The following is a 71,258-nucleotide window of genomic DNA, read 5'->3' as shown; positions in this document are numbered from 1 at the left end:
ATCATCTCAAAAGACAACATTTCTTGCAGCTTTCTGATCACGATCTTACAGTGGAGGCAGCATGGCCTCAGTTGTTTGTTGACCACAAAGGAAGATACTGGGATGTTCCTGAGTCTATATCAGTTGATTTGGCATCCCTTGCGGCTCGTCGGGGATTGCGATACCGCTTTGGGATGCATAAGAACAACGGTAGTCCTCAGGCTACTAATGCAACTGATAGCGACACACCGCTGTCTCTACTGCCAGGGTTATGTGCCAAGGCGGCTGTTACTTATGATAAGATCAAGTACCTCTGGAGAAACACGGAGACTGAGGAGGAATACGAAGGCTTGTTTCCACATTACCACGGACTTATGGTACCTCATGCAGCAGTATCTGGAATTATTGGTAAATTCTTTTGATTAATGCTGTCGTTACTGTTTGAATTGAGAATCCATTAGTATGTTTGTGTACTCGGCAACCACTCTTTTTCATTTTTATGGTTCGGTTTGCTTGCTTTTGTCAAACTTTTTTCATTCATACATCATTTTTAAGTTTATCCCTTTTATGTTTTATTCTCTCTTTTTTTGCTAGAATTATAGGATTAGGTAAAGAAAAAGGAGAACATAGTTAAGGAATACTTACAATGTAATAAAAATATATTGATACATGTGTTGTGACGTTATACAAATACAAAACATAAACTCTTATCCTTTTTATCATAGTACCGGACTTTTAATCCTTAATCAAATAGTAAATGAAATAGGAAGTATAATCAAATATGAAAATCACTCTGATGGGATCATCTTGAGCACTCTGATCTATTCTAAGATAGAATCAAGTGACCTGAGATTTATTGTGTTGATTTTTTTGGTCTTAACCTCTGGTCCCTAGGGGAAAGGGGGAAAGGGGATCTGGTAATCCGGAATTCGGACGGGAGGTAAGTAAAGTTTGACCAATGATTGTTTCAGTCATGATTCAAACTCTGATAGGACCCTGGGTTTGGGCCTTAATCCAATAAGAGTTTATTGGGACATCCCCTGAGTTTTAGGAACATTTTTTTTATAAAAGAGAGGGAAGCCTAGTGAGTGAGTCATTGGGAAAGTTTTTTAAGAGTTTGTTAGGAGAGAAATTTTCTCTGGTCTAGGAGCCTAGCTCTGGTTAGGAGTTCGTAGAACTCTGGTTGATGCATTTCATTTTATGTTTTCACCATTGTAAGAGCTTCTAGATCATCACTTTCCAGTCCAATAATACAGTGTTACCTTTGAATTTACTAGTTCTATCAAACTCGGTTTCTTTCGAAAGATTTGTTCTTAACTTAAACTCATTATGTTACAAACTACTTGGTTCCCCGAAAATTAAGCAAAATCTAGACATGCTAATAATAGGTTCTTATAAGTTACAAACTCCCTCACTTATGGAATCAATATGAATGGATTCAAGGAATTTCTTTCACTGCATTTCATAAAATTCCCTTGATTTTCATACAAACTCTTTTTTCGTCATCGGTGAATTGATGGTTGTTAGCTCGCTAGACATTACGGCAATTATGTTATAATTATTTTTGTTTTGTTATGGTTCATAATAAATTCAGGTAGCTCCTGTGCTTCCTGGATTTGGAACGGGAAGAACCTTATTGATTCGGGAGAGGATCCAGCTGTGTCAAAGAGAAGAAAGAGATCTAGATTTAATGCCGAAATTTTTGGTTCAGTTTGCTATACTTTTCAGCAAGGAAGATTCACAAAGAAGTTTGGGGACTTAACCCGGGTAGATGCTCGTCTAGATATATCTTCAGCTTCCGGACTTGCGAAGAAAATTCTGAATGGTTTCAAGAGTTCTAGTGCTGACGTTATTGAACAACTGTCAGCCTCACCCCGGCTTAACTTAATCTTTCAACAACAGGTACACATTTTCCTTGATAAGAGCAACTATCTTTAGGTGTCTTTAGGCCATTTTTGGATAAACAACTGAATTAAGCGTTTATAGCTTAAGCGCTTATCATATAAGTTCTTATGTATAAGTTATTTCTACAGCAAAGATAAAATAGTCAAATTGTTTTCACATAAACTATAGTCTGTTTTAATAGTCAAATTGTTTTCACATAAACTATAGTCTGTTTTCATAAGCTACCTTGGAGAGCTTATGGAAATGCCATAAGTTGTTCCCATAAACTCCCCCAACCAGTCACAAATGTTTATGCTGATAAGTACACTCAAATAAATCAATTTAAACGGAGTCTTAATCAAAAACAAGTTCAGTAACTGTAAAGAATTTTTACGGAGTAGGAAGAGGATTATAATTATTGATATTGACCTCTACACAAGCATATATTATAGCTTATACAATAAACAAAACTTGAAGTTGTACATTTACAGTTATAATCTTGTTTATGCCATGATTGTAGACACCTTGGCTATACTATTCAAATGAAAAAGGAGGAACGGATAGAATGCCGCAGTGAAATGTTGATTAATTCAATATACTGAAATTGGCATTGTGTTCCGGATCGGTTTATCACAGCTGGTCCACCATAGCTATGATTCAGAAATGAAAATACAATATTAAGGCTGTTTTTCGAAATGTCTAATTGTAGGTTGCAGGTCCAGTTGTATTTCGAGCAGATTCCAGAATTTCGATTGATTCTTTGAACAGGAAACATGGGATCTCCATTGAAGATTTCATTTGCAGCTTGAATTTCTACATAGACCCTAAGGCTAGCGATGTGGAGTCTGGAAAAATTGTTGCTTGGTATTCACCAAAAAGGAATGAAGGGATGGTTGAATTGCGCTTATACGAGTTTTAACTGAAAGTAATCTTCACCATTTTTGTAACTTTCATGCATGACACTTTTTAATGCAAGAGGGTGACATGTATGTTCCATGCATCGTTCATTTTAGAATACCAAAATGAGTTAGTTGATTTTTGTAGTATCAACTTAGGAGTTATGTTTAGTTGGATTGTAATCAATGATTCAAAGCCAATTACACTTTTGTTATTTTTAATTGTCATAGTAAAAATTCAAAAAGAAACAATATTGAAAATTTAATTGCAACAGGAACTCATGTGAATGTGATTCAATGTCTAAACCATATTTTGGTCATTTGTAATGTTTTAAGGCCTTGCATATAGTTTTGAATAAACTACCAAATGACTTTGCATGAAACTCTCTAATATTATTTGAATACCTAAAATTTGACAGAGTTAGAGACTTTTTAGAAATATTTCCATACTCTTGTGTTGAAACCAAAATGATGCACACATTAGTGATTGTATTCTATGCTTTCAGTCCCTTAATGCTCATATACCTTACATAAAATAATGCAAAATAATTAAAATGACCACGATTCATAAAATAATGCCCTTAATGTTCACAAAAGTCATAAATCTCAACAGCCAAAAAGTCTCGTTAAAAAATGAAGCAGTGTGTGGTAAAAAAATAAAAAATAGGAGAGCTCAGAGGCTATTTTTCTCATCCCATTGTCAGGATAGGTGATGTTACCGAACATCACAAATATTTTTCATCATAGCTCTCCAAGGTTGCACCAGCCGGGAATCGAACCCGGGTCTGTACCGTGGCAGGGTACTATTCTACCACTAGACCACTGGTGCTTGTTGTGTTATTTATTACGCACATGTATTTATAACTACATAAAGACACCTCATCATCAGTGTGTGTTTCTTGTTACTTTGGTGACATTTTTATTTTTGGTACAATTTTATCACTATTCCATAATTTTATGGATCAAATAAAGGTTAACGAGGTTTTTTGAAGTTGACTTTTTAGTATGGGGAATAAAATATTTCTCCATTGATTGAGACATATTTATGCATAGGGAAACTATGAATTAGATGAGAACTTTTGCTTAATATGCAGATGATATTTGAATGCTTCTCTAATGCAAAAATTAAAATCAAATTATTGACGTGCTCACAACCTTAAAGCAACTCATGGCAAATAGACAAAGAAATGTTTAAATATGTCATGCGATTGCATTTCTTGAAACCTAAACCTGCCATTCAAAGGTCTATAGTTAAGTCATAAAGATAATTTTTTTGCATTAATAATATTGGCTAGCTACCAACATAGTTAAGTAATAAACTGTTGGAAATCCCACCTTAATTGCGATAGGAGGTGTGTTGGTAATTCCACCTTATTGCGATCCGCCCCTAGTTGCATTATGTTGGATTGTCTTTGAGGGGGTGGATTTAGTCTCACATCGGTTAGATAGGAAGCTTGTTCAGAGTTTATTCCAAGCCGGTTTTGTAAGAATAAGTTAGGCCCCAAATTTCAACATAAACCTAAAGTAATTAATAAAGCAATTTATAACTCAAACTACACATTGGTGAAAGCAAGTTGGAACCATTAGCTCTGAGGATCAAGAAGACAAAGATAACATCTTTTATGCCAGATAAATTTTGTAGTCACAACAAGAAGATGAGTTAGAATCCTTATGCAAGTAAAGTTGTTTCCCATTTCGATCCATAGTAGCCAAATGAAACCTAGAAAGTGAGACAGATAGTAGCCAAATGAAACCTAGAAAGTGAGACAGATACCCATTAATTGTTCTTGTTATGACAATCATCAGAAACAACAACTTGGAAGCCCTTCACCAGTACCAGTTAAGCACATCTATGTAGTGTCATCAAAAGGATTTGAGAACCATTAAATTCATCTCTTTTGATTCTCACAGCTACCAAATTCAAGTTCAATTAGAGTTGGTACATGATAGAAACACAAGGAAAATTCAATTGGATATCGTTATTATTCGCATGATTATCTACATTTGCCAGCAAAATTAATATAGTCATTTGCTGCTATAATAATTCAAAGAGTAAATAGTCAAGCGGATTCTCATGTTGAAGTTGTTCGAAGAAACGTTGATCTAACAAATCAAGTGGAAACGATTAACAATCCAAAACGAAACATTTTGTCACTTGGAGTTATTCAAAGAGTATTGCAGAGTTGTGCCATTTGTTAACTGATCAACAATTGGAATTAAAAAAAAAACCAAGGATTTTGATTAATGTTAAAAAGAGACAAGGATTTCCAACTCCAGCCTAAAGGTATCATTACGTCACTGAAGGAGATAAGAAGAATAGTATAATATCACGAACACAACTGAGTATAAATATAATTTCAAATCGAAACTTAAAATTATACCCAGCAATATTGAAAAAAGCAGAGCTCGTAGCATCTGCAGAATCAAAAACTCCCCAAGGAATGTCAACAAAGAATACTTTAAGACCAATGATTGATAACAGTTCATTCTACTCCTAATACATTTGCCATGAATACATTATTATCAAAAAGGCTGCTGCTCTTTGTCTCACAAAGCGGCCAAACCCTACTCAACGACGGCCAACAAGTCACTTGATTTAATGAAGCAGTGCTTTGCATCAGTCCCCAAATCCACCTGAAAAACAATTAGACCAATATTTATTATTTATTAATGATGAAAACGACCGTTGAGTTACAAATTAGAATTCTATCAATTTTCTTTTCTCAAGAAAGCAGTGTGGTTGCCTGGTTGGCATAACAATTGCTCTATGCTTGCCAAATAGCACTTGCTCAAATACTTCCCACAAAAGTTGTTCTTCAGATATAACTATTTCTTCCAACATTGATTAATTCATTTAAAAAATAGAAAACCTTTATACATAAGTACAAATATTTTTAAGTGACTAACCTCATAAGCATTTATGTCGGTGAATAGTACCTGCAAAAGAATAATTATGATTATAATTTAAATATGGAATGAAATCAAGCAAGCTCAATTGACTCAATCATAGACCACTAACTATTTTCCTTTATTTCGTCATTTGAACCAAAAGTAATATGTTGCCCCTGCACACCACTACCCGCATGGCATGCAAATAAGTGAATCTCTAACTTCCTCTATATTATCAAGTTTAGACACATTAAAACAAAGCGATAATAGAAACCATGGTCATTTGATTAATAAATTAACAGTATAATAAGTATCCCGAACGTGGTTCTTAAAAAATGTTACTACTTCTGTTGCTTTAGTGCCTGAAAATTTCTTTAGACACAAATTCGTCTGCTGAAGGGTGAGCTTATGAACAAGTTCATAACTTGGGAAGGTGAACTCATGACTCCACAAGTTAAGAACTATGTGGACCAGATAGTTACTGTACAAATAATAGAACCAAACAGAGTTGCAAAATAACACAATTTTGAAGAAGCGGATAAGGGAAACTGCATAAGAATCTAACAGAAACATTGTGTTAATTGCAAAACCAATGAATCCTCACCCCAACAAAAGAGACTTCCAAGTTGTTAGATCTTGCTATCACAAGGCGCACTTAGTGCTCGTATGATTTTATCATTTAGCCCAACAAATTACCATAATGATTGAACTAATGTCTAATAATACAAAAATTGTTCTATAACCTTCAAAAATGATGTATCACATTTTCCCGAAATATCTCATATTACAAAATGTGTGTATATTACAAAAAATTTATTTGATCTATTTTCTTGCAGTAATTACTATTATACCCTAATTTTGGACCTAAAAATACTAACTCAATTCTTCTTTTCTTGCATGTCAAGTCATTTGATATGTCTCTGATCAATTACATCTTTCTCTGCATTTTATTTCAATATTACTTGCAAAATTCATGAGAAAGGGTATTTTAGTCATTTCCTATGTTAGAATTTCTTTCAATCTTTGAAAAATTGTTTGAGTCTTTTCAATTGGTTTGAATAAGTCTTGCTTCAATCTCATGTCAAAACCCATTTTAAAAATTGCATTTGAAGTCATTTTAAGTCAGTTTAGCCCCTAGGGGCATTTTAGTCTTTTCAAGTGTTAAAACCCTGATTAGCCCCTAAAATTTGTCTCTGAGTCTTTTAAATTGCTTGTGTAAACTCTCGCTTCAATTCTCTGTTAAAAATCCATTTTAAAATTTGCATCTGAGTCATTTTTAGTCGTTTTAGTCCCCAGGGGCATTTTGGTCATTTCACACGAAATTTCGGCAGATAGAGGTTACTTTAAAGTACCTCATTTAAGCCATTGGTTCGTTTTAGTCCGTTTTGTCAATTTTAATCGTTTCACTTTACGTTTTTTCGAATTTACCAATTTTATTCCAATTTTATTATTATTTTCATTTTTTAGTCCCTAAACCTTTTTTCTAAATTGCATTTTGGTCCTTTTGCTTTCGCAAATTGCACTTTGGTCCTTTCCTCCTTTTATTTTTTTTTCTTTTCCTCTTTCTTTTTCAATTTACATTTTAGTCCTTTAAAGTCAAACTTTTGTTTTTAGTCTTTTTTTTGGGTCAATTGCAGGTTGGTCCTTAACTTCCAAAAATTGCAGATTCGTCCCAAAGTCTTAAAAATTGCAGGAAGGTCCTCAGGTCCCAAATTTAGTCCAGTTTCGAATTAGTTACAAGTCCAGACAGGTGGCAAGCAACCATTGGCCACCAAGGCCACTTGGCAGCCTATAAAAGGAGCCAATTCATCAATGCAGTGCAAGAATCAATCACGAGAAGCCACATCACACAAACAGATTTCATATTCTCTCTCCATTCTGTTACGATCAAAAACGAAAGTTCCAAGAACACGAAGAACAATTCTCAAACCCTAGAATTCCAGAGATCAATTTCATCATCAATTGGGTAAATTTCATTGCGATTCTCAGTGATTCAAGATCGAATCATCATCATCGAATCTCTTCCTCTGCAATTCGAGCCCAAATTCGTCACAAATGCAATGAATTGGACGATCACAGAGGGTTTGTGAGGTGAGAAGAAGAGGGATTGAAGCAATTTTGAACCAGTGAAGAAGAAGAAGAAGATTACCGATTTATTTTCGGTTCCAGAACTTACCAGAAGCTTCAACAAGGATCTTTTGTTCGAATCTCCAAGTAAAACCAGGTAATCCTCAAAAACCCCTTCGTTTTCATCGCAAAAGCTCAACGAAGATCCACAAACACAAATAAACGGTGAATTGAAGAAGAACTTCGAAAAAGGTTCGAAGGACTTTGAAAACGAAACCCTAAAGATGTGAATCTTCAAAGATTCACCGTTTATTTCTTGAAACGAGGCTTATAATCATCATAAGTGAGTAAAGCAGTTCAGTTTAGGGTTTCGTTTCAATATATTCCAAAAAAAAAACTTTCAAAAAACTTCGAAACCGAACCCTAACATTTAGATCTGCAAAAATTCACCGTTCATTTTACAAAATCGAGTTCAAAGTCATCATCAGCAGAGAAAATAACATAGATTAAGGCCTCGTTTCAAAAGATTTCGAAGAGATTTGAAAAACTCAAAACCGAGTGGTTCAGTTGCAGATCTACTCCGATCTAAGCCTCCATTCAAAAAAATAGTTTCGAAATCATAAAGAGAAGAGAAAGAGCTTGAAGAGGATGTGTTTGGTTTTCAGATCGGAGTAGATTGGAACTCCGACGTGGCGGCGCCACCACTGGCCACCACGTCGGAGACAAGAGGCCTCGTCGGAGAAGAGAGAGTCACTTGCAGACTCTCTCTCTCTAGTTTTAGTTTAGTAAGAGAAAGGAAAGGGAGGAATGAACTGGACCGGTCCCTTTGCTTATTTATAAACCACTGGACCGGACCGGTCCAGTCCTGGTTCAGTCCTGATTCATTCTCAATCGTCTGATTTAGGGTTTCAGGATCCTGGATCAATCCAACGTCCCTGATACGTTTGGATAGTCCAGGATCCATATTCCCTTGGGCCTGGGCTTGAATTCTGCGCAGATTGTTTCCCTTTCATGTTTTCTTGCTATTTCGTACGTTGGTCTTGTTTCTTGCACCTCTTTTGACTCAAAAACCTTTTATAAAAATGTCTAAAAATTCTTGAGTATCTTTAGTGTGTTTCTTGATATTTTTGTGAGCATTTTACATGTTAAAATTGATAAAAGATGTATATGATGTGGCTTGTGCTTTGGATGTCTTTCTTGTTAAATTCTTGCAAGTTTTTGCTACGTTTTGGCATGATTTTGTGTCCAATTGATGCATGTGCTTGTTGTGTAACCTTGTGATGTGCTTGTCATTAATTTGCATCTTTGTGTTTACTGTTTGTGAATGGGATTTGTCAATTCCTTGTTTTGCAAGTAATGAGAGTATTCTTGTGAAAATAAAGTGTAAAATATGCCTAAAGTGTGCTACAAGGTTTGGCTTGATATTTCCTCATAATTCTTGTGTTGGAAACTGAACTAAAATACTTTGTAAAGTGGTCATAATATGAGGATTATGGGTCATATGTTTGCCTTGTTATTGTGGTGAACTTTTAGGCATATTTTGCTATTTGTTTTGCTAAGTTTTGTCACTTTGTTAGGGTCATCTTACTTACCTATATCTCCATCTCTTTATGCCCCATATTACTAACAATTTCCTCTGTTTTGTGTCATACATCATGAGCATTTCATCTTCCATCTCATATCTTCCTCCTTTATTTTCCTACACTTTAATTTTCATGCAAAGGCTTAGAATGTAACACTTAGGATTTTTTGTACTTTACCTTCATGCAATTTTAAATTCTCACAAGACCATAGAATGTAAATTAGGGCATGATGTAAAAAGGACAATGGACTCTAACGATGTACACCGACACAAACACCGACACATGCACACACCTCACTTTAGATGTATGGCTAGGATATGCATGTTTAGATGTATGTTTAGGATTGTATGTTTAGATGAATGCTTAGGTTTTACGCTTAGGAAAAATCAATTTTCAAAAAAAAAAATATGAACAACATCACACAAATATTTTTCATAATAAACCTTGGGATCCAAAATCCCATTGATTTTCTCTTTTATTTTCTTAATCAAACTTTAATGAATCTTAATCATACTTAGACCTTTTTGCAAAATAACTAATTCCACCTCACTTTTTTTTCCAATCTTATGCCCTTGAGGCCTCTCTCTCATTCTTCAAACTCCAATTTTCAAACTTAAAATCAACCAACAAAAACAAAAACATTTTTTGGAAGAGAACTACGGTGGATTTGATCCCTTAAACGGGTACGTAGGCAAGGAACAAAATTCCTTCAATTCAAATAAAACAAAATTCAAACACTTTCTTCTCCCTCCAATTCTTCACTTAGAAAACTCTTAGGCTTAATATCATCTTTCAAAATAGCATTTAAAAACAAAGCGCGCGCGTAGAAAATAAAGACGGTTCCTATAGGATACTATAGTCGTTATGGGTGCCTAACACCTTCCCGTAGCGAAAACAATTCCCGGACCTCGATTCTCAAGGGTTTTGCTTATTTTTTCCCTTCCCAAAAAAAAAATAAGATATCACCGGTTAAAAAGGTTCAAACGTAATCAATGTTTGACACCCGAAAACCAAGATAAAACAATTACTAATTTGATGTTGTATTATCTGTTTCTTGTAATAAAAAAATGTAGTAATACACATAATATATATGTCTGTGTGTTACGAGCTGCTTAGGTTTTCACCTCACAACTAATTAATTATTAACCTTCTCATCATATTTTAAGTGTGATATCATTGTATCAAAGCTATATCCCGCTCCCAGCGTGAGGACTCTTTGGTCAGTGATATGCAAGCACCGTTGTACACGTTCGTTGAGCCTTAAGGCCTGTCTTGACCCTGGTGAGCCTCCGGAGCCCAACACACCTAAACTTTCATTGCTAAAAATAGTAGTCAATAAGTTGACTCTAATCAGCCCAAAAGGTGGGCCAGTGGCATTGTCCAAGGTTTAAGTCCAAAGGCCTTCTGTTTGAGAGGGCATGCTAGATAAACCATCTATAAGCTTCAACTAACAGATTTGGGAATATTGGTTCTTAATATCAGCAGTGTTGTCAAGTATCGGCCATGGCAGATATCGATGGGGGGTTTTGGGCTCTCCGCCATCCCCAATTTCAGCAGATATGGCGGGATTTTCCGCCATAATCTGAAATGACAGCGCCACAAAGCGACCGGTATGGCAGGGTCTTGGCTCTCAGCCATGGACCGCCATAGACCACATTGAATATCGGTAACTTACGTTGCTATTGTAAACTGGGAATTGGAGTTTTGGCATTCATATTTCATCACCAATAAGGCAATAACTCCAGGGTTCATGGTTACTTGTTTGAACCTTGGGATTAGGATTTATGTCACAAGTTTGAGTTGCTTGCCATTGTAAAATTAGGGTCCTTTCAGAATCTGAGTCAACTATACAAAACATAATATTAATCACAAGATTGTTGACATATTATTAAAATTGGCTTAATAGCAGTTTAGCCCCCTAACTTTCCCAAAGTTGCGATTTTGCCCCCTAAGGAAAAAAAAACTACAAAACCGCCCCCTAAGTTTTGCACCTGTGGCAGTTTTGGCCCCCAAGGCCAATTTTGACTCGGTCTACGCTGACGTGGCACCCTAAGTGAGGTGCCACGTGTTATTTTTTTTAGCCTTGAGGGGCCAAAACTGCTACAGTAGCAAAACTTAGGGGGCGGTTTTGTAGTTTTTTTCTTAGGGGGCCAAAATCGCAACTTCGTGAAAGTTAAGGGGCGAAAACTGCTATTAAGCCATTAAAATAAAATTGAGAGTTTTTAGATTAATCTTTTGATCTTTTCCGTTTCTACTTCACCTCTTTCATAGTAAAACAACATACCTTCGAGCCAGCTTTTACATTTTCAGCCTCGGCACCAACATTTAGGACCTGAAACAAATACAAAAGGAAATTATTATAGAGAACAAATATTCAGATGTAAAACAACATAAGGTACCTATGCAATATGTATACTTACTTCTCCCACAAGATATCGCTCAAATTTAACAGCAGACTTGGGCAACAAAATTCCACCAGCTGTTTTCTGCCACAAATAATATATTCACAAATCAGCTATGCAATCAATCATGCACTAACCAATTTATAATTGCCAATTACAGAATATCTTATTGACATTATAACGAAATCAAACTGAGCATAATAAAACAGATGAAGCCAACAACTAGTTAAATCACATTCACACATAAAACATAGATAAGTATATAACAATAAGTTATATGTATGGCATCACAGCATTAAAACTTACAGAATTTCAATAACAAACTCCCTAGCAAATACCTTCTTACATAACTTATGTGTAATTCAAAAAAACATATAATGATGCATTTAGATTGCAGTTATCTCAATGATAAGGGAACATCGGTGTTCTTGTTTTCACGGATAAAACAACAAACCAAGCTGATGGCATTCAATGAGGATATATCAGATTAGGCACGCCACCAATGTTATACAGCTTAGTTTTTTATTTTTTATTTTTTTTGCAACAAATTGACACACCAAACACATCAAAATCATGACACAGCACAACATCAAACCGCAAGTTAGCTAAACCAACAATCCCTATAAACAAATCCAACATTCAGCCTATGGTTTGAACTTATCCTAGTAATTATTTCAAGACTGCAGACACCAAACATTGGAACAATAACAAGTCAACAACAACAACAATACAAATAATATTAATAGCAACAACATTAGCAACAAACAACATCAAATGAAAGAATAATAAAGTTCTGTAATCTACTCATAATTTCTGCACACTAAGAATAAACAAAATCCCAAATTTTTTTTTTTAAAAAAAAAAAACTATTTTTTTTTTGGATAAGATTGTGGCATACGTCTGATAATTCCTCAAGACGAATAAGAACCCTATCAGCCTGAGGCACAACCTGCAATCCAAAAAAATAACCAAAATTCAGAAACAAAAACAAAAATATAAAGTTTCAAAAACAAAAAACTATAAAACAAAAGAAGTATTTAGAATAACCTTAGAAGGTTCCCATTTTTTGGCAATTGCATTAACCTTCAAAGAGTTCCTCTTCAAAACTGAAACATAGCCAGATGAAAAAAGTTAAGAATTTATCAAAATGAAGAAATGGGTCAACAAAAAACTGAATTTTTTTATGAGCAGAAGAAGAATTATACTTGGGAGTCTCTGGTTGGAGAAAGAAGCGATGGGGGTTTTGTGAAGGAAGGGAGTTGTTGGTAAGGTGAGGAATGTGGAAGCCATGATAATGGATAAGAGATGAGATGAGAGAGTGAAGTGAACAAGAATTTATGAAGCAAAGAATGGATTAGAATTTGGAGATGAAGTGTTGTTCTTAAACCCTTTTTAGGTTTTGTTATCCACAAAGTCACAAAATGTCAAGAGTGATGACAAAGAGGGTGTGAGAAGGTACTAGAAGGTAACTTCAATTTTTCCAGAGGTTGGATTTATGATTTTTGAGAATCTTGATTAAGATGGTTTTAATTTTAAGGTCTCTTCTAAAATAAGTAATTCATCCGTCCATGTATAAGCACATATTTGACTTTATTTTTGTCCAAGCCTCTTTTCAAATTACTAGATGCATTTATTTTTTTTCTAAACATACCCCTAATTAATACTACTAATTTGTTTTGAAATATGAAAAATCAAATTTAATACACATACAAACAAAAGATAATTTGGTAATATTAACACACAAAATAGACACATTAATTACACTAACAACTTTTCTTAATAAATGTGAAAAATGCAAAAGGTGTTTAGATATAGGGACGGAGGGAGTAATTATTTTTTAAAAAAGTCAAATGTTTCGATTTCCAATGCGTTGATTACAAGTTTTTTTCATAAATACTTACTCCCTCCGGTCACTATTATAAGCAAAACTTCACCTTTTAGATACATTGAATAATTAATGTATCCAATCTATAATAAAGACTAGATACATTCATTATTCAATGTATTTAAAAAGTAGAGTTTTGCTTATAATAGTGACCGGAGGGAGTACTACTTATGGTCCTTAAAGAGTGCTCTGAAGCACTCGTTAACATTTGCCTCAATTTTATTATCAAAAATAAGTTAAGATGCCTCAATTTTGTAACATTCATTCTTATTGAGTGAAATAAATGTAGGTTATAGAGCCCTAATATCGCGACAATCCACCAAATTTATCATCGGGTTGTTGTGTTTTTTAACCAATAACAATGTCAAACTTAAGGTATGATATGATGTCGTAGTAAGTAGGTTGCTTCCATAGTTGACCTCTCAGACATAAAACCAAATTGGTTATCCATAACTCGAGTCTCTTTTCTTAGTCTTCGTTCAATCACCCTTTTCTGATAACTTCATGGTATGACTCATTAGTTTAATTCCCTTATAATTCGCGCAATTTTGTATATCCCCTTGTTCTTATAGATTGGAATTAAAGTGTTTCATCTCCACTCGTCCGACATTTTCTTCGTCTTCGTAATCTCGATAAAAAGTTTGGTGAGCCGCACAATTCCTCTATCTCCAAGACTTTTCCACACTTCGATAGGTATGTTGTCCAACCCAATTGCCTTTCCATTGCTCATCCTTTTCAACGCCTCTTTTACCTCCTGCTCTTGAATCCGACAATGGTAGTTGGAGTTTCGGTCCTCCTCTCTGATGTCTAGCATGTTAGAGTCTGGTAAAATCTCATATCCTTAGGCTAGCTGACCTAGCAGTGAAAGACGAGAGAGCTGACCAAGAATATTTGTCCTAGATTCATCCCTAGCGGCTTCAAAGCCATTAAGATCGTTACTTCTGGGAATGAATCAAGCAGTCTATTCTTAGACTAGGGATTTTAGGATAGCCGGTTCTCGATTTGGCAAGTAGTCTCTTTCTTTTATCCTTTCCAAAGGCAATTCATCCAGCAGGGGCGGACTCAGGCTACTAATAGAGGTAGGGCTTAAATTCGTACTCACTAAGAATGCCATCCGCGCGGGGAGATTTTGACTCCAGAAGACCTGGTCAAACTGAACTACTTCACGCTACCCAATCCGAACACAAGAATGGCGGGGAAGTTAACAGTACCCGACGACATTCAGGGATGGATGTAGACCCATCGGGCGGGGATAATCATTCCGGTCCTGGGAGAGGTGGCGACCATCTAAAAATATCCTTTCTTAGCTTAGAATGTTGTTGTTAAATATATATCGTAAACTATCGGATCGGGTATTGAGAACTTCCGTGACGTGCTGCCCTTGCCCCGACCCCGCCTGTGAGTGCTCTGTTGCCCCAGGTGTACCTGTAGCTCTCTGGTCTTGACCCTATTTGAGGGACCGAGCCAATGAAATGAGAAGGCTTCCTTCTCGCCTTCTTTCTAGCATATTTCCCCCCGTCTTTTTGGTGGATCTCGCTAGTGAGACATATTGAATCGTACGTATATGGACTAGTAGAACGAAAAGAAGGAATTGGAAATTAAAAAAAAGGGGGAGCCAGAAGCTTCGCTTCCGGTAGCTTGCTTACTCTCCTAGTTAGAAGAAGGTTCTTTGGCGAATTCTTTAGATCTGGGTAGAGTCTCGCTCAGTAAAGAGAGTTGTAGATTCCTAGAAAAGGAGAGTACTTTACCAAGTCCGAACGATTGTCGACCACCAGATCCGTTGGTCTGCAAATTCATGTTCACCGGCAAAGAGCCAATTCAAAGCAAAAAAGAGTCAATAAACTGTGGAAATACTTCTTCCATATATCCTTTATATCTTTTTCTGAACAAAAACTTCACCATCTTCATCTTTAATACATGTCACTTGGTTCAGGTCTCTTGTCTTTCTTTTTTGTCCCTTAGCAAGCTTATATATAGATTTCTCTCCCTTCTTGGTACCTAGAGATTGGTATCATCCTTCAAAATCTCGAGTTCTCGCTTCGCTCACCGCCTTCTTAGCCTATTTCCTAGTTATCTTATATTTATACCAAGTTTCAGCATTTTTACACCTAGACCAATCTTTAAACCAATCTATTTTGATTTGAACTTTACTCGAAACACTGTCATTCCACTACCAAGATTTTTTACCCTTTGGTCCAACACCTCTTGATTCTCCTCGCGTTGCTTTTACTACTTTTTTAATCTCATGTACCATCTTGTCCCACATATCATTAGTGTTTCCTTATGGTTGCCTGAAATCTCCCTCTAAGATCTTGTGTTGGAAAGTCCTTTGTTTTTCACCCTTTAAATGCCACCATTTGATTCGCGGAGCCCCGCTATGACTTTTTCTCTTCGCACTCCTCTTAACCCTTACATCCATCACTAATACTCTGTGTTGGGTAGTTAAGCTCTCTCCAGGTATGAATAACAATCCAAACAAATCTTCTTGTCTGATTTCCTAATAAGAAAGATATCTATCTGAGAACACAACACCCCACTCCTATAAGTGACAAGATGCTCATCTCTTTTCCTAAAACACGTATTAGATAGAGTAAGATCAAAAGCCGATGAAAAATCTATGATGGATTTACCCTCCGCATTTTTCTGCCTGAGACCATACCCCCTATATGGGAACCATTGCTTAATTTTCACTACATCCAGGCGGATATGCAGGGCCCTTGAGAACACATTGTACTCGAGCTATACAACGCGTTGCTTTTAGGCAATGACCTAACATTCACACTATTTTGTATTTGGTCCATGTCATAGAGATTTGACAAAGTCTTACGTTGGTTGTCGAGGCCTAACACAACCCTCTCCTTTTAATCAGACTTCGGATCAACCTTGGCATGATTTAATTTATAGTTGGAGCAGACATGGTTATAAAAAAAATTGAGAGGGCATGAATTAATATGATATCTTGAAAGACGATCGTGAACAAACACATTCAAATATGACGTAGGATAATGCAAATCTCACAACATATCAAGGTCAATTTTACCATAACATCCAATTATTTACTATCCTACTCTACCCATCATCTACTATCTATTATATATTGTTGAAATGCATAAAAAATTAGAAAGAATGAAACCAACCATAATTAAGTACACTTGAGAAATTGGGGAAAAAATTATTTCGTGCTGTAACAGCCCGGTGGGCCCCTCGCAAGGCAAGGCACTGCACCCCCCGCACTGCACTGTTACTCACAAGCTTAATCACTAGCCCCCTCACCATACTAGTGTTTTTTGCCTCCCGTGGGAATCGAACCTAGTACCTGGAGATAAGTACTACTTCAATGCATTCCCACTACCAATTGAGCTCAATTGGTAGTGGGAATGCATTGAAGTAGTACTTATCCCCAGGTACTAGGTTCGATTCCCACGGGAGGCAAAAAACACTAGTATGGTGAGGGGGCTAGTGATTAAGCTTGTGAGTAACAGTGCAGTGCGGGGGTGCAGTGCCTTGCCTTGCGAGGGGCCCACCGGGCTGTTACACGTGCAGTCCTATTTATAAGAAAAATTTGACTTTTTAGATTCATTGAGTGATTAATGTACTTGATATAAAATATAGACCAAATACATCATTTATACAATGAATCAAAAAAGTCAAATGTTTCTTATAAAGCAGTACAAAGACAATTAACTATAGTTGGTAGCAAGGGCAAAAGTTATTATGCATAAGGAGATCCTTATGCACCGTGCATAATTGTTTTCTACACCCAACATAATTGTTTTCTACACCCCAAGTGAAAAGAATTATTTGGGTCCACTATAAAATCTATTTATTTGTGGGCCTAATAAGGCCTCATATTATAATTTTTTCTTAACAATTTATTTATGCAAAATAGCTTATTCGAAATAGTTTATTTATGCAAAACAACTTATTAGAATGATTTTTTAAAAACCGCTTATTCAAAACAACTTATTTATGCAAAACAGCTTATTCCGATTAATTTTAAAAACCAACTTATTCAAAATAGCTTATTTATGCAAAACAGCTTATTCGAAACAACTTATTAGGATCATTTTTTTTAAAACCGCTTATTCAAAACAGCTTATTTATGCAAAACAGCTTATTTGTTCAAAACAGCTTATTCAAAACAGCTTATTTATACAAAACAGCTTATTCCGATTTCATTTTAAAAAACAACTTATTCAAAACAACTTATTTATGCAAAACAACATATTTATGCAAAACAACTTATTCAAAACAGCTTATTTATGCAAAACAACTTATTCGAAACAAATTTATACAAAAGAGCTTATTTGTGCTAAACAACTTATTTATACAAAATAGCTTATTTGTGCAAAACAGCTTATTCAAAACAGCTTATTTATACAAAACAACTTATTCCGATTTCATTTTAAAAAACAACTTATTAAAAACAACTTATTTATGCAAAACAACATATTTATGCAAAACAACTTATTCAAAACAGCTTATTTATGCAAATAAGCTTATTTGAAACAACTTATTTATACAAAAGAGCTTATTTGTGCAAAACAGCTTATTCAAAACAACTTATTTATACAAAACAACTTATTTGTGCAAAACAGCTTATTCAAAACAACTTATTTATACAAAACAGCTTATTCCGATTAATTTTAAAAACCAACTTATTCAAAATAGCTTATTTATGCAAAACAGCTTATTCGAAACAACTTATTAGGATCACTTTTTTTAAAACCGCTTATTCAAAACAGCTTATTTATGCAAAACAACTTATTTGTTCAAAACAGCTTATTCAAAACAGCTTATTTATACAAAACAGCTTATTCCGATTTCATTTTAAAAAACAACTTATTCAAAACAACTTATTTATGTAAAACAACATATTTATGCAAAACAACTTATTCAAAACAACTTATTTATGCAAAACAACTTATTCGAAACAACTTATTTATACAAAATAGCTTATTTGTGCAAAACAACTTATTTATACAAAATAGCTTATTTGTGCAAAACAGCTTATTCAAAACAGCTTATTTATACAAAACAACTTATTCCGATTTCATTTTAAAAAACAACTTATTCAAAACAACTTATTTATGCAAAACAACATATTTATGCAAAACAACTTATTCAAAACAGCTTATTTATGCAAAACAGCTTATTTGAAACAACTTATTTATACAAAAGAGCTTATTTGTGCTAAACAGCTTATTCAAAACAACTTATTTATACAAAACAGCTTATTTGTGCAAAACAGCTTATTCAAAACAACTTATTTATACAAAACAGCTTATTCCGATTAATTTTAAAAACCAACTTATTCAAAATAGCTTATTTATGCAAAACAGCTTATTCGAAACAACTTATTAGGATCACTTTTTTTAAAACCGCTTATTCAAAACAGCTTATTTATGCACAACAGCTTATTTGTTCAATACAGCTTATTCAAAACAGCTTATTTATACAAAACAGCTTATTCCGATTTCATTTTAAAAAACAACTTATTCAAAACAACTTATTTATGCAAAACAACTTATTCAAAACAGCTTATTTATTCAAAACAACTTATTCGAAACAACTTATTTATACAAAATAGCTTATTTGTGAAAAACAACTTATTCAAAACAACTTATTTATACAAAACAGCTTATTTGTGCAAAACAGCTTATTCAAAACAGCTTATTTATACAAAACAACTTATTCCGATTTCATTTTAAAAAACAACTTTTTCAAAACAACTTATTTATGCAAAACAACATATTTATGCAAAACAACTATTCAAAACAGCTTATTTATGCAAAACAGCTTATTCGAAACAACTTATTTATACAAAAGAGCTTATTTGTGCAAAACAGCTTATTCAAAACAACTTATTTATACAAAACAGCTTATTTGTGCAAAATAGCTTATTCAAAACAGCTTGTTTATACAAAACAGCTTATTCCAATTTCATTTTAAAAACAACTTATTCAAAACAACTTATTTATGCAAAACAACATATTTATGCAAAACAACTTATTCAAAACAGTTTATTTATGCAAAACAGCTTATTCGAAACAACTTATTTATACAAAACAACGTATTTGTGCAAAACAGCTTATTCAAAACAGCTTATTTATACAAAACTGCTTATTCGAAACAACTTATTTATACAAAATAGCTTATTTGTGCAAAACAGCTTATTCAAAACAACTTATTTATACAAAACAACTTATTTGTGCAAAACAGCTATTTTGCACAAAATAAGCTATTTTGCACAAAATAAGCTATTTTGCACAAACAGCTTATTCGATTCCTAGGTCGTCGATCCCAAACGGAATTGCAGATCATCCCTATTCTTCTGAGGTATGTGTGTATTGTAATTCGTGACAAGTTTGCGTGATTGTGAATTTGTAGAGATTTCAATTTTGAATTGCGGAACGCTATGCGTGAAATCGTGTAGATTTATAATTATGAAGATGTGGTTACTGATTGCAAATCTCACAAGGTTGTTGTTAAAGGAGAAAAAGCGGATCCATTGAAGGTTCTTGAAAGAGTTCAGAGGAAGAGTCATAGACAAGTTGAGCTTCTTTCTCCGATCCCAAAACCACCTTCAGAACAAGAGAAAAAAATTGAAGAGAAAGAGAAACCTAAGCCAGAGGAAGAAAAGAAAGCTGAAGAGGTTAATTAATTATTTTTTTTTCTTTTTAAATTTATCTGAATCTGTGATGAATCATTTTTATCATTTTTATTTTATTATATGGTGCAGCCTAAGGTTATGATAATGATTCTGAAAGTTCACATGTATTGTGAAGCTTGTTCACAAGAAATCAAGAGACGCATTGAGAAAATCAAAGGTATGTTACTGTGTTCTATTTTGATTGAAATTCATATTTTCTTCACTTTTATTTCATTCACTTGTTTTGGTTCAATTCTCAGGTCCCATCCTTTCAGGAATTTGTCAACTGTTACTACCGATGATTTTGTGTTTGAATTCGAATCTTGCTATGATTTTCAATTTTGGTTACATATAGATGATGGGTTTGATTGGTTTGGTGATGAAGTTTGCTGAAGATTTTCAAGTTCCTTTGCATTCTTGATTTTTGGAAGAAAAAGGACGACGTTGATTGTGAAAGGACGACGTTGAAGAGGAGGAGAATTGGGAGTAATGAGTTGGAGGGATTAGGGATTGATTTGAATTTAGGAAAATTGATGATGGACTTGGTTTGAGAAATTGTCGAAATCAAATTGGGAATTTTTCTGAGAATTGTGATTATGTTGCTAAGAATTCAAAGTTGGTGTCTGAATCTGATGGTTTTGAAAATGTTCTGTTATGGTTAGAAAATTCCATATGTTTTTTATTTTTGATTGTGATATGCACCATGTTGGATCAAAGAAAACCATTAAGTACATATAATGGTTTTGGAGTACAACTCACATAAACCATTTCCACAGCAAAATGGTTTTGGAGTACAACTCACAGAAACCACACCCATAGCAAAACCATTAAACAATTAGTTTGGTTTCGTGTAGAACACTATCAAAACCATTAAACCACACTTATGGTTTCAGTAATAGTTTTTATTTAAAATCATTTGTCAATAATAATTTTCACTATTCTTTTATTTTATTTAGCATTTGACAATTATTTTTCTTTCACATACAAGTCTATTAAAACCATTAAAGCACGATTATATTTAGACAAAGTCAGAAATTCGTGTTACACCGTAAGAAATAAAAGAGAGATGACGAGGCTTTACAAAAAAGTGGTTACTTATTGATTAATTCACATTAGGTTATAAGTGTGTACTATTAAGTGGTTACTTAATAATGATTTAAATGTTTATCACAATTTTTTTATTACAAAACCATTTTCACTGGAATTGGGAAATGATTCGATGTGAAATCTGTTGGTATAAGCTGGAATTCGGATTTGATGAATTATTGAGAATGTTGTGATGAATTGTGTTGTTTATGATCAATCCGGTTCGGATCTGGTGTTAGCATTACTCACGGAAACCATTTTCACTGCAAAATGGTTTTGGAGTACAACTCACGGAAACCATTTTCACTGCAAAATGGTTTTGGAGTACAACTCACGAAAACCATTTCCACAGCAAAATGGTTTTGAAACCAACTCACAGAAACCATAGCCATAGCAAAACCATTAGACAATTATTTTGGTTTCTCATAGAAGACTATCAAAATCATTAAACCATAATTATGGTTTCAGTAATAATTTCAGTGTATAACATCTTAATCATTATTCAAAACCATCTAACAATAATAATTTCATTAAAAATCATTACACATTTATCTTGGTTTCACATACATGATTATCAAAACCATTAAACCATAATTATGGTTTCAGTAATAATTTCAGTGTATAACATGTTAAACAACATTCCAGTAAAGAAACTCATAATCCATACTCATTTCTCTCTCTAACTCATAAAAAGCTTATTCAAAACAGCTTATTTTGTGCAAAATAGCTATTTTGCACAAACAAGCTGTTTTGTATAAATAAGTTGTTTTGAATAAGCTGTTTTGCACAAATAAGCTATTTTATATAAATAAGTTGTTTCGAATAAGCTGTTTTGCATAAATAAGCTGTTTTGAATAAGTTGTTTTGCATAAATATGTTGTTTTGCATATATAAGTTGTTTTGAATAAGTTGTTTTTTAAAATGAAATCGGAATAAGCTGTTTTGTATAAATAAGCTGTTTTGCACAAATAAGCTGTTTTGTATAAATAAGCTGTTTTGCACAAATAAGCTATTTTGTGTAAATAAATTGTTTCGAATAAGCTGTTTTGCATAAATAAGCTGTTTTGAATAAATTGTTTTGCGTAAATATGTTGTTTTGCATATATAAGTTGTTTTGAATAAGTTGTTTTTTAAAATGAAATCAGAATAAGCTGTTTTTGTATAAATAAGCTGTTTTGCACAAATAAGCTGTTTTGTATAAATAAGTTGTTTTGATTAAGCTGTTTTGCACAAATAAGCTATTTTGTATAAATAAGTTGTTTCGAATAAGTTGTTTTGCATAAATAAGTTGTTTTGTATAAGTTGTTTTTTAAAATGAAATCGGAATAAGCTATTTTGTATAAACAAACTGTTTTGCACAAATAAGTTGTTTTGCATAAATAAGTTGTTTTGAGTAAGCGGTTTTAAAAAAAGTGATCCTAATAAGTTGTTTCGAATAAGCTGTTTTGCATAAATAAGCTGTTTTGAATAAGTTGCTTTTTAAAATGAGATCGGAATAAGCTGTTTTGCATAAGTTGTTTTGAATAAGCGGTTTTTAAAAAATCATTCTAATAAGTTGTTTTGCATAAATAAACTATTTCGAATAAACTATTTTGCATAAATAAATTGTTAAAGAAAAAAATTATAATATGGGGCTTTAATTTAGTGGGCTTGGTGGGAGCTTTTTTAAGTGGGCTTTGAAATTTGAGGCTCTATTGACACCTCTACTTATTAGAATTAAGCTTTCACTTGAGGTGTAGAAAGCAATTATGTTGGGTGTAGAAAGCAATTATGCACGGTGCATAAACCATACCCGGTAGCAAGTGGCTGTCGCTGGGGTATATTGAAATTTTCCAACTTTCTCAAACGTTTACAATCTAAGAAGCCCCTGCATAAAGGCCCAATCTAAAGTCGTCCGACTTTATAAGTAGCATATGTCATGTTTGATGACTTTCCTTGAGGGTGGAGCGGAGACTGGAGATCCTATCCCGTGAAGCCGTGACTTACTCCTCCTCAAGTGGGAATCTCATCAGGATCCCATTCCCTTTTCCTTGAAACACGGCTTGGACGGTGTTGGTCTAGAATCATGTCCCACAACTAGGTCTAGAATGTTCTCAACCTTTTTTTGGTGGTGGGTCGCCACAACGGTACCACTATAAAACCATGCGCAATCGTGATTGAAAAGACAGAGCAATTTTATCTTATCCAAAAATTATTGCTTTCTCCTCCTCCTTAAACTAACTTTTCCTTTTCATTTTCTTTTCCAGTCAATCATAACCAGGAGACGAAAGAAAGAAGAAAGAGGAGGAGGAGGAGGTAGAAATGTCCGACTTCATCTCCAATTTCAACAATTTCAATGGAGCAGTGATCAAAGACTTAGGCGACATCATTTGCAAAATGTTTGTCCTTTTGGCTGCCTTGGTGATAGCAAAGGTAACAAAGGATAGCGAAACACTCTTCGCAAACCACTTCACTCCTTGGGTGATCATTGCAAGTTTGGTACTTTTCTTAATTTGGATTTTTTCCATCCTTGTACCAAATCATATCACCACTATTGCAACCTTAGTTCCAATCTCATTCATGTACGGTATAGCATGTTTTGTGTCCTTTGCATCATTGACATTCACTTCATTAAAAATTGCTGCTATATTCAATTTAGCCTTATGGGTCATCATTTTTTTACTTATTCTCTTCATCAATTATCAAAACCAAAACCTCGATGTAGCTTCATCTCTTAGCCACGAAGCTGCATCTGGTGGCGAGATAGCTGTATCTGGTGACGAGATTGAAATGGTCCCACAGAAGTTTGATTCCAATGTGTTGGATCAGGGTCAACTCAGAACCCAACAAGAGGTTGATTCCCTCTACCGTCGTGTTGACAGCGATATCGACAGCATGGTTGATTTGGAGGAGAACAGGAACAGGGTTGTGATGTTGTTGGACACTGATGCTCGCTAGGAACATTTTGAAGAATTGTGTGTCCATCCCAACAACCAATGAAAATGAGCAATTTACAATCATGTGGGAGTTTCAATTTTGTTTCTGGTTCTCATATGTGGTATGCCGTATGCGGTCATGAGGTGGTATGGAAGGGATATTGCGGGAGTTTTTGAGTTTTTTATGAGTCTTAGGCTGGTCTGGATTTAGTTTGGCATGTTGTAGTGTGTATGCTATATACTTATACTGTTTTCTATTTGACTGCAAATGCTACTCATTGTTGTGCCTTTGATTTTCAAATTAGTCCCTCGACACTTACTCTCAAATCGCTATGATTGCTTTGTTTTCATTTTGATTGCTAATGTATGATATATCTGTTTTTAGTCCTTTTTCAGAACTGCAACTTTTCTGTTTGCTTCTTGGAGTTTTTACATTTTCTGGTAATATATGATAACATGGATACTTATTACTTGGTGTGCATTTTATTTTTTTGAATGGCAAATAAATATATAAATAAATGAAAAGGAGAAATCTCCTACAAGTGTAAAAACATATACAAATCACGAGTACAAGAAGTACTCACACCAAGCAATAACAAAGTCAAAGGAGCTCTCCAACAACAAAACAAGAGCGAAAAGAAACTAAAACAACACCAGAAAACCATCTAGCCTCCTATCAGGATCAACCCACCCCAGTTGAACATTAGGAAGACTATGAACAAACCCGACAAACAACCAACCCCTAGACAAATCCACCACATGCCACTATCGGTGCCAACATAGAATGGGTTCATGATCCCACTCATAGAAGGAGCATGATGGAGTTGTGACATAAGCTAAAATTAGTCGACTCTACATACTCATTACAGTCTGTGTGCATTTGTTGTGACATAAGCTTGCTTTAGGAAGTTAATCACAATGCGACTGCAACTTGGTGCATGATGGAGTTGACCATATAACTTGTGTTGTAAGTTCTGCCAGTTAAAGACATAGGTAATATGTGACTGTCAAGGCAGAACTATACTGTTGGTAGTTTAGGATCTATGCAATTCCTGTATAGGCATATTGTATCATGTAAACAGGAAAATAACATAAACTATATTTATTTTGTTACTATTTCAGTAAGCCTAAGTCCAGTTGAAACACAATATTTCAACATCACATGTCTCTATTATCTCTCCTAATCGGCATCTGTTATTAAACCCTTGATAACAGTTTTGATAGATTATAGTCAAGTCAAATTCTCGTACTGTAGTGTGTATGCTATATATTTATACCATTTTTTATTTGATTGTAAATGCTACTCTTATATAAAATTGTTCTGCCTCTGATTTTCAAATTAGTCCCACGTTTCTGTTAAAAATATTAGAGACAATGATAATTTAGTGTCAATCTTGATGGATTGAAAATATTTTAGAGACTTCTTAGTTTATTTCTATAGTTTATTTCTATATTAAGAGACAAAGCTCTTGTCTTTGTTTGAAAACACCATAACCCTTTTCTCAACTCACTTTCCTTCACATTCCTACTAAGCAAACACCTTTTTTTTTTGAAGAGGAACAAACAAACACTCCTTGTTAACATGATGAAGAACAACCTCAGTTTATGTTTGTTGCACTCTTTGTTTTGTCTCTTGTTGCCAGCTCTTGTTTTCTCCCACACTCATGGTAAACTTCCCTTATTCTCCTTTCTATTTTTGTCTCAATATATTCATCATTATGCATGCTTATGTTATTTATTCTTGGAGATTTCTCTGAATTGATAGTGTTTTGTGTTAGTACTCTTGAAAAAGGCTTTGAAAGTATGCATCTTTTTTTTGGATCTCTAGACTTTTAGCTACATTACTTTTTTTTATACACCCAAGTAAAGGTTTTCTTTTTACTATACGGTGGTATGAAGAAAGAAGAGAGCTTTAAGAGTGAAAACTAGATCTCAAATTTCTTAAATCTCAATAGCTTGTATTTGAAAATTGGATGTTTTAATTTTGTGCTATTGAGCTTAGAGCACTCTACATTGGCTTATTCTCCCATGTTTCGGAGATTTCTTTTTATGTATAGGAAACTTAACATATTACCAAAGTCTTAAACTTTGTTTAGGAAACATAAACTAACTATTCACGGTCTGTTTGGATTTGCTTATTAGTGTAAACACTTGTGAGATTGGTGGAGAAATCTTTATGAAAATAAATAACATATGACATAGCTAATGAAAACAGTTTGACTTTATTTTATGTTTTGTTGTAGAAATGTGTTAAGACATTGAGATTTTAGGAAACCTAAACTAACTATTCACGGTCTGTTTGGATTTGCTTATTAGTGTAAACACTTGTGAGATTGGTGGAGAAATCTTTATGAAAATAACATATGACATAGCTAATGAAAACAGTTTGACTTTATTTTATGTTTTGTTGTAGAAATGTGTTAAGACATTGAGATTTCAGATGTACACAACAGTAATTTGTGATATTTTATGTTATCTTACGTTTTATGTAGTTTCTGAAGTTACCTCTGCATGAAGTATGGTAACCCATACTTGCTTGATGTAACAATTTTTTGATGTGCTGACTTGCTGGATCAGGGTCAACCCACCACCCAACAAGAGCTCGATGCCGGTGACAAGTGTGTAGAAGTAGGAGTCTTGTCCTCTTGTATGCTATGCTTAATTAAGTGCGTAAGTAAGTTGTTTATCCAAGCAGGACCTTACTTTTTCTTTTATTGCTTGATGAAAGATTAGATCATACAAATTTTGAGCGGAGTCTCGTCATCTTGTATGCCTCATGCTTCCTAGCCATTAGTTATTTCAAAAGCATTTATAATTTTCGGTTGAAAATGTGCCTACCATTGTCTGTCTGGATTGAGGGGGGTTTGGCAGGCTTTCAACTCTGAAAATCCGAATTGGCCTGAACTTCTTGTCGAGGAACTATCCTTTGTACGGTATTTCAAGATAATTGAACTTCTTAGATAGCCAAGTATGTTGGTTAAGTTCAGCACTGATTTCCTTGATAAGCTGCATTCATTTATAGCTCTATTTGTCATTTGCAGGGATAGAAGTATATACATGCTTACATTTAATTAAAGCTCAAGTAATCCAAATCAACAAATTTGTTTTAATGTGAAAATCAGTAACTAGAGTAGGTCATCCCTGTGAAACTGAAAGCATGACTGCAAATATGACATAGTTGATTGCAATTTATCATCTGTACATGGTAATTGATATAATCAACTTTCCTGGTATCTTATGGTAATTTAATCTAGTAGGTAATTTACTATGAAGTGCTGCCTTTCCCAAAGCCGTTGTTCTAGAGAAGACTTACTTTTGTTTCAAAAAAAGACCAGCAAGTAAATTTGCGTCATAGTAGCTCATTGTTTGTCTAGATAGAAATACAGTCACAGGGATCAAAATATTTGATCTTTATATGGATTTTCATTACTTAATTACTGGCTGATTATCTGATTGGTTATCTTTATGAAGATTGAAAACATGTTTTTTGAATAGAGAATGATACTGCAAAGCTTTTGTTGATCTACAGAACACTTCAAAAAATACTGAATTTAAACTTTTAATGCAGGTTTTCTGTGTGTCAGAACTTAGTTCAGAAAATTTCTAGTGTGCATATATATGACCAACCACTAGTTCCTAGAAATAACACACTACACTAACTATTCCTTCCATATCTAATGGTTGTTGTTCTAATTCTGTTTGGATTTGGATTGACTTATTTGATCTTATATAATGGAACAAATGCTTGTAAGACGGCTTGAGAGAGCTTACAAAAACACCTTATGATATGTTCATAAGCTGTTTTAAACTTATTTCTATGTGGTGTTGGATGTAGGTCAACCCAGCAACCAACAAGAGGTCGATGCCGGAAACAGATGTGTAGGAGTAGGAGTCTCTCCCCCTTGTATGCTGCCAGGCTTTGACAGGGATGGCGTCAACATGGGTTATTTGGAGGAGAACATGAACAGGTACGTGATGATGATGGAGACGGATGCTTTTGCTAGGAATTTCACATTTGTTTTTTGAATGTCCATAAAATAATTTGGTGTGGTGTTAGATTATATTATGGCTAAATTTATCTACAGTTCTGCATAATATCTCCTCGATAAATCTTAACCAGTTTGTTGGTCTTATAGGTCGTGGTAGAGTCCTGATGGAGAGATTTAGTGTAATTCGGTTCACATGTATTTGGGTTCTATGGAAAGGGCGTAACTAGAAGAATTTAAAGAACAAAGAAAGGTTGGTGGAAAAGTGGCTAGAAGAAGTTCAAATCCTGTCTTGGAAGGGGTTAAGCAACGTGTCCGACTTCGACTTCTCTCTCAGTCAATGGATTTTACATCCGTTAGAATGTTTATGATCGGCTGGTTGAGTACTTTCTTTGTCTCTGCAGTCTGCAGTCTGCAGTCTGCAGTCTGTGGTCGTTTGAGTTCTTGTTTGGTGGGGTGTGAATCTGGGGTTGTTTGTAGGCAGCAATGATGGATAACTAATAGTTGGTTTACTTTTGTTGATTTTATGGATTGTTGGTGTTAGGACTTGGGGAACAAATTGCATAATATTATCCAATTTTCGGTCTAACTGTTTAAGCCTTCTGGTGTGCTCTATTGCACATTAGGATTTAATTGCATTTGAGGGGCCTTATGCTAGGATGAAATTTGGAAGTGATCTTATTTTGCATAATTCAACGATTATTTTGATGGATGGTCATAGTTTCCGGTACCAAACCTTTCTTTTTCTGGTCGAAATAAGTTTTCTATGTATCGCTTCAATTTTATCGGATGTTCCCGAAGGGAGGAACGGTCGAAACAAATTTTATAACACATCTGTTTGCCCATTTGGCTATATTTTGATCTTCAAAGGTCCACCACCACACTTAAGTCGATTTTTACAAATATTTTTGGCTTTTGCAGTTGTGACTACGGCAAATTTTACAACAATATTATTCCCCCATTCCTAAAGTATTTTGGGCAGAGTGTTACCTAAATTTTATAGTCAAGCATTGGTCTTTATGTTCCACCACTTTTAGCTCTTAAAGGGTACTTATGCAAATGTTTATCCAAATCCACCAAATTTTGCCTCTTGCTTTTGCATGAAATTGAATAAATAAACCGAAATGTATTTTAAGCACCAGAATTTGGCACGAGATACCATATTCTAAATACATTTTATATGATCACCAATTTTATATTAATTATTTATCTCTTTTCATAATATGAAAACATTAAAATTAGATGTATTTTATAAGGTGTTGGATATAAGCAACACTTCTATGCTCTCAAACACAAATGTTTCGGAGGGATGTGTAAACATATATAACTATTTCAATGTAATTTTTATGTATGCCTTTTAACTTCAACTATTATTTAGTTCTAGATCTCACAGCATGATAAAACTTCACACATCTCACCGCGCAGCGCAACCGTGCGGCCCGTGCTATAGCACGGGTTATCGACTAGTTTATCGAAGCTTGTAAAAGTTAGCTTAACTGATAATATAGACATTGTAAGACTATGATGTTGTATGTGTAAATTTCAGATAATGTTTATCATTTCGTTTGAAAAATATTGACCTATCGAATTAATTAGTGTTTGGGTTCGGATACCGAGGTTTGAAAAAAACTTGACTTTTAGTCCAAGCAGCTGGCCAAAAATCTTTGCCTCCAATCCATGTTCACAATCACAATAATTCTCCAGGAAATTAGGCCCCATTTGTGATTAACTTAATCACCTTTTTGTTAAGAAACAAAATAAAAGAATGAATGAGAAAGATGATAACGGCTACATGGGGACCACACTATTGTACTGTAAACCCATCACCACACCACACCACACCACACCACACCGATTCATCAATCCCTTTTTTGAGGAAAGCTTCTGTCTTTGTTGGAAAACAACATAACCCTTTTCTGCATTCACTTTCCCTCACATTCCTACCAAACCAAACCTCCTTGTTACACATGATGAAGAACAACCTTAGTTGCTGTTTCTTGTACTTCCTCTTTTGTCTTCTCTTGCCAGCTCTTGTTTTCTCCCACACACATGGTAAACTTGGTTTTTTTCTTTTTTTCATTATACATATATTATGTTTTTTTTTTTTTTTTTTGTTGAGATTTTTCTAAGTTCTGAAGGTATATAGTTAACACTCTTGAAAAGGGTTTGAAAGTTTGCATCTTTTTCTAGATCTTTGAACTTTTAGAGTGTTACTTTACATTGTTTTCTTTAGATGCTCATTACTCAAGTTAAGGTTTTCTTTGTACTATTTGGTGGAAGAAATTGTAATTTTTATGTTTGTGCTAGTGAGCTCAGAGCATTACTCTACATTGGCCTGTTTCTTTTTATGTATAGGAAACATAAACTGTTTAGGGTATGTTTGGATTGACTTGTTTATGCTTATCTACTAGCGTAAATACCTATGAGGCTGTTTGAGAGAGCTTATGAAAACAATCTATGACGTGCAAATAAGTTGTTTTTTTAGCTTATTTCTATAAACTAGTAACATACCCGTGCTGACGCACGGGTACAGTAACTGTTTGTTGTTTATAAGAGTTTGATTTTTTTTAATGGTTGTTATATATTGTTATTTAAAAATTTAATGTAATATTTTTTTTAGGTTTTGAAAATGTTAATATAACTTCGTTACATGTGATGGGCAGTTATTTCTCTATAATGATTGTTACATTTTGCAGAATATGATAATGCACATTAAAATATAATACAATTTTTGCATAGCATAAGTTTATTTAAATTTGTTAAACTTGAAACGTAAACAATGTTATAATATTTGAATATAATGGAAAATGATATATTGTGTGTATATTTTCAGTCTATGTAGATATTAAAAATAATATCAAGCAGTTTATTATAATATTACAGCTTGTCATGTAATATTATAAATAGTTCAATATCATTATAGAATTGAATTGAGGTGATGATATTATAAATAGTTTAATTTCCATTAGCCGAAACAGTTTTTATAAAGGACTACTTGTCAAGTAAATCAAGGTTAGTTTAGTCAATGATAATTTATCCCGTGCATTTAAATATTTTTTTTTATGAAAGTTTAGTCAATGTTCACTTATCCTGTGCATTTTAGTTTATGAGGGTTCAATATCATTATAGAATCGAAGTGAGTTGACATTATAAATAACAGGAACATTTTAGCAGGAACAATTTTTTATAAATATTATTTATCAAAGTTAGTTTAGTTAACGACAACTTATCTCGTGCATTTATGTTACTTTTGAAATTTTAGTCAATGACCACTTCTCTGATGGAATCAGTTATTTACAAAATTTTATTCAATCTCTGTTTATCCTGTGCATTTTAGTTGATAAGTGTTCAATATCGTTGTAGAATTGAATTGAGGTGATGATGTTATAAATAGTTTAAATGTTTTAGCAGGAACAATTTTTATAAAGGACAACTTGTCATGTAAATTAAGGTTAGTTTAGTCAATGATAATTTATCCCGTGTATTTAATTTTTTTTCTTCTTCTGAAAGTTTAGTCGATGTTCACTTATCTCGTGCATTTTAGTTTATGAGGGTTCAATATCATTATAGAATCAAAGTGAGGTGACATTATAAATAACAGGAGCATTTTAGCAGGAACAATTTTTTTATAAATATTGTTTATCAAAGTTAGTTTAGTTAACGACAACTTATCTCTTGCATTTATGTTACTTATGAAATTTTAGTCAATAACCACTTCTCCGATAGATTTCAGTTATCTACGAAATTTTATTCAATCTCTGTTTATCCTGTACATTTTAGTTGATAAGTGTTCAATATCGTTGTAGAATTGAATTGAGGTGATGATGTCATAAATAGTTTAAATGTTTTAGCAGGAACAATTTTTATAAAGGACAACTTGTCATGTAAATCAAGGTTAGTTTAGTCAATGATAATTTATTCTGTGTATTTAATATTTTTTTTCTTCTGAAAGTTTAGTCAATGTTCACTTATCTCGTGCATTTTAGTTTATGAGGGTTCAATATCATTATAGAATCAAAGTGAGGTGACATTATAAATAACATGAGCATTTTAGCAGGAACAATTTTTTATAAATATTGTTTATCAAAGTTAGTTTAGTTAACGACAACTTATCTCTTGCATTTATGTTACTTATGAAATTTTAGTCAATAACCACTTCTCCGATAGATTTCAGTTATCTACGAAATTTTATTCAATCATTGTTTATCCTGTGCATTTTAGTTGATAAGTGTTCAATGTCGTTGTAGAATTGAATTGAGGTGATGATGTTATAAATAGTTTAAATGTTTTAGCATGAACAATTTTTATAAAGGACAACTTGTCATGTAAATCAAGGTTAGTTTAGTCAATGATAATTTATCCCGTGTATTTAATTTTTTTTTTCTTTTGAAAGTTTAGTCAATGTTCACTTATCTCGTGCATTTTAGTTTATGAGGGTTCAATATCATTATAGAATCAAAGTGAGGTGACATTATAAATAACATGAACATTTTAGCAGGAACAATTTTTTATAAATATTGCTTATCAAAGTTAGTTCAGTTAGCGACAACTTATCTCGTGCATTTATGTTACTTATGAAATTTTAGTCAATAACCACTTCTCCGATGGATTTCAGTTATCTACGAAATTTTAGTTGATAAGTGTTCAATATCGTTGTAGAATTGAATTGAGTTAATGGTGTTATAAATAGTTTAAACGTTTTAGCATGAACAATTTTTATAAATGACAACTTGTCCGGTAAATCAAGGTTAGTTTAGTCAATGACAAATTATCGTTTATATTTGATTTATTTCTATAATTTTAATCAATGCAGTATTATCTCGTGCATTTTAGTTTATGAGGGTTCAATATCATTATAGATTTGAAGTGAGGTGATATTATAAATAGCATGAACGTTTTAGCAAGACCAGTCTTTTATAAATAACAATTGGTTCTGTGTATAAAAGTTAGTTAGTCAACGACAACTTATTTTGTGCATTTATTAATTAATTGTAAATTTCTTTTTTATGCTAGTTTTTAAAATTTCCACCACACCACACGCACTACTACCACACGTCAACTCTCTACACATCATCACTCTCTTTCTATTATTCACTTTCGGAAATCCTCACACGTGTCACATATCAATGACATATAGACTATATATATTACGACTTTCACTGTGCATAATAATTATTTTAAATTTTTACCATGGACAATTCTTCCTATGTATAATATTTTTTAAAAAATTTGTATCCCTGATGACTTAATTTATATAATTGTTGACTTGTATCGTACGTTATAATTATTTTAATTTAATGTTATTGACAACATCTCATGCATATAATAATAGATTTTTAAATTTTCAAGAGTGACATTGTCTATAATCCTTCAGAAAAAACTTATATCGTCTATAACAATCATACTAAATTTTTTATTAGTGTCGATTTGACCTGTGTCAAATAATTATTAAATTTGAACATTGAACACTTATCCAGTGTGAAATATTTTATAATATATATCAGTAATGATTTGTCACATGTACAATAAAGATTTTAAAATTTATATCAACGTCGGCCTGTCTTTTGTGTTATAACTATTTTAATTTTTTTATCAAAGACAACTTGACCCATGTATAATAATTATTTTATAATATGTAGCTTAGTAGTTATTTTGGACAATTAATCAATACAATCCCGTGTATGTGTTTAATGGTGATGATAATTATTTCTAAATTTTTATCTGTGACGACTTGTCCATTATATAATAATTATTTCAAATTTTCAACAATGACAACTTCTTCTATGTATAATATTTGTTTTAAAAATTTGTGAGACTGACGACTTGTCCAATGTATAATAATCATTTTAAAATTATATTATTGGTGAATGGTCACATGTATAACCATAGTTTTAAATTTTTTATCAATAATGACGACTTGCCCAATGTATAATAATCAATTTAAAATTATATTATTGGTGAATGGTCACATGTATAACCATAATTTTAATTTTTTATCAATAACTAACATGAGAAAAAAAATATTGAGCTAATTTTTTATAAATCTGATTTTAAATTTTTTATAAGTGACAACATAACTCGTGAAAGACTTAATTTTCATTCACAAACATGAACAAATTTTATAAACACATGATATTTATGTAATTAATGATTATACTTTCATTTTAAGAAATAAAAAAGTACATAAATAATTACATTTAGTTATGGTTTGTAGCTCATAGATGATGACCCACATTCAAAAATGATATTTTAATAATATCAGATTTAATAATTTTCTATATTGGAGGGCTTAATTTTAATATACATTTTTACAATGAAGTTAATTTTTTATTTTTTTGAGAAAAATAATTTTGAAATTTAAATAGTTAAATATATTATAATTTTTTTTATAATTTTAATATTTTTAAATAGTTAAATATATAATAAAAATTAATTGAGTGGTATTAATTTTGAAAGAGAAGATAACGGCTTCTCTCTCCCGTATACCATATATTTTTGATAGAAGAAAGCCGTATACCATATATTTGAAAGGGAACTTTTCTTTTTTTGTCAAAATTTTAAAAGGAACTTTAAAAAAAAATATTGAGATAAAAATTAAAAGAAAATAGGACGGGCCTCTTTAAATTTAGGCCCATTAATATGCAATAACCCAAATTATAACACTAAAAGGCAGAAAATCATAAACCAAATATTCATTTCAGCTTCTCTTTCTCTCTCTCTGCTTCAAGTGTTCTCCACCCTCCATTAGAAACCCTAGCCGCTGCCACCCTATTTCCGGCGACTAACCTCTCCGACCAGCCTTCATTTTCCAAACGAAATGCATATTATTGAAGCTCTCTTTCTCCTCTATCTTTCTATCAAATTATATTTGCAAAAGGAGGAATCTTGAAAATTAGTAATTTTGAGATCTGTGTTTTTCTACCATTGCATTGTTTCTTTGTAAAATTTTACCACGTTGGACCCCATCACTCACTACAAAACCCAAATGTTTCAGGATGCCTTAGAGTTCATACCATGTTTTTGATTGACTATTAACTGAAATTGTCACTATAGCACCTAAATATATGCACAGTACTTCTTCTTCTGCATCTACTACATCAATGGAGTGCAATTTTTTCTCAAACTTCATACATGCAACAACAACAACAAAAACATAAGAGACACTCAAAGATAAGTATAAGATCTGCGCAATTTCTTCTCAACTTTATACATGCAACAACAAAATCAACACCATAAGTGACTACATGTATCAGATCTGGTTTGGATTTGAGATTTTGTTTAATAAATAAGTTTCACAAGTATCTGAAACTGTAGATCAATCATTTATTTTTGAAATGTTTAAATTTCTCCAAATATTTTAGTTTTAATCTACAATTTCAGATATTCTCTCAACCGTCAGTTTTTTATTTTGAGGGAGCTCAGCTGTCTGTTGGTTTATGTTGTTATATATACAATGAAATTACTTTGTTGATAATTTAAGCCATTTTTTTATCCCTTATGCCACATAGTTTTGTATATTTACAGATGCATCTTTCTCAATTTATTTTAAGTTGTATGGTTTGAAAAATCATCTGTTTGTTTCTAGATCTGAAAAATATTAATTTCTTTAAATAACATAAAGTAAATTTTTTTGGATCTAAAAACAAAGAATAAACATAAAGTTGCCAAAAAGTAATCACATATAAGATTTATTTTCTCAAGCCAAAAAGTTGCCATTTCGGTGGAATAAACATATGAACCAAACATTTAATAGTGTTTTTTTTATGGAGTCTTCTAAAAAACTAATAGTGTTTATTGTACACTAAATATAATTAGTAGATAATTACACCGACATACACAAAAAACTAATCTGTATACGGATTACATCTAAACTTTTTTTCTTATGTATTTATTTTCATTTCTTCAAAACAATATTTAATCACACAAAAAATGTACTAATCAAACTCTTCACGGTTTTCCTTTATCTTGTATTTAAGCATCTCTTTCTTTGTAGTTTGTTGAAGTGATAAGAACACCATTCAACTTTCCTGCAAAATATAATACTTTTCAATTTTATTAGCAAAATACAAGGCACTGATTCATCATTTCCTGCAAAAATTTATACTTAAGCTGGTCATTTATTTTGTTGAGGATTTATGTACTAAATTAATTAAGTTGTTTTTCTCTTCATTTCCTTACTGGTGTCTCCTTACTTTGTTTGTAGTTTGCTGAAGGACAAGAACTGTATTCAACTTTTCTGCAAAAACATATCTAGATCAAAATATTGTAGTTAAAGATAAATCGAAATAATGAAGATCAGAAGAACAAAGAAGAGGTACATTTTTTCTTTTGAACAAAGAGGTACATGATAGATTATGAAAAGAGTAAATTACTTACTGGTGTCTCCTTTCTTTGTTTGTAGTTTGTTGAAGAGACAATAACTCTATTGTAGTTGAAGATAAAGACAAATAATGAATATAAGAAAAACAAAAAAGAGGTACATGATAGATAATGAAAAGAGTAAATTTTAGACATCAAATACCCTTGTGGATCTCTGATAATTTTTTTTTGTAGGACTTCAACTACTTGTTTAGTTGAAAAATGATCAGCTTTGAAGTTTCCTGCAAAATAAAAATTAAAAGAGTAGATGGAGATTAGAAAGTTTGAAAAGAAGAAAAAATATTGACATTTGTAGTTTGGGAGAAAGAAGTTGAGAATGACAAATGAGTGAAAGTGGGTTTGAATATATGGTTTCAAAATCTGTGTTTTAAAATTTAGGGGGGGAATTTTGAAATTTGAAATATGTGATATGACATGAAGTCAGTCATGAATGACATTTTTTGTGTGTTTATCAGCGTAACTTTTGTTGGATCTCTAGAAATAACTTTGAATTCAAATTGGCTATTTGCTAACTCTGTATCTTTTATGTTGTTTTCTAATTAGTTTGCTGGAAAGAAAGAGATTTCAAGTGTAAGTGTTCTGAAGAAAAGAAAAGAAACACAGTTCCATCAACCACAAGGTACTAATGTCATGGATTTATCTCCAAGTTCATCTCTCATCAGCAACAAATTTTAAGATTGTTTTCCTACCACACCTTATACCAAAAATCCAACAATGACACATATAAGGTTTTTTTTTTTTTTTTTTATTTTATATTATCACTTCTCCTTTTCTATTATTATTTATTATGATAATTTTTTTTATCATCACACATCAATTCTTCAACTGTTCACACTTGATATGTCATAACCACACATCAATGGCACATCAACTTTTTCTTAAAAAAATTAAACATCAACTTTTTATCTATTGTTATTTAATAATAATTAATATTTATTACCAAACCAAGTAATTTATCATTTTTCATCTCTATGCACGATAAAAAAATAACTTGACCTCCTATGTTAGCTTTTGCCTTTCAACCACAACCAGTTGACTTATTAAAAAAAAAAAATTGCATATAAATAATAGTACTTATTTATTTGCTTTTCATCATTATTTATTTACCCATAACTACACTTTTTCTTCATTTCATATATAGATTTATCAACTGTACTTGTTACAAAGTTATAGAAATGAAAAATACATTAATGACCACATAGAAATAATAGTACTTATTTAGTTGCTTTTCATCATTATTTATTTACCCTATATTTCTTTGATGTTTGTTGGAGATATAAGAACACTGTTCAACATTCCTACAAAAAAAAAATATTGTTTGACAAATTAGTTATATATCTTTCAAAATACATATTGCTAAAATCCAATAAAAATGAAAGAAAAAATATAAAAATATCTTTGACTTACCCATGTTTTCTCATCATTTACTTACATGTGCTTTTCTTCTTGTTTTGTAGTTTGTTGGAGAAGATCATTCATCATTCTTGCAAAATATATGAAGTAGATATATTGAAGAAAAGAAGTTGAGAGGAGGCAAAAGTTAAATAATGAAAAGTGGGAGAAGAAGTGAGTGAACACATTTTATGTGGGAATAGAGTATCTTATAGAAATATAGAATTTGAAATAAGTGAAGAGGGGGGAAAACAAAATTCGAATTTGAATTGACATTGGGAAATGTAATAAGAGAGAGGTATTTGATTGAGTGTAGTGTTTGATTTGTAGACTTTTGTTGCAAAAGAGACTTTTTTTTCATTTCCTTTCCAACCGTAAGCTGTCTTGTTTAGTTGGCATGCAATGTAAATGCTTTTTGTAGTTAAATGACATCATAGTAGTTAAGTGACATCATTTAGTTAGGAAAAGTAAATTTAAGACATAGTTTACCCTTAATAGTGAGATGTGGCAGCCAACCATTGATGGGCAAAAATAAGTTTTCCACAACATACTATGTTCTTATACAAGTTATTGTAGAAATATCAGAAATATGTGTTCTTTCCTATATCTTCCTATGTATAATATTTTTTAAAAAATTTGTATCCCTGATGACTTAATTTATATAATTGTTGACTTGTATCGTACGTTATAATTATTTTAATTTAATGTTATTGACAACATCTCATGCATATAATAATAGATTTTTAAATTTTCAAGAGTGACATTGTCTATAATCCTTCAGAAAAAACTTATATCGTCTATAACAATCATACTAAATTTTTTATTAGTGTCGATTTGACCTGTGTCAAATAATTATTAAATTTGAACATTGAACACTTATCCAGTGTGAAATATTTTATAATATATATCAGTAATGATTTGTCACATGTACAATAAAGATTTTAAAATTTATATCAACGTCGGCCTGTCTTTTGTGTTATAACTATTTTAATTTTTTTATCAAAGACAACTTGACCCATGTATAATAATTATTTTATAATATGTAGCTTAGTAGTTATTTTGGACAATTAATCAATACAATCCCGTGTATGTGTTTAATGGTGATGATAATTATTTCTAAATTTTTATCTGTGACGACTTGTCCATTATATAATAATTATTTCAAATTTTCAACAATGACAACTTCTTCTATGTATAATATTTGTTTTAAAAATTTGTGAGACTGACGACTTGTCCAATGTATAATAATCATTTTAAAATTATATTATTGGTGAATGGTCACATGTATAACCATAGTTTTAAATTTTTTATCAATAATGACGACTTGCCCAATGTATAATAATCAATTTAAAATTATATTATTGGTGAATGGTCACATGTATAACCATAATTTTAATTTTTTATCAATAACTAACATGAGAAAAAAAATATTGAGCTAATTTTTTATAAATCTGATTTTAAATTTTTTATAAGTGACAACATAACTCGTGAAAGACTTAATTTTCATTCACAAACATGAACAAATTTTATAAACACATGATATTTATGTAATTAATGATTATACTTTCATTTTAAGAAATAAAAAAGTACATAAATAATTACATTTAGTTATGGTTTGTAGCTCATAGATGATGACCCACATTCAAAAATGATATTTTAATAATATCAGATTTAATAATTTTCTATATTGGAGGGCTTAATTTTAATATACATTTTTACAATGAAGTTAATTTTTTATTTTTTTGAGAAAAATAATTTTGAAATTTAAATAGTTAAATATATTATAATTTTTTTTATAATTTTAATATTTTTAAATAGTTAAATATATAATAAAAATTAATTGAGTGGTATTAATTTTGAAAGAGAAGATAACGGCTTCTCTCTCCCGTATACCATATATTTTTGATAGAAGAAAGCCGTATACCATATATTTGAAAGGGAACTTTTCTTTTTTTGTCAAAATTTTAAAAGGAACTTTAAAAAAAAATATTGAGATAAAAATTAAAAGAAAATAGGACGGGCCTCTTTAAATTTAGGCCCATTAATATGCAATAACCCAAATTATAACACTAAAAGGCAGAAAATCATAAACCAAATATTCATTTCAGCTTCTCTTTCTCTCTCTCTGCTTCAAGTGTTCTCCACCCTCCATTAGAAACCCTAGCCGCTGCCACCCTATTTCCGGCGACTAACCTCTCCGACCAGCCTTCATTTTCCAAACGAAATGCATATTATTGAAGCTCTCTTTCTCCTCTATCTTTCTATCAAATTATATTTGCAAAAGGAGGAATCTTGAAAATTAGTAATTTTGAGATCTGTGTTTTTCTACCATTGCATTGTTTCTTTGTAAAATTTTACCACGTTGGACCCCATCACTCACTACAAAACCCAAATGTTTCAGGATGCCTTAGAGTTCATACCATGTTTTTGATTGACTATTAACTGAAATTGTCACTATAGCACCTAAATATATGCACAGTACTTCTTCTTCTGCATCTACTACATCAATGGAGTGCAATTTTTTCTCAAACTTCATACATGCAACAACAACAACAAAAACATAAGAGACACTCAAAGATAAGTATAAGATCTGCGCAATTTCTTCTCAACTTTATACATGCAACAACAAAATCAACACCATAAGTGACTACATGTATCAGATCTGGTTTGGATTTGAGATTTTGTTTAATAAATAAGTTTCACAAGTATCTGAAACTGTAGATCAATCATTTATTTTTGAAATGTTTAAATTTCTCCAAATATTTTAGTTTTAATCTACAATTTCAGATATTCTCTCAACCGTCAGTTTTTTATTTTGAGGGAGCTCAGCTGTCTGTTGGTTTATGTTGTTATATATACAATGAAATTACTTTGTTGATAATTTAAGCCATTTTTTTATCCCTTATGCCACATAGTTTTGTATATTTACAGATGCATCTTTCTCAATTTATTTTAAGTTGTATGGTTTGAAAAATCATCTGTTTGTTTCTAGATCTGAAAAATATTAATTTCTTTAAATAACATAAAGTAAATTTTTTTGGATCTAAAAACAAAGAATAAACATAAAGTTGCCAAAAAGTAATCACATATAAGATTTATTTTCTCAAGCCAAAAAGTTGCCATTTCGGTGGAATAAACATATGAACCAAACATTTAATAGTGTTTTTTTTATGGAGTCTTCTAAAAAACTAATAGTGTTTATTGTACACTAAATATAATTAGTAGATAATTACACCGACATACACAAAAAACTAATCTGTATACGGATTACATCTAAACTTTTTTTCTTATGTATTTATTTTCATTTCTTCAAAACAATATTTAATCACACAAAAAATGTACTAATCAAACTCTTCACGGTTTTCCTTTATCTTGTATTTAAGCATCTCTTTCTTTGTAGTTTGTTGAAGTGATAAGAACACCATTCAACTTTCCTGCAAAATATAATACTTTTCAATTTTATTAGCAAAATACAAGGCACTGATTCATCATTTCCTGCAAAAATTTATACTTAAGCTGGTCATTTATTTTGTTGAGGATTTATGTACTAAATTAATTAAGTTGTTTTTCTCTTCATTTCCTTACTGGTGTCTCCTTACTTTGTTTGTAGTTTGCTGAAGGACAAGAACTGTATTCAACTTTTCTGCAAAAACATATCTAGATCAAAATATTGTAGTTAAAGATAAATCGAAATAATGAAGATCAGAAGAACAAAGAAGAGGTACATTTTTTCTTTTGAACAAAGAGGTACATGATAGATTATGAAAAGAGTAAATTACTTACTGGTGTCTCCTTTCTTTGTTTGTAGTTTGTTGAAGAGACAATAACTCTATTGTAGTTGAAGATAAAGACAAATAATGAATATAAGAAAAACAAAAAAGAGGTACATGATAGATAATGAAAAGAGTAAATTTTAGACATCAAATACCCTTGTGGATCTCTGATAATTTTTTTTTGTAGGACTTCAACTACTTGTTTAGTTGAAAAATGATCAGCTTTGAAGTTTCCTGCAAAATAAAAATTAAAAGAGTAGATGGAGATTAGAAAGTTTGAAAAGAAGAAAAAATATTGACATTTGTAGTTTGGGAGAAAGAAGTTGAGAATGACAAATGAGTGAAAGTGGGTTTGAATATATGGTTTCAAAATCTGTGTTTTAAAATTTAGGGGGGGAATTTTGAAATTTGAAATATGTGATATGACATGAAGTCAGTCATGAATGACATTTTTTGTGTGTTTATCAGCGTAACTTTTGTTGGATCTCTAGAAATAACTTTGAATTCAAATTGGCTATTTGCTAACTCTGTATCTTTTATGTTGTTTTCTAATTAGTTTGCTGGAAAGAAAGAGATTTCAAGTGTAAGTGTTCTGAAGAAAAGAAAAGAAACACAGTTCCATCAACCACAAGGTACTAATGTCATGGATTTATCTCCAAGTTCATCTCTCATCAGCAACAAATTTTAAGATTGTTTTCCTACCACACCTTATACCAAAAATCCAACAATGACACATATAAGGTTTTTTTTTTTTTTTTTTATTTTATATTATCACTTCTCCTTTTCTATTATTATTTATTATGATAATTTTTTTTATCATCACACATCAATTCTTCAACTGTTCACACTTGATATGTCATAACCACACATCAATGGCACATCAACTTTTTCTTAAAAAAATTAAACATCAACTTTTTATCTATTGTTATTTAATAATAATTAATATTTATTACCAAACCAAGTAATTTATCATTTTTCATCTCTATGCACGATAAAAAAATAACTTGACCTCCTATGTTAGCTTTTGCCTTTCAACCACAACCAGTTGACTTATTAAAAAAAAAAAATTGCATATAAATAATAGTACTTATTTATTTGCTTTTCATCATTATTTATTTACCCATAACTACACTTTTTCTTCATTTCATATATAGATTTATCAACTGTACTTGTTACAAAGTTATAGAAATGAAAAATACATTAATGACCACATAGAAATAATAGTACTTATTTAGTTGCTTTTCATCATTATTTATTTACCCTATATTTCTTTGATGTTTGTTGGAGATATAAGAACACTGTTCAACATTCCTACAAAAAAAAAATATTGTTTGACAAATTAGTTATATATCTTTCAAAATACATATTGCTAAAATCCAATAAAAATGAAAGAAAAAATATAAAAATATCTTTGACTTACCCATGTTTTCTCATCATTTACTTACATGTGCTTTTCTTCTTGTTTTGTAGTTTGTTGGAGAAGATCATTCATCATTCTTGCAAAATATATGAAGTAGATATATTGAAGAAAAGAAGTTGAGAGGAGGCAAAAGTTAAATAATGAAAAGTGGGAGAAGAAGTGAGTGAACACATTTTATGTGGGAATAGAGTATCTTATAGAAATATAGAATTTGAAATAAGTGAAGAGGGGGGAAAACAAAATTCGAATTTGAATTGACATTGGGAAATGTAATAAGAGAGAGGTATTTGATTGAGTGTAGTGTTTGATTTGTAGACTTTTGTTGCAAAAGAGACTTTTTTTTCATTTCCTTTCCAACCGTAAGCTGTCTTGTTTAGTTGGCATGCAATGTAAATGCTTTTTGTAGTTAAATGACATCATAGTAGTTAAGTGACATCATTTAGTTAGGAAAAGTAAATTTAAGACATAGTTTACCCTTAATAGTGAGATGTGGCAGCCAACCATTGATGGGCAAAAATAAGTTTTCCACAACATACTATGTTCTTATATTAAGAGAGATGCTTCAGGATAGCTAATGAAAACATCTTATAGAAAACCATTTGACTTTATTTTATCTTTTGTTATAGAAACAAGTCAAATGACTTATACATAAGAACTTATGTGATAAGCGCTTAATTAAGTTGTTCGTCCAAGCAGGACCTTAGTCTTTTTTGATTGCTTGGTCAAGGACTAGATCGTACAAATTTTGAGACACAAAAGGGGCAACACTTTTATGTACAATGTTGTTCTTACTTCTTAAGATACTTGTAGCTTACAATGAATATCATATGAGAAAAATGGTTCTTTCACTTCCAACATCATTTATAATTTTTGGTTCAAAATGTGCCTAATCCTATGTGTGTAGTTTGAGGGAATTTGGCAGGCTTTGAACTCTGAAAACTCGAATTGGTCTTCAACCCTGTCTTTGAAATAATTATTGAATTTCAAAAAATTATATCTGATCGAACTTCTTGAGTAACTATCCTTCATCTTCTGGCATTTCAACATAATTGAACTTCTTGGTTGGCCAAGTATTAATTTCTTTAACAAGCTGCATTTATTATGATTTGCCATTTTATGACCAAATTACCAAGGATTGAAGTATATACATACATTTAGAGACTATTAATCCAACACAACAAAATTCTTTTCAATGTTATTAAAATCAGTAAGTGGAGTAGGTCATTAGTGAAACTGAAACCATAACTGCAACATGACATACTAGTTGACTACAACCTATCATCTACGTACATGGTAATTATGAACATCGTCTACTTTCTTGGTACCTTATCTATTTTGATGTCTCTAGAAATAGTATTATATTGCCAATATGTGCTACTGTGTATTTGCTAAAGTTATATCCCCTAGAAGATGAAGGACATGGTAATTTAATCTGGTATAGGTGATTTACTATGAAGTGGCACGTTTCTTTCAGTTGTTCTAGAGACGACTTTCTTTTGTTCCTGAAAAAGACCAGCAAGTAAATTTTGTTTATTAGTATTTCATTGTTTATCTTTATGAATTCAAATTTAGACAGATGATTTGGTTCTTAGCATTTACATTTTTTGTGCAATATAACTGGTGGAAAATATGAGTAGAGTGCAAGTATTCATGGTGCTTAATGTCATCAAAGGACAGGCTTTGTCATTGTTTATGTGTTTAGAAGAAAGTGAAGGTCGAAAACATGATTTTTTTTTAATAGAGAATGATACTGCAAAGCTTTTGTTTATCTACAACACTTCAAAAAATATTTAATTTAAAATTTTAATGCAGGTTATGTCTGTGTGTTTGAACTTAGTTCTGAAAATTTCATGTGTCGAAGTGCATATTTATGATCAACCGCTAGTTTCTAAACATTATTCCCTCCATTTCTAATGATTGTGGTTCCCGCTAGTTTCTAAACATTGTTCTCTCCATTTCTAATGATTGTGGTTCCCGCTAGTTTCTAAACATTGTTCTCTCCATTTCTAATGATTGTGGTTCTAAGCCTGTTTGGATTTGGATTTGGATTGGTATATTTAATCTTATCTAATGGCATAAACACTTGTGAGATTGTTTGAGAGAGCTCACAAAAACAACTTATGATATGTCCATAAGTTGTTTTCAACTTATTTCTTTATGCTCTCCACAGGATAGCTCACAAAAACAACTTGTAGCTTATATTAAAACAATTTGAGTTTATCTTTTGTTATAGAAATAACTTGTACATAAGCACTTATGCGAATGCTTTGCATTTTCAAGGAACACATCAGTTATTTTTTCCAATTTTAACTTGAAAAGTAATCTTTCATGTGCAAATTTGAATCTTACTAACGTGAGAAGCGAATAATCAATATGAAGTTCAAGGAAGCTGAAAAAGAGTAGTATTAACTATAAACATAATCTTCATTTATGTTTATATGCATATTTACTATAACATATCTCTGATATCAGCTGGTTGTGTGTTCTCTCTGTCCTACAGGAAACCCTGCAAGCGAAATTGTCGACATTTTGAACAAGAATAGAACAGATCAAAAGCTCCATAACCTGAATGACAGTCCTGGTTTAGGGTGCATGGCCTTACAATATGTTGAACTATGCAAAGGAAATTGCACTGATAACAATGTTGTAAACTGCAAACCTCCCGAAGATGATTTCGTTGAAGTCTTCGCTCCTAATTGCGGTGTAGAGTTACCGACTTTCGGTACCATAACGGGACACATTGTTGGCTGTCAAAGAAAGTACCTTGAACCATCATTAGCCTTTACTCAAATTCTTATTAAAGATAAGAAATCTTTGTCGCTTTTGAGAAACAAATCACATACTGAGGTTGGAGTAGGTCTTGTTGGACTTCATAAAAAGGGACCTTTCTTTTGGTGTGTTTTGTTTACTGATGGAAAGGCAAACTCTACGTTTGTGCTTGAAAATCGCGGTGCCGGGATCAAGCAGAAAAAAGGGTGTTATAGTGGGAGCAATACTCCATGCAGTGGAGGGCAGAAATTTGGTGTTTCATCTTCTAACTTCTTTTTCATGTGCTATGTTTTCATTCTGTTATTTAAACTTTTGTGATCAATTTAATCTACTAATTCAAAATCTTCACATGACAATTCTTAAGATGTTTTTTTGTTCATATTTTGTCTTATTTATTATTTACATTTACTGCTATTCTGCTACTAGGATTTGATTTCTTTTCATTCATATGAGTTTCTTACAGAAGCTTGCAAAGGCGAAGATAGCATGCATTGAAAATTTGACTTGGAAGGTTCATTTTTATCTGAGTCTCAACATCTTCATGTATTAAATTGTAAAATACATGTACATTTGCACAACTTGCACAATATTGTTGGTTATTATTGATTCGTTCGGAAAAGATGAGAATTTTGAGTCATTCAAAATTACACTCCGAACAAAATATAAGTTCTGGAACTACACTTTTCGAAACATGTTTGAATTTTTAGAAATCTCAGGGGAAGAAAGCTCCACTCCCTTTGAAATAGGTCATTTGGGAAGGCTTAGGCCTAAGTTGGATTGTTCTGCTTGGGCAACAGGTTGTTTGCAAGTGGATTGGCCTGAACTACACTGAACAGTAACCATTTTGTAGTTTCAACTAAATCTATAGATTGACCTATTTTGCATAAACATTCTAGCACCCACGACCAATGTATGTGACCGAGTTTTCATAACTGTGCATGGTGGGACTTCTTCCGTGCAGCAAAACCGTATTCTTGCTAATTGCGGAGTTGTGCTTCCTCTCCTACATGGTTGTTAACGTCTATTAGTGGCTCTAAATGATGGTTTTAAAACTCCCTTCTACTATATTGTCATTCTTTATTATTCTTTTTTGAATATTGCTATAAACAGCATTTCTCATTCTTTATATCAAATTTACATGTCCACACACTAATATATACTGCATATGGTGATTGAGAGGATCCAATTTCGGACACCCATAGGGTATGAGTTTTCACTCGATGGGGTATTACTATCATGCTCACCTTACCTAATTGTTATTACTCTTGTGAATGTGATTCTTTTCATACGTATACCAAAGTACCTTGAAATGACTTGATATTAGCTTGGAACATTTGAGTTGATTGTTTATAAATCCCAATTTAGTAACTTCTTAAAGATGTTTTTGGGTATGATATTTCTGATTTTGTGGTAATAATGCTTGGTAGTTATCCAACTCTCCCACATTTGATATAACTATCATTGAGTTTGTATACAGGACAATGACAATCAATTCAAAAATAATACAATGAATAAAAATGAATATAAAGGCTGTAAAATCTTGTGGGAAAAAAATAAAGGTAGGAAAATGAACTCAATTACATTCTTCATGCCTTCCTGGCCGGAGTTCTATGCCGGCAATCAACCTTTACGTTGCAGCAGAATGTTGATGTACCTCACAAAATTCTGGCTGATTTTTTCTGAAACTGTTTTGATGAGTTCTTTCTCATAGTAGTTATTGAAGATGGCAACAAATGTGAAAATAAGGAGCCATAAGACCAGAGTAATCAGAGCAATGTTCCGTGAAATCAGTGTCAAGGCTAAAAAGGACACAGCATACCCCAACAAGAGTAATAGTGAGATTGGAAAAATACTAATAAAATCATTGGAGATAGGTTGTTGTAAGAGAGTTTGGAGCACCCAAACTAAGAAGAATGCCATAATGATGTAGACACTTGCAGAATAGATGATATAGTGTTGTGCAAATAGCTGTTCCCCAGAATGTGTGCACTTCACTGCTACCATTGTGGCTAAAGTGGTGATCATTTTATAAAATATTTCGGCCAAATCTTTAAACACTTCTTTATTACTGCTGTTTCACACGTATTAATCACCAAAACAAGGTTCAAAACATAAGTCAGCTGCTTCAAGGGAGGAAAATCTAAAAAAATATACTCCATCAAAAAATCAGTTTTAGATTCATTGAATAAATAATGCATTTAATCTATATTCACTTCAATTGAAAAAATCTAAAAAATATACCTTATCTAATCACTTATAAACAAAAAATCAGTTTTAGATTCAATAAACCTATAAAAATCAGTTTTAGTGACCAAAGGCAGAATACAATAAAAGCTAAACAAGTACCACTACCTTGAAGCCGCACTGCTTGAACCTTGGAGCGAATCCATGTGAGTAATTTGATTTCTTCTGCTATTTTTACCTTAGCTTACAACCTGTATTTATAAACCAGCTATCTTAATAAATTAGTAATCAATTTAAAATAACTTATTTTAAATAGTCCCTCTCCTATTAAGTCCTGCTCCTTTTCCTAGGTTTCCACTTTCCATCACTTTCTTCAGTTAAAAAAAGATTCGATCACTTTCAATCAAATCAAACCTTTGGTATTCAATTTCTAAATCTAGAAAAGGGCCACCGTGGCACACAAAACCACACGCGTCAGAAGTAGATAGAGTTTCAGTTTCTGACAAGTTCAATTTTGCTTATCCACATTGAACTCATGTTGTGTCGTCCATGTAGGCAGAACAAACCCGAGTTACATTGTCGACTTGGATTAATTTATTAATTTGTCATTAAATACCAACTTGTGCTAAAAAAATTAGCATGTGTTGAATATTAATCCATAATTAGAATAAGACTTTATAAGTTAGTTAGTTGAGTTTGTTACTTAGCTAACAAGTACTACATCCGTCCTTAATTATAAGACATTTTGAGAATTTTTTTGTCCTTTTTTATAAAACCTATTTGCTATTTCCAACTACATTACATGCCCCTATATTATACATCTTTTTCTTCAATCAGCAATAAATAACATGTTGAAAACATAAACCAACTCTCTCTTAAAGGATGAAATTGTAAAAACAATAGTAATTACAAACATATTTAATATAAATATCCACTATCTTAATTCCCGTTATTTTTTCAAAAGGGTCCTATAATTAGGGACGGAGGTAGTATGTCCACAAATAAGTTGTAATCACTATTTTTCATTCACTAATGAGATTTGATACAACATAAATACTTTCTCTCAATTTCTTCTATTTGGAGAAATAAAGACACATAAAATTTTGAAAAAAATAAAAAATAATTAATGATGGTGGGACCTACTTAGTAGTAGGATACACATCCTATTTTTAGTGTATCTTTTTCTATATGACATCCTCTATTTATTTTCATAAATGGAGAGGATCCTTACTCCTGATTTTGCTATTGTTGATCCATTGATTCATGGTGACAAAGTTGACGTGCAGGTAGGTATTAAAATCAGCAAATAAAATTAGAGTTTTGTTTCAAAGCTTTGTTTCGGTGATTCCTCATATAATTGGGAATGATTCTTTTACTGGGTATATGCGATCTGAGTTTTTTTTACTGAACATTATATAGTTACAAGAATTAATATTGATTTTGTCCTCTCATTAAAAAAAAATGTTGATTAATTTTTTTTTTCAAAAAAGAAGTTTGTGCATCGATGATTTGTTTTGGGATCAATCCTAGTCGGTGATAACATTACTGTTCCCATCTCTATTACAGAACCGTACATGAGATTTTCATCTCATACGGCTCCTGGAAAGCCTTAAGTAAATCTAAGGACCGGGACGATTATTTATCTCGTGATATATCCATAAGATATAGAAGATTTAAATCTATCAAACGGTTCTGAATTAGACCAATTCAATTCTGTCTGTTCTAGAAATAACTAAATAAGAAAGATAAATCCATTTTAATAAAAGATACAATACAATAAGGCACTTCTGAATTGATCTCATCCCTTAAAAATCGAAATTTGAATTTGTTGAGTAATAACTGAATTCTTCAATAAAATACTCTTTTAGAATTCTCCATAACCCTCCGCATTTTGAATTACGAAAAAGAATTACACATACCCGGTCTTGTTTTGATATTGTTATGTACTTATTGGATCCAAACCTAATCATATTGATCGAATTTAGGGTTGAGTTAGGATCTAAAAGTTGGCCAAGCTAATGTTAGAATCAGTTTCGGGTCCATACAACCGATCCTAACTCACCTTCGTACACCGCTAATCAATATCTCCTTTTACCATTCTTTACACACATTACTTGCATTGCAAGAAATCCATAGCTGCGCTAACAGCATGCAGGTCTGCCTTTTGTTTTGTTGGGGTCCGTATTCGTAGGTAATTGGCACTTTGGAGTATTAGTTGCAATGATGATGATAGAAGGAGGCGTATGCGCCTATGTTTGTGAAGAAAAAATCATGCTTATGCATAATTTGAATTGAAAGAGAAAATGAAAGGAAGTGAAACCACGCAAGATTAAGCTGATGTTTTTTTTCGGTTGATAGCGAAATACGTAAATTTTGTTTTTTATTTTTATTTTTGGTGACTTAATCGTAGTCACTTAGCTCGCTATCTTTGTTGTTTCAATTTAATTTTTTTTTTTGGTTATTTATACCATAATGTAGTTAACTTTTTGAGTTCTTCTATGACACTATTTGTGTCGTTCGAATTTTGTGTTTTGATTAATATATTTCATTTTGATCTTAAAAAAAAAAACTAATTCAGTTTATAAAGAGTTGACTCACCCATAAAATTTTATGTTCAACTCTTAAAATGTGTCTAGTTGAAGATATATATGGGTCCGGGCTTAAACCTCATGCATCCACTAGTTCATCTTAAAAAGTAGGGGTGTTCGCGGATTGGATTTGTTCGGTTTTGGAAGGAAAAATCATTCGATTCAATTACTTCGGTTTTGTTATTTATTCATCCAATTGGTTTGGTTTAAAAATCAAATCAAATCCGATTCGATCCAAAAAAATTTCGGTTTGATTAGATTGGTTTTCGGTTTTCCTTATTGTATATTTTTTTCATTTTCTCTTAAGAAAATATATTATTTTATGACATTTCATAAAAATGTAAGGTTACGAAAATGATGAATAAGTAGAAAATAAAATAGTAGGTTAAGTAAAATAGTTACAAAATCATAAATTAATAATATTTCTTAAAAGAAAGAAAAAAAAATCAACATTATTAACAGTGGCGGAGCCAAGAAAAAAGTTTGGGGTGGGACGCTAAAATAAACGATAAAGTACAAACTTTAATATATAAACACAAAATTTACGCCGTAAATAAGATAAGGAGTGTGAGAGTGAGAGAGACTGCGATGAGGGCTTTCACCTCGGTTATGGCAACGCCGATTGGGTGAATTGGAAGCGGAACATGAAACGACAGTAAAAAGAGATGAAGTTGAAATTGAAAATTGCATGAAACACCATGTTAGAAGAGCCTGAGGGAAGAAAGGACCATGCTCGACTAGTGGAGAGGGTGGGCCATTTTGGATTTTTCTTTTATACAAGGGGTGTTTTAGTATTTTCCTTATAGAAAAAAAATTGCTTTGTTTTTGGGAGGGTGGGCCGTGGCCCATCTCAGCCCATACCAAGCTCCGCTACTGATTATTAAAGAACAAGTCTAGAAAATAGTTACAAGATTGTAAATTAAGGAAACATTTATAAAAATTTCCTATAATAATATATATATCCAAGTATATATTTCGGTTTGGATATATCCAAGTATATATTTCGGTTTGGATTGGATTGGATCGGTTTATACAAAGGGAACTGAAAACCCATCCAATCTATTTAAAATTGCGGTTTTTCGATTTTTGGTTTGGTTCGGTTTTTGATTTTTCGGTTCGGTTTTTGCGATTTACATTGGATTGGATTGAACATGAACACCCCTATTAAAAAGGTAAGTTTTTAACCATCGAACAACTTGACAAAAAAAAATCATTTTATTGTAATATAAATTAGAATTTTTTTTTTCATCAGAACTAATTTATCTTTAGTATATAACTATGTTAAGCAACCTAAATAGAGCAATTTTGCATTGAAAAACACAATATAACAACCTTTAAGAAGTTGAATGCACGCCTTTTGATATGTGTATTTCTATAATAAATATCTTAACATGTGCCTTGAGAACATAAGTTAATATTAGCCTATAACTATCAATGACTAATTTGAATTTATTTTTTGCTAGAATCTAAGCTGACCGAAAATAAAAGAAAAACAAATTGGGTCTTTTATTTTATTAAAATTTGAAACCAAGACGGCTTCTTTCTGGGTCCACCTAACCTACATCTCCACTCCACCTAACCTACAATGCAGTAGAAAACTATCCATCTGGCAACGACCTTAGTTCCACGTCATTACCAATGTTTTTGTTTCGAACAGACACGTGTTGCAGCTCTTGGTTAGGCCAGATGTGCAAAATAAAGGACAAGTACGGATCTTTAGTTATCCTTCAATTTCTACCTATTTTCAACAATGAGACTTTGGGACAGATTGTTTAATTATTCTAAATAGGACAAAAATATCATTATATTACTGGAGTGGAGTTCACACTTCAGTTCACCGTCTAATTCCAATACATCCAACGTGTAAATTTTGATTAAAAAAAAAAAGGAATCAAATAAGTTTGACCAAGTAGAAATGACGGTATTACTTACCTCAGCTCTTAGGTTTCAAATTTGTTTAGAAAAATCCTGTTTCTTTTAAGGGTAAATTAGATAGAGATTTTCATGGATTGAAAAATAAAATGAAAAAGATGGTTTCTTTTAGTGTGCTGGTTTTGGTGAGTCATCTTTTGCGCGTAGTCATTAGACCCCTGTATGGTCTCTTTGTGCTAATGTCCCATTTTGTGCATATTAATGATCTGCATCTCAAAATTAATGAAGTTTGTGCAACTACTCCCAATCTCAACACCATCTGTACTACCCCTAGTCATCATTGATGAAATCATTGACCTCAGACTTCATTTCAATCCTAACATATAAGATACTTTCATTTGATCTGACAACTATAATAGATACTATTCAATCAAGGGGATTTTACTTGACTTTTGAAATAGCGAGACACGAACACCATTACATCTCGTGGTCTTGGATTTAACACCTCAAACTTTGAGAAAGGAATTAAATTTCTTGTGTGGCTGACTTAGAATTGTTAGCGCAGCTATAGCTTGACAAACAAGCTTAGGTTTTTTCTAGGGTTTTGATTTTAGTTGAATTAGAGAGAATGAGAAGAATAGATGAATGAAGAGAATAGAAGTATTAAAGTTATGATTTCCTTGATATGTGAAAATACACATGAAATTAGCTTATATACATGGTTATGCTAGGTTGCTTGAAGGACAAGTCATCTAACAAACCCTAACAACCTTAAGCTAAAATCTAGTAAATTTGTAACAAACTATCAACAAACTAAACTAACTAGATTTCTAATGTGATTAACCAAAACAAGCTTGATTAGATCACTAAAAAACTTGAATTATCAACTAACATCTTCCCTTAATTCAAATTTCCACTTTTGCCATGCCAATCAAGCTCCTCAACTTGATGAATTTTTCAACCTTCAATGGTTTAGTGAATATATCTACAAGCTGCAGCTCAGTGGAACAATGGACAATCTGCAATGCTTCCTTGTTCACTTGTTCCCTCAGAAAAAGAAATTTAGCTTCAATGTGCTTGCTTCTTCCATGCAAGACTGGATTCGTTGCTAAGTTTATACCAGACTTGTTGTCTATGAACGATGCTATAGGTATGCTAACCTCTATCTCCATCTCCTTGAGTATATTTTCAAGCCAAACTGCCTGACATGCGGCCATACATCCTGCAATATACTCAGATTCACAAGTTGACAGTGCTAACCCTGGTTACTTCTTAGCACACCATGAAATTGAAGCATTTAGAAACTTGAATATGTAACCTGAAGTGCTCTTCCTATATCCTGCCTATCCCCACGTGTCTTTTTTTTATTTTATTTTTTGCCTCGGGGGGCCAAAACTGCGACAGTTGCAAAACTTAGGGGGCGGTTTTGTAGTTTTTTTTCTTAGGGGGCCAAAATCGCAACTTTGGGAAAGTTAGAGGGCTAAAACTGCAATTAAGCCAAACCTTTATGATCAATTTATACCGATTCAAGATCTTCACGTGACAATTCTTGAGATGCTTTTTTTTGTTCATATTTCGAGCCATATGTTTATTATTTACGCTTACTGCTAGTCTGCTACTAGGATTTGCATTCCTTTTCATTCATGAGCTTCTTACAGAAACTTGTGAAGGCAAAGATAATATGGGTAGAAAACTTGACTAGGGAATGCTTTATTTTTTATTTATTTTTTTTGCTTTGGGTGTCAACATATTCATGTACTAGCTTGTCACCACGGAGTCATTATTAATTGCTTGGATGACAAGTTTTCAGTCTCACTCTAACCAAAGGTTAAACCAGCCTTTCTTAAAAGCCAACTTGATGGCAAATGTTGCACGAATGAGTTTCTCATCCAAGCAACTGCCACATTTTTCCTCGTGTTGATATCTCCGGACCAAACAAAGTTTCTCATCCATGAATACACTTTTTTGATTGAAGAAATAGGTCAACTGTAATATTGGAAAGTGTGAATCAAGATGATTGAACCACCGATTTTATGAGCTGCATTCTTCCCATTAAGGACAACAAAGGTCCCTTCCAATTGCTGAGTTTATGTTCGATTTTTTCTGCAATAGGCAACAAGTGAACAGTTTCTGGCTTTCTTTTGAAAAGAGGCACACCTAAGTAGGAGAAGGGGAGGATAGTATGAGTGAAACCAAGGACATTGGAAATGTTTTGAAGTCTGTTTTAGGATCCTCATTAGCAATGTCTGCCAAAAAATTCAACGAATTAAGATAATAAGGTTAGAATTCAAGGTAATTGAAGGTAGACAATCATCTTGAAAAAACTGAAGGACAGAATTAAACACACCATGTTGAACAATATCCCATTAGTTTTGAATGACGAAACCTCCAAAACCATAATGACGGGGCACTATCTGTTGGGCTCGACGAGCTTAACACAAGTGTAAATTAAAATTCCAAAATCCAAAAGAGATTGGATTTTGCAGCGCAGCGGTATCAATAAAAATGAACACCAATGTTTAACGTGGAAAACCCTCTAATACCGAGGGAAAAACCACATGACAAACTCCGAAAAATATTCCACTAGAATATTACAATATTCTCTTCACTCTCTTACACACACAAGAGATACAATATAGTGTTTCCGTGAGACCCACTCCTATTCGAATGCTATTATTTTATAGCACCTAGCTAGAAGTTATAGAGATGATACCCACCCGGTGTATTTTTCCCACACTCTCTGGATTTACTCAATACTCTATTTTTCCTCTCACACACTTCTACACACACATAAGCTTTGTATTTTCACTTCTGCTTCGGTGCTTTCCTTCAATTTCATTACCTCTATTTATAAGAGAAATGAGCCGTAAGAGTTGGAAAGATTTCACACCTCTTACACCAAAAGTGTGAAACCTGTAACAATAGCAAACCTTCAAACTTGTGTTCACCGAAAGGTATGGCTATGAACTGCAACCTAGAGTGCAGCTGGGATCCTGGTGACTTCTGCCATATCAGTAGCAATTCTATGATGGACATCACTAAAAAGTGCTTGTTTCAATTCTTGAGCACACTCTTAACAAGGAATTCAACAAATTTTCCCAAGTAGTTTCAAACATTTTCCTCTATTATTTTTCCTATTTTTATTGTATATTTTAAAGCAAAATAAATTTTTAGTAGGCTTAATTGCACTTTTGGCCCCCTATCTTTCCAAAACTTGCGGTTACAGCCCCCTAACTAATTTAAATACAAAACAGCCCCCTAAGTATTGAATCTTTGGCAGTTTTGGCCCCCCAAGGCCAAAAAAAAATTAAAAAAAATGACATGTGGCACCTCTTTTAGGGTGCCACATCAGCGTTGGGGGCCAAAACTGCCAAATATTCAATACTTAGGGGGCTGTTTTGTATTTAAATTAGTTAGGGGGCAGTAACTGCAAGTTTTAAAAAGATAGGGGGTCAAAAGTACAATTAAGACTTTTTAGTATGATTCTTGAGAATAGCAAGAATTTACCAAACATATCATGAGAATAATATTTCCCATAATAGAATATTTAAAAAAGCTAATCCCAAAAATAATTTTTAAGACTATTTTTAAGACTACTAAAGAAATGGTAATAATATTCAAATGGACATTTAACATGGGTCCGGATCAGAGATGAATTTTACTATTTCTCATAAATATAATAAAATAGTTTATTTTTCTCTCCTAAAAAAGTAGCATACTTTTTTATCCAATTTTTATTAAAATAAAATTAATTTTTTTATTTGAAAGGGCAAGTGTCCATTTTAAACTATTGGAGGTCACATTACATGCAAGTTCAAATTTGATTTGAGTTGTCGGGCCAAATCTATTTCTTTTTTTGACAGAATGTCCCATACTAGTATGTATCACGGGTAAGATTAGTTTTGATTGTTTGGTACAAACGTTATGATGTCATGATTATATTTATTAAGTATGAATGTTATCATTTTTTTTGTTATATTGTCATATGTCTAACACAAGAATGCTATGTCACCAAATACTCAATTTTAGTGAGAAAAACTTTGTCTTCTCTCTAAGTTTTCTTCCACTTTCACACATCGAGGAGAGGTGATTTGACCTAGAATCATCCCTCTGCATCTCTTTTCCCCTTTCTTTCAATCTAAATAAGTGATCTCCACATACATCAAGTTTTTCTTTTGTGTTTTTTTTTTGTGATTTCGTCGTCTTAATGCGACGTTGTGTTGTTCGTCGTCTTGTGCAGCGTTGTTTGATTTCGCATCTTTTGTTGTGCGGTGTTCGTTTGCTTCGTATTGAAAGATCAGCTTCAGACAATCACAAATTCAATCAATGATTTGGGCGCCAACGTTGCAGTTCCAGAAGCATGGGTATTCTGGTGATTTAGATTTTATCATATTATTTGTAGCCATTTTCTCGTTGAATGCTATTAACTTGGGTGCTGTGAGTTTGTTCGCAGATTCACCCTTTACGTTTTTAGCGATATTGATCATGTTATTGGCTCTGGTGTATTCTATCAATATGAATGAATGAATATCCTTTGTTTTTGTCAAAAAAAAAAATGCTATGTCGCCAAAGAAGTATAGTAAATCCAATATCATTTTACAAAAAATTGTACAAAAGAAACAAAAATCAAACCCCGAAAATAGGTTGAGGTTTTCTTTAGACTGACAATGAAGCCTGATGAGCAACAACATATCACAAAAATTCAATCACAACAACAAATCATAGATGTGGTTAATTGAAATTGAAATTTAACACATTTGTGTAATAAAAAAAATATTTTTTTTAACACATTTGTTAACTTTCAACGGAATGAAATACTATAGAAATACAATAATAAAATAAACAGAATACAACTCATAGTCACGAGGTACATGTTCGTATAAAAAAACACACACAAGGTAGCACAAACATTTGAACCACTCATACGAAGTTCAAAATGTATCAAGTTACACAATGAAATATGTAAAAAAATAAAAATAAATAGAAGGAGCATTACACTATATTTAAATTTCAACTTTTAAGTTAGTATTCGTATCAAAAACCACTAAAGGCTACTAATAACACAATGAAGAGAAACCAACTTATTTCTTAAAAAAGATTCCAACTTATATAACTCTGCCCTAAGCTCTTGATGGATAAATCAGTTCTTGCACATGCCTTTTTCATAAAGTAATTGCAAAATCTAAATTTCTACTCTTATCATGTCTAAAATAAAATTCAAGACTAAAAATTTAAAAGACAAATTCAAGTTCAACAAAAACAATTAGTATTTTTCATAAAAAAAAAATTAGTATTCACTTCGTCAAAAATAATAATTAGTATTCAAGTATTTTTATTATTTTAAAGTAGAAAATATTTTTAAAGATATATTTCAGTTGTAGGTATTTGGAGATTGAATGTATAAAAATTAATTTTGAACTTGTGTCTTTTCCTAAAAATATAAATTGAAATTGTTTTTTTTTTAAATTCAATAAGAATACAATAAATTATTGTAGAACCTTCGCTTCCATAATCTCTATTTGTGACCACCACTAAACTCATATGTGTACCTTTTAACAAAAAAGAAAAATTCATATGTGTAAAAAAATATTCAGGATAAATTTTAAAAAGACGAGCAAACAAAATCTGGTTTAACAATTTACAAACTAATTGAAGATTAATATAAATAAGAAGGGTTGTGAATTAAGATTTAATGTAAATTAAGATATTTTTGAAATGAATCATTGTCTTTCCTCTTTTGAAAAAATAAAGAGAAATCCATTGTTTAGAAAAAGATCCAACAAAATGCAATTCTGAACATATTGTTATTTACACCACTGTAATAGGCGTACTCTTCCGGCAAAAAGCAAATTGGGCCACTGAGTAATTTCTTATTATCTGTAACCCTAGGAAAGTTTTGCTTGCTTTGCCCTCTCTCTCATCAACAGCTGCCGCCACCATATTTTCTCCGAGATCGATCAAACACTCTATCCTTCAACTTCAGTACGTCCGAGTCAAATCAGAGATCTATTCTTCATCGCCCTTTCATTGCTCATTCCATTTCTCAGGTCAATAATCCCTTCTCAATTTCACTCTCTCATCCAAAAATCTCTCTTTTCCTTTGATTCCCTAAAATCATTCTTAGATGTACTCATAAATTGTTTAAGCTTCCAAATTTATAATTTTATTTTACCTATCGATCAATTGGGTCAGATTTGGAATTCTATTTATTTTTTTTCTTCATAAAATTGATATTTTTAATCAGTGGTTGTTTGAGAAATGACTCCTTTCATGCATATAATGTATTCAATCAATCATCCTTTTTTGGTGGGAACATGTTTCTGTGATAATTTTTCTTAAAGTTTTTTTTTTTTCTTCTCTATTTTAGTAAGTGTTTGTGTGAGAATATGTTATATCATTGACGCCTATCTCTTGATTGCTTGCTCAATTTTTATTTTTGAGTTTGGATTAGTATTGCTCTCCAACAAATCACTCTTTGCAGACAGTCTTCTTTTGAATATCAAACCTATAATTATATTTCATTTACTTTTTCTTATACTAAAACAGCTATGATGCTAGCATTGTGTAACATTCACTTCTTAATGTACAATTTGAAACCACACATTCTTTATCTTAATGCATAATTTGACACCGATCATTTCCAGCTTCATTTTGCTAAAAGGGCGGAAGCTAATAGCACTAAAATAGGGATTCAATGTCCCTATTGCTGTGGGACAGGTCCACATAGATTAATGATAAAAATAATACTAAAATGGGGATTCAATGTCTTTATTAATAACCAATATTCCATACCCATACCAGTGAATGTTTTGTAAATCAAATAAATTTAATATGATTTGTATGAAGATTTAGATGTTTAGATTTAATTTGCATGCTAATAAATATGAATATCATTCATTTGCAAGTTAATATATAAGATTTTTTATGAGAAAAGATGATTGATCATGTTCACTAAGCTTTGAAACTTTTGAAGCCCACCTTAGTGGCCTTATATTGCTTCTAAAGTATTTTTAGTTATATCATCTGATGGCTGGTCTTCCCAGGTCTAATCTTTTCTGAGAATATTAGGTCTTGTACGTTTCTGCTTTTATAATTAACAATAAGGTCATTACAAAGTTTAAGACATAGGTGCACTCACTTCGGTGCTTTTCGTGTGGTTCTTAATTAAACTACTCACAATTATTTCAAATACACAATTTTGTCAAAATTTGTTATTGCCACAAAAAGTGTATTTTTAGTTAGGAAACGTATGAAAAGCGCCTAAGGAAATGCACCTAAGTTTTATTTAGACTATTTAGAATTCAAATCTGAAATTTCATTTTTGATGATAGATTGGACTGTTTTTTGTTTCAAAATTTCATCCAAGTTTCTAAATATGTTGGACAACTTAATGTACTTTGTTGTTTCTCTTAAGGCCTAAGATTTTGTTTGAGCAATTTTTGTGTGAAGTTGGTGTACTATTGTGGTTTGCTGTGTTTAGACCATGTTCACAAGCACACCAACAAACCAACACAATGAAGTTGATTTGGTTCCTTTAAAATGTGAGAGATTGAATGTCGCATTTTAGAAGATAAAGTGTGGAATTGTAACAATTGATTAAAAAAATCATTACAATATATAGTCATAATACTAAGATATTTTGATCTTTAAGCTTATTTTTTCTTCATGGAAGTGCATCTTGCATTAGGCTTACATGACTTACTTCACTCTTGATTGGCAGGATGTATGAATTGGCTATAAAGAGAGAGATCGATACTCTGTTTTTGTCACAATTGGTGTGCCAAAGACAGAACATATAAAAAAAGTGTACATTATATGACACATCAAGGAAAGAGGTAACCCTCTTATATAGCTCTCATGAATCACATTCTACAACTCTTGTAAAACATTCCCTGTTTTTTTTTTAAAAAAAAAATAAATAAATTCATGATTCTCAGGTCAATTTGAATATCAAAAAGGATTATTTTTAATTGATGTCAAAACTTATTTCTACAATATAAATACGCAAATAATCATCAATCATAGAATTGGACACTGTAGTGTTACATCCCGAGTTTAGTACCAATTTAAAATAAACAAACAAACAAATTTCTCTGTTTACTCTAAAATTAACAAATAGTTTTACATTTCCTAAACAAATGATGATGATTAATTTGATCAGTTTGCTAATGACTATTCAATGTTTTCTCTTCTCTGAAATTGCTACTCCTATATAAAAAAGCACTTAACACTTTTTTTCCTACCTTTTTCCATTTTAGGCCTTAAACTCACCATTGAAAAAGTGATTTGTGTGAGATATATATGATCATAATACTAAATTGGTTTGATCTTTAAGCTTATGTTTTCTTAATGGAAGTGCATGTTGCATTAGATTTACGTGACTTACTTCTTTCTTGATTGGCAGGATTTATGAATTGGTTTAAAGGGAGAGTTTGATACTCTGTTTTTGACACGATTGGTGTGTCAGACAAAGAACGGATAAAAAAAGTGGACATTATACGACACTTCAAGTAAAAAGGTAACCACTCTTATATAGCTCTCATAATTTACATTCTTCAACTCTTGTACAATATTCTCTTGTTTTTTTTTTTTTTTTTTTTTTAAAAATCTTATGCTCAAATCAAGTTTTAACATCAAAAGGGATTGTTTTTAATTGATGTCAAAACACTCATTTCTACAATTTAAATACGCAAATAATCATCTTGAATCATAGATTTGGACACTGTAATCATTATTTACTCTAAAATTTACAAATAGCTTTACTCCATATGTTTGCTATTCTACTTAGAAATTTTTAAAAGCTAGGTGTAGATGTGACTTGTGAGCATCTTAATGGTGAATACAGTAAGAACTTCCAATAAAATAATATTCTGTTTCTAATAAATCGTACACTTGCCTCTTCATTAAGATGTTATAACTTAAACTTCTCAATTTAAAGATCTATCATTTGGTTTCATAATGAGGGCATCCAACTGCAAAAATGAAGCGGATGATAGAAATTTAATGAATACCATAAAATGATGTATAACAGAAATTTGATGAATACCTTTGAATATGTGAAAATAATGAATGATGACGTTGAAAAGTGAATAACAATTGTCGTTTTTAGCTATAGTTATGTTTTTTCATTATGTTGCAATTTGGAGTAATTAGTGTATCTACAACATTTTAATCGGTTATGTGTCTAAATACTTAGGATGATGTTGGACCCTGCTTTACCATGGATCTCCCTGCTGGTCAGTACCATATTACCATGTTTCCTTTAGCATTATATAATTATGATATTGTGATTTAGTGATTATTTAAAAAAAAATTCAACTTTGCATGATAATATCTTGAGTTTTATTAGTGATTATTTGAAGAAAAACAAAATTCAACTTTGCATGATAATATCTTGAGTTTGAGTTTAACTTTTGCATGATTTAGTGAAAAAAATCCAGCTTTACATGTTGAGTTTAACTTTTGTATGATATAGTGAAAAAAATCCATCTTTGCATTATAGTTTCTTGAGTTTAAGTATAACTTTTGTATGATTTAGTGATTTATAGAAAAAACTCCAGCTATAAGCTTTAATTTCTTGAGTTTGAATTTCAGTTTAATAGTATGATTTAGTGAAAAAAAATCCATCTTTGCATTATAGTTTCTTGAGTTTAAGTATAACTTTTGTATGATTTAGTGATTTATAGAAAAAACTCCAGCTATAAGCTTTAATTTCTTGAGTTTGAATTTCAGTTTAAGCATAGTATGATTTAGTGAAAAAAATCCAGCTTTGTGTATGATTTTATGAATACCATAAAATGATGTATAGCAGAAATTTTATGAATACCTTTGCATATGTGAAAATAAAATAATGAAGAGGTTAAATAGTGTAGTTGGTTGGCAGTAGTGACAATCTTTCCTATACCTTCAAATTTGTTGTTTCTCTTTAAACACTTCTGTCTCATGTTCATATTCCTCACCATTCTACAAATTGAACTAAACATTTTGATTCTAGAGTTTATAATTTCCCAAACATTGCTTATAGTTGAACTTCCAACCATGCAAGCTGGTTTGAATTGGCGGATACTATTAAAGTTAATTCGAACAATCTTGACAACTATGAACATGAATTGCAGTATAATTAAACTGAGTTTTGAATTAGCATTATCTTTTCTTTAAATAAACATGTATTTCCATACCATTCTCTACCTAGCTGTGAAAGGTCTTCTTTTTCACGTTCTGTACTTGAAGAAATAACCATAGTTGTTGGGTTCTTCTTGACGAAATCTAAATGTTCCTGCAACTCCTCCTCATGATATATAGCGTGTTTGGGATCACGTTTTCTAGCTGAAAAACCATGTTTTCACGCTTCCCAATGCAAAAAAGCTGAAGCTCCAATTTGGAGCGTTAGACAAAACCACGTTTTGTGTTGTTTCTACCGCAGAAACAAACACAGGCATAGTCATTTAGCAGAAATAAAGGTGTGTTCACTGTACATTCAATTCTACCTTATTTCCTTTTGAAAAGGTAAGTACAATATCAACTTGTTGATGTTATTGACCTGGGGGTAGTAATCATCATCATCATCATCATCATCGTGTTCTATACTTGCCTATTCTTGTGGACTGGATTTGAATGAGACTGTTAAAGAAATTTCACTTGTAAAAGAAGTGATTTTTTATTTCAGTTTATAGTCAATATTACGACTGATTATTTCTGGGTTGAACTTGTGTTTTGCAGAATTTTTTGAAATTGGCAGAATGGAATGTGAAGGAGTGGAGTAAAGCTGATAATTTGGGAAGAAAATGGGTTGCTGCTGATCAATTTTATTTTCGTGGGGAAAAATGATGGGTATTTATAGACAATGAACAAATTATCTGTGCTATGAAATATTTTTTTTTGGAACAAATAGGTAGATGTGGCAATAGGTTTTGGTAAGTGTAAGTACTGTGATGTAAACTGCAGTTGCAGGTGTAGTGTTCTTAGGTTCATATAGGATTTTTGTTGTGGGACATCCCCTATAAATTTTTTGAGGATAATATAATACTCAATTTTCATTGTTTTGGGTGCTCCTTTAAGACATTTGTTGTATTATAATAATACATTTGTACGAAAATAAATTTTTAAAAAAATGGCCAAGCTCCATATTATTTTAGTGCTATATTGATCTGAAGGCTTAAAGTTGCCTCGAAAATGTAATAATGCAGTCCTGAATTATGACAAATGATATGATATGCAAAAAGTTGTGAAAACTTTCAACATAGTACTCCCTCTGTCCCGATATAATTGACCTACTTTGATTTTTCACACAGATTAAGAAAAGTGTATAAATGAAGGGAAAAGTGGAATATATTGTATTGGGAATGATAAAAGTAGTATTATTTAGTGTTATATTGTATTGGGAATGATGAAAGTTGTATTGAAAATTGAAATGGGTCAGTTATTTTGGGACACTTTTTTTTAGAAAATGGGTCACTTATTCCGGGACGGAGGGAGTAGTATATAACAATAAATTTAACTGAAAAATTTATCCAATTAATGCACCAGGACAAAAACCACAAGGGGTTGTCTTGGTGAACAGTGTCTTAGAGTAGAAACTATCAAGTCAGCATTAAATGCAAGCAAATGTAAGCAATTATAGCAATTGTGAACAGCACTTGAAAATTAAACTCAATATTGAAGATATTGATTTAGAGAAATTATATTTGAACAACTAATTTTTGACAATTTTTGTGACAACTTTCTCTCTCAAATTTACATTTTCTTTTTACTTTTTCTCTCTATGTTTTGGTTTTCGTGCCACTACCTAAATTTATTTGTAAATTTTAGTTGTCCAAGAAGTTGTCTCAAAAAAGAGTTGTTCAAATAACGTTGATTTAAGTATTTCTAATTCTAACTGATGTCAAAGTTTCTCTCTCTTACATGTTTACGAGGTTTGGTTGGATGGGACCAAATGCCATATCTTGGTCATGTGAACCTTCTAAAAATTATTCTCATTTTTTCCACTATTCTAAGCTTCACACTTGGACGGATAACACTTGGGTGACATTGTGGTTGGTGACATCGGTGACATTGATCAACCACAATGTCACAATTGTACAAAGAAACAATAGAATATTGTGAAAGAGAAAGAAGAAAGACACTTGTGACATTGTGGTTGGCCAATGTCACAATGTCACCAACTACAATGTCACCCAAGTGCTACCCACACTTGGACTGGAGTGGAAGGAAACTACCACGAATTGCGCAAATATGAAATAGTTTGACGTCGTGTTTTTTTTTTTGCAAGAGCAACATAATCATATCTGATAATGTTATAATAAAATGATTAAATATGTTTAACGTCTCTAAATATGAATAAATAGCGACATTTTAAAAATATTTTGAAAATTCTTTCAAAAAAAAATATATTTTGAAAATGTCTATTTTTTCTTTTTCTTTTTAGTTTTTTACTTATATCTTATTTTAATAAACTTCCATTTTCTACATTTCAATTTTTGTATATGTAATACCAAAGCTCCTCTTAAGCTCTATATTTTTTTTCTTCTTCTTTTGACCTAGTTATAATTGTTGTGTCTCTGAATTGGAGTTTTTATTTTCCGTGATTCCAATTGTATTAGTACTACTACTACCGGTCTGAATCGTGTTGTTTGTCTTTCTCATCTCCCCATCGAAATCAAAACATTCACCTTTGTTCATGGTTGGGGGAAGGAAATAATATTGTTTGGGTAGCACTTTGGTGCCATTAATGGCACTGTGCCATTAAATCTGGGTCATTAATGACACCAAGATAGATGTGTTGTGTGGCTCAGATGCAATGACAATGTGTTTGTGTGGTCCAGATTTAATGGCACGGTGCCATTAATGGCACGGTGCCATTAATGGCACCAAAGTGCGATTTTTTTTTCTTTTGCCCCTATCACCAAAAAAATTGATATGTCCACCCCTAGTTCAAAATTATTGATACAAATGCCCCTGTTCTTCTTTTAACTTGGCGAGCATCAGCATTTTTTCAACTTCTTCGGCAAGCTTGCAGGCTTTTTCAGAACTTTATGTAAGTTCTGCATATGGAATGGCGATCAATTCTTTTTTTAATTTTTTTTTGATGTTCTTGGATTGAAATGGCGAGCAAAGCCATTTTTATTTGACTGCCATCGTTCCATATTTAAATTGCCGAGCATGCCATTTTAAGTTCATCTAATTTAAAAAAAAAATTGAAAGAAGGTTCATCTAATTTAATGAATACGTTGTATTATTATTCTTTAATGGAGTTGCGATCGTCGTTTATCCTACGTTGTATATAAATATTTTTAATTAAAAAAATTAAAAAGTATTAATAAATACACAAGTGAAATGATAATAATAATAATAATTATATTAAGATAATTCGGAATAAAATACATTACGAAGAAAATTAACTACTGATGATTAACAGTTGGACAATTCCTGCGAATATGACTGGTTGGATGTAGTACTCATGGATACAAAATTAAGATAAGATAAATGTAATAGATGTTTTAAGTTTGTAACAACTTTTCATTTTAATGTATTTTTGGTAAATGCTTAATAAAAAAAATTATTTTAGGTTATTTTTTAAATTCAAGAAAAGTGATTTTTTAATGAAAAAAATTGTAAAACAAAAAGAAAACAAAAGTTAGACCGAAATAAAAAAAAAAGAAAAAAATGGCATGTTCGCCTTTGAAAATATAGAAATGCAATCTTTCAAAAAAAATAATATAGAAATGGCATGTTTCCTGGTAGAACACAAATAAATAGGAATGGCATGCTCGCCATTTTACAAGTAGAACACAAATAAAAAATGACTTGCTCGCCAATTCAAACAAAGAACATGAATAAAAAACTTAAAAAAAAAAATTTGCTCGCCAACTTAATTCAGACAGAACCTGCAAGTTGCAGAGAATTGTTGAAAAAAGGTCATGCTCGCCAACTTAAAGGAAAAACAAGGGTATTTGCAACATTAATTTTCAATTAGGGGCAGACATAACATTTTTTTCTTTTGTTGTGATAGGGGCAGAAAAAAAATTTCTCCGTACTACCCAGTTTGTTGGATATGAGTTTGGTAGACTGGCTAAAAGTTGCGGGACCCGCGCCTGAAGTTTTCAAAGGGATTGGCCCAAAGTTTTCAAAGGAAGGAAGTGGACATAGAAGAATATTATATTAATAATAATAATTAACATATTAAAAAAATTCAACATAGATTTGGTTTGAGTATGATGAAAATATTAAGAAACCGCCGTGGACTTTTTCACTCTCTTGCATATATATATATATGCCTTTCAAAAGAAAATATACAGTATGCATGTTAGAGAAGGCATATCTAAAATAAGTCACATGGATTCTATCTCCGAGATTACGGCTTCAAGGTTAGTATCCATTGATTCTTGTTTTGTGAATCTGGCCCCCTTTTTTTCTCTTTTTTTTTTCCTTCTTCATGATCAATTTGAATCTTATTTTGTGATCAATGCATGGAATGAAACTATCAGAGATCCTACCAAAAAAGTAATTATGAAAGATTTACCAGAAATCCTCTCTAAAATGATCCCCTGTTTAGTCACCATGACATCACTTGGAGTGGTAGCTGGGGAGCTGATATTCAAACAACACTATATCATATATTCTACAAGTGTCAGCATCACCATGTTATTCTTCATAGTTTGGGTATTCCAACCTTTCTTACAACAACCTTTTCCCAGATCTGATTTTTTCCCAGGCTCACCGTCACTCTCAATCATATTCATGTTGGGGTGTGGATGTGTTGTTCCATTTTTAGTATTTTCAATGATTTCATGGACAATTGCTGCGATCATTTTGGTTATGTGGGTCTTTGCTTTCATATTTCTCATTTTCAAGGAATATCAGCCAGAGCTCTTCAAACCAGTTTCAGCAAGTATATATATCAGCCAGATTCCTGAGGATAAATCCCAAAACCTCTGAAACTTAGTGGTCAATTGCAGGTGTAGTAAGAAGCCGGTATGAAAGATAGATTCTCTTCATCGAATCAAATTTCTGCAATTATATATAAAATATAGATACATATACCTGTTCACAAGAATGTTTTCAAGATAATTTTGCCGATTTTTATGCATTGTATTATAGTATTATACTACTATTTGAATTGATTATCTGGTTTGTGTATGTATTCCAAACTCAATTGGTTAAAGTTACCTATACAGTCTAGTTATATCATAGTCGTGTTTAATCTGTGTTGAAGTTCACAAGAAATAATGTAGGAGTTTTGTCTAAGGAGGACCCAAAACATAGGAGAAATTGCAACTTGGGTTTATTGGAATGCTATCTGTAACCCTAATTCCTAAAGATGGTATGGTGATTGGTTTCTTCGATTTTTTTTTTTTTAGGGTCTTGGAATGCTACCTTTATTAATTAGGGTTATCCCCAAAACTTGGAGAATATTTAATTGACAGATTTGGGTTGTAATTTGTGAAACCTTTTTACATTGCAATACCCAATTAGGTTATAGCAACCGAATCTCACAAAGACAAGTCTGACTCTCTTCACCAACTTGAGTATGAGGTGAAGCCGGATGAGGTAGGGTTCCTCCAAATTGATTCTTGCCACATATTCATCAATGATTTCTTCTCAAAATTGATCGGTTTTTTTTTTTTTCACAAAAAAAGAGTATCATATATTGAATCAAGGAACCAAGTATAAGTGGTACTACATCCCAGTATATAGGATCAGTTACAATGGGTACTTTGCCCAACAATAAAAAGAGAAATAAACCCTAAAAATCATCTTTTGTGCCAAAACTAGATTCACTTATATCTTTTGGTCCCTTGTTGTTAAGAGAAGTAAGTTCACTTACATCGTATTTTCTATACAGCAATAGGTCAAATGAATTCCCTTTTTCTTTTCCTTTTTTATTAGCTCATCTTCGCCTAAATGCTTCGGATGCGGCTCCACAACATTCCTTGATTCCTACATAAAATTATGAAGTTGGTTTTAACTTTTTTTGGTAGTGACTTTTTTTTTTTTTGGTAGTGGAAGTTGGTTTTAACTAAAGAAAGGGAAAGAGTTTAAAGTCTAAATTTTATCTTAAAAATTATGCATTCATTTTTTAAACATTTAAAATTTGTTTTTATTTTCAATGTAAAAGGCCTACTCTTAGTTTCCTTAACATTAAAAAAGAGAAATGCTAAAGAAAATAGAATAACAAATTTCCCAAATTAATTAACTTCATTGATTATAACTTCATTAATTTTTCCAAAAAATGAGTCAAATTATCATGAATTCAAAAAGTACCTACTAGTAACTAATGCTCATTGAATATTGAAAAATGGAAATTATTGTAGGTTTTTTTTTTTGTGCAAACGTGACAGTTTGTTATGCACAGAGAGAGTAGTAAATAAATCTTGTCCGCACTTGCTTGTATTAACCAATCTCAACTATCAATTTAAGATCAGGTAGCTTTCATTAAACAATCCCTAAATTATTTTTAAATAATCTTCATTGTATTATATACTAATAATAACCAAAAAATCAATACTTATTCACAAACATATCGTGGTGAAATGCAAACCCAACTGATTTGGCCCATGTAACGTGAATAATTAATAAGTAGTGAAAAGATTAAGGGTCAATAGTATGTATTGTCCATGAATTATTATGTAATTAATGATGATTGATATTTAAGATTTTATATTTTAGTGAGTAAAGACACGTGAGTATAACTCAGTTGGTAGAGACATTACATAATTTATGCAGGGGCCGGGTTCGAACCCCGAACACCCACTTCTTCACATTTGATTGTGTGAGCTCTAACCGCTAGGTTACTAGACAAAAAAAAAAAAAGACGTGCTCACTTTAGAAATCCATGAGTCTAATTGGGAGAGAGCTTTTGAGACTTTTGGAGGCAGGGCCGTCTTAACAAATTCATGGGCCCAGTTTTAATTTTATAAGGGATGCAGAAAGAAAAAAAAAATCTGGGCCCCAAAAAAAATAAATAAGTCATTTAAAAAAAATATATAAAAAATACACTTTGGTGGGTCTTGAAATTTAGAAATCCATGAGTCTAATTGGGAGAGAGCTTTTGGAGGCAGGGCCGTCTTAACAAATTCATGGGCCCAATTTTAATTTTATAAGGGATGCAGAAAGAGAAAAAAAATCTGGGCCCCAAAAAAATAAATAAGTCATTTAAAAAAATATAAAAAACACACTTTGGTGGGTCTTGAACACATGACCTTTGAAATGATTTACTTTTAATAGATATATATCCATTATTTTCGTAGCCCAGCCTCGACGGGCTATGGGCCGGCCCTGTTTGGAGGTTATGTAGTATATATTAACGTATATTTGAGATTTTTTTTTTTTGAAAGAATATTTGAGATTTTTAAAATATTGTAAGAATACCATGATATATGATCATATACCAAGTTAATTTTTAGAAACATTTTATAGTTCTCTAAATTTAAAAAAGAAAAAACAACTCATCATCTTCCCTTCAATTTTTCTTCTTGTGATAAATACATGTTTACACCTTTAAAATGATTTTGATGATTGAGTGAAAAAAAATTGATCTCAGTTATTTGTCAATAAAAAAAACTATGTGATAAATACATGTTTACACCTTTAAAATGATTTTGATGATTGAGTGAAAAAAAATTGATCTCAGTTATTTGTCAATAAAAAAAACTATGTGATAAATACATGTTTACACCTTTAAAATGATTTTGATGATTGAGTGAAAAAAAATTGATCTCAGTTATTTGTCAATAAAAAAAACTAATCTTGGCCATTGAGACGATTTACGTTACATAACATTTTCCCCTTAATTTGAGATTAGAGACTTGCGAGTTGAGCTTTAACGATTAATTCGAGGGCAAATTACATTCACCTCCCTTAAGATTTTTTAATATAGCACTAACACCCCTTCTAGTTTTTAACTAATCACTAATTTTCCTTATTTTCCTATTATGAAAGTGACAAACACCTCCTTGTACTTAACACCGTTAATTCTATGTTAATATTCCCTCACTTGAACTAGCCCTCGCAGTCACACTGTTTGGTGTGTGAATCTCACAACTTGATTTATAGCTTTTTGCGGTCGAATTAAAAGACAAGATAATTCAGCAATCTCAGTCCAAAAGACTACACAACAATTAATCACGTAACAAGACAAGATATTTCTTATTTTAGTTATTTTCAGGTTTCACAACAATAAGTTCCAAATTTCACACCAAAGCAACCTTTTGTTCTATAATACTTGAATTGCATACCGTTTGCTTAAGCCTTTACAATACTTTGATGATAGTTAGAATTAAACCTATTTTACAAAGCAAAAATGTTGCATGTTATTTTTCATCTGCCTCAGATTCCAAGACAGAAAGCTCAATGCCAATATGAAAAGTGAAGGAAAAAAAAAGCACATGAGTAATGTACATTCTAAAAAACAATTTCTATGAATTCAGAAAGGAAGTTTGCAAAGGATCTTTGGTGCAAAATATTCGAATTTATATGATTTAAGCCGCTTTATTTTCTGAAACCCAGAAAATAACCAAAACAAGAAGTAAGTGCTCCAATGTAAAGTTTGGAACGTAATTGTTGTGTAGTATAAGCAAGTTTAGTGATTAGTTAAAAAAACAAGGGCTGTTAATGCTATACTCGAAAATTCTAGGGGAGCTGAGTTTAATTTGCCCTAAT

The 71,258-nt window shown here is 31.9% G+C and overlaps 4 protein-coding genes, 6 long non-coding RNA genes, 2 other non-coding genes and 1 pseudogene across 27 annotated transcripts in view; 6 read left to right on the top strand and 7 right to left on the bottom strand.

The window, feature by feature from the left end:
- Window positions 1-3,065, top strand: part of LOC146896462 (TRIGALACTOSYLDIACYLGLYCEROL-like protein) — a 5,829-nt gene extending 2,764 nt beyond the window's left edge. The window contains exons 3-5 of the mRNA XM_085737911.1: window positions 30-387; window positions 1,574-1,881; window positions 2,573-3,065. Coding sequence (XP_085594037.1) covers window positions 30-387; window positions 1,574-1,881; window positions 2,573-2,782 — 876 coding nt within the window. The 3' untranslated portion in view covers window positions 2,783-3,065. The remainder of the gene's footprint in view (window positions 1-29; window positions 388-1,573; window positions 1,882-2,572) is intronic.
- A 363-nt stretch (window positions 3,066-3,428) lies between these two features.
- LOC146896461 (small nucleolar RNA snoR114) lies at window positions 3,429-3,509 on the bottom strand. The gene has a single exon (XR_015024436.1). It is a non-coding gene; the product is annotated as a small nucleolar RNA snoR114 (small nucleolar RNA).
- An 8-nt stretch (window positions 3,510-3,517) lies between these two features.
- Window positions 3,518-3,588, bottom strand: TRNAG-GCC (transfer RNA glycine (anticodon GCC)). Its single transcript has one exon. It is a non-coding gene; the product is annotated as a tRNA-Gly (tRNA).
- Window positions 3,589-5,023: 1,435 nt separating this feature from the next.
- LOC146896459 (10 kDa chaperonin 1, chloroplastic-like) lies at window positions 5,024-13,244 on the bottom strand. Of its 2 annotated transcripts, XM_085737909.1 has the most exons (7): window positions 12,906-13,244; window positions 12,748-12,806; window positions 12,599-12,649; window positions 11,719-11,784; window positions 11,583-11,630; window positions 5,667-5,696; window positions 5,024-5,393 (listed from the first exon to the last, which is right to left on the bottom strand). In XM_085737909.1, exons 1-7 carry the CDS (start codon window positions 12,988-12,990, stop codon window positions 5,325-5,327), a joined length of 408 nt encoding a protein of 135 aa, XP_085594035.1. In that variant the 5' UTR covers window positions 12,991-13,244; the 3' UTR covers window positions 5,024-5,324. The 2 variants fall into 2 exon arrangements, with proteins under 2 accessions (XP_085594035.1, XP_085594036.1); XM_085737910.1 differs by lacking the exons at window positions 5,024-5,393; window positions 5,667-5,696 and adding an exon at window positions 7,091-11,193 and having other exon boundaries at window positions 11,507-11,630; window positions 12,906-13,180.
- A 6,630-nt stretch (window positions 13,245-19,874) lies between these two features.
- Window positions 19,875-20,408, bottom strand: LOC146896458 (uncharacterized; annotated as a pseudogene).
- Window positions 20,409-23,260: 2,852 nt separating this feature from the next.
- LOC146896457 (uncharacterized) lies at window positions 23,261-28,942 on the top strand. Of its 11 annotated transcripts, none has more exons than XR_015023617.1 (7): window positions 23,261-23,449; window positions 23,570-23,735; window positions 24,624-24,679; window positions 25,794-25,905; window positions 26,731-26,908; window positions 28,074-28,206; window positions 28,375-28,942. XR_015023617.1 is itself a non-coding variant. In XM_085737906.1 (5 exons), exons 2-5 carry the CDS (start codon window positions 23,625-23,627, stop codon window positions 28,382-28,384), a joined length of 351 nt encoding a protein of 116 aa, XP_085594032.1. In that variant the 5' UTR covers window positions 23,261-23,403; window positions 23,570-23,624; the 3' UTR covers window positions 28,385-28,942. The 11 variants fall into 11 exon arrangements, 5 of the variants coding, with proteins under 5 accessions (XP_085594032.1, XP_085594030.1, XP_085594031.1 ...); XR_015023616.1 differs by having other exon boundaries at window positions 26,731-26,912; XR_015023618.1 differs by lacking the exon at window positions 24,624-24,679 and having other exon boundaries at window positions 23,261-23,403; window positions 23,570-23,801; window positions 26,731-26,912.
- Window positions 28,943-30,007: 1,065 nt separating this feature from the next.
- Window positions 30,008-46,336, top strand: LOC146896452 (uncharacterized). Its single transcript, XM_085737901.1, has 2 exons — window positions 30,008-30,276; window positions 45,689-46,336. The coding sequence occupies exons 1-2, from the start codon at window positions 30,192-30,194 to the stop codon at window positions 46,273-46,275; spliced, it is 672 nt and encodes a 223-aa protein (XP_085594027.1). The 5' UTR covers window positions 30,008-30,191; the 3' UTR covers window positions 46,276-46,336.
- Window positions 34,919-38,443, top strand: LOC146896455 (uncharacterized). 2 transcript variants are annotated; one of them, XR_015023624.1, is made up of 4 exons: window positions 34,919-36,538; window positions 36,626-36,700; window positions 37,147-37,222; window positions 38,061-38,443. It is a non-coding gene; the product is annotated as an uncharacterized LOC146896455 (long non-coding RNA). The 2 variants fall into 2 exon arrangements; XR_015023625.1 differs by lacking the exon at window positions 36,626-36,700.
- On the bottom strand, window positions 36,085-38,147 carry LOC146896456 (uncharacterized). Of its 2 annotated transcripts, none has more exons than XR_015023628.1 (6): window positions 38,011-38,147; window positions 37,851-37,901; window positions 36,746-36,824; window positions 36,601-36,646; window positions 36,417-36,460; window positions 36,085-36,251 (listed from the first exon to the last, which is right to left on the bottom strand). It is a non-coding gene; the product is annotated as an uncharacterized LOC146896456 (long non-coding RNA). The 2 variants fall into 2 exon arrangements; XR_015023629.1 differs by having other exon boundaries at window positions 38,036-38,147.
- On the top strand, window positions 40,097-43,621 carry LOC146896453 (uncharacterized). Of its 2 annotated transcripts, XR_015023622.1 has the most exons (4): window positions 40,097-41,716; window positions 41,804-41,878; window positions 42,325-42,400; window positions 43,239-43,621. It is a non-coding gene; the product is annotated as an uncharacterized LOC146896453 (long non-coding RNA). The 2 variants fall into 2 exon arrangements; XR_015023623.1 differs by lacking the exon at window positions 41,804-41,878.
- Window positions 41,263-43,325, bottom strand: LOC146896454 (uncharacterized). 2 transcript variants are annotated; one of them, XR_015023626.1, is made up of 6 exons: window positions 43,189-43,325; window positions 43,029-43,079; window positions 41,924-42,002; window positions 41,779-41,824; window positions 41,595-41,638; window positions 41,263-41,429 (listed from the first exon to the last, which is right to left on the bottom strand). It is a non-coding gene; the product is annotated as an uncharacterized LOC146896454 (long non-coding RNA). The 2 variants fall into 2 exon arrangements; XR_015023627.1 differs by having other exon boundaries at window positions 43,214-43,325.
- A 1,047-nt stretch (window positions 46,337-47,383) lies between the features above and the next one.
- LOC146896451 (uncharacterized) lies at window positions 47,384-48,438 on the bottom strand. Its single transcript, XR_015023630.1, has 2 exons — window positions 48,310-48,438; window positions 47,384-48,025 (listed from the first exon to the last, which is right to left on the bottom strand). It is a non-coding gene; the product is annotated as an uncharacterized LOC146896451 (long non-coding RNA).
- A 9,963-nt stretch (window positions 48,439-58,401) lies between these two features.
- LOC146896450 (uncharacterized) lies at window positions 58,402-63,640 on the top strand. Its single transcript, XR_015022212.1, has 4 exons — window positions 58,402-58,648; window positions 60,322-60,436; window positions 61,006-61,119; window positions 63,321-63,640. It is a non-coding gene; the product is annotated as an uncharacterized LOC146896450 (long non-coding RNA).
- Window positions 63,641-71,258: the final 7,618 nt, after the last annotated feature.

Source organism: Medicago sativa, chromosome 8 (genome assembly GCF_051527215.1).
Source record: "Medicago sativa cultivar Bolivia chromosome 8, Bolivia_mono, whole genome shotgun sequence".
Taxonomy (NCBI): Eukaryota; Viridiplantae; Streptophyta; class Magnoliopsida; order Fabales; family Fabaceae; genus Medicago; species Medicago sativa.
This window is presented reverse-complemented; position numbering and strand designations above follow the sequence as displayed.

What these genes read in the sequence shown, in the direction of transcription:
- LOC146896459 (XM_085737909.1), bottom strand. Translation starts at nt 12,990, where the DNA reads ATGGCTTCCACATTCCTCACCTTACCAACAACTCCCTTCCTTCACAAA. An exon ending in GTCTTGAGGAATTATCAGAC is followed by an intron (nt 11,785 to 12,598) that starts GTATGCCACAAT and finishes TATTTGTGGCAG; the next exon opens with AAAACAGCTGGTGGAATTTT. An exon ending in ATGTAAAAGCTGGCTCGAAG is followed by an intron (nt 5,697 to 11,582) that starts GTATGTTGTTTT and finishes ATTCTTTTGCAG; the next exon opens with GTACTATTCACCGACATAAA.
- LOC146896457 (XM_085737904.1), top strand. Translation starts at nt 23,625, where the DNA reads ATGTCCGACTTCATCTCCAATTTCAACAATTTCAATGGAGCAGTGATC. An exon ending in GGGTGATCATTGCAAGTTTG is followed by an intron (nt 23,802 to 26,815) that starts GTACTTTTCTTA and finishes TTGCTGGATCAG; the next exon opens with GGTCAACCCACCACCCAACA. An exon ending in ATGCTTAATTAAGTGCGTAA is followed by an intron (nt 26,913 to 28,073) that starts GTAAGTTGTTTA and finishes TGTTGGATGTAG; the next exon opens with GTCAACCCAGCAACCAACAA.
- LOC146896452 (XM_085737901.1), top strand. Translation starts at nt 30,192, where the DNA reads ATGATGAAGAACAACCTTAGTTGCTGTTTCTTGTACTTCCTCTTTTGT. An exon ending in TGTTTTCTCCCACACACATG is followed by an intron (nt 30,277 to 45,688) that starts GTAAACTTGGTT and finishes TCTGTCCTACAG; the next exon opens with GAAACCCTGCAAGCGAAATT.